We start from the raw sequence: 72,089 nt of genomic DNA on the forward strand, positions 1-72,089 counted from the left end.
TAAAAGAACATGGAGTGTGTGGGTTTCTAAGGGGACAAGTTGATCACTGTTGCATCCATATCCCAGATGTAACTGCAGATGTAGAACATGACATCAATCAGTTAAAACAAATAGAGTACGGAGAACAGGATGAACAAAAGGATTTGACTACAAATTGGTTAGATAAAATCTTCAAGGGATTAGGATGGAATGTGAGTTCATGGATTAAATCTATTATTGAAAATTTAATAATCTAATTAGTTATGTTTTTAGTACTTTGGGTAATCTACAGCATACTGAAAAGAGAGATATGGAGAAAGACATCCTGGAACCGAAGAATAATGAGGGCACTGACACGGAACAAGGATCCACGTCCATCACCTGCGGATTCTCCGGTCCACAACAGCATCTATAACAATGCTCATGACAACCCTGGATTCGAAGACGAGCATCCACTATAAAGGACTATATCAAGTGAAAGCATTCACACCTATAAAGTGAAAATGCTTTCAAAGGGGGGAATGTTAACATTGGGTTAAAATGTTAGTTAAAAATAGGCTTTAGGAACAGGATAGGAAGGCACTGCATGTACAGGGCTCAGCAACATGATCACGAAGATTGCTTAGAGAATGGGGATTGTTTTAGTGAAATCATGCGGATTAGCACCTGTGAAATAAATCAGAAATACTATGGGAGATACGGGGGCTTAAAGTCATGCTTGGGGGGAAACAATGGAACAATGATAAGTTGATGATTAACATATGATTACATCACTGTTCTGTAAGGAAAGGTATAAAACTGTACTCGTTTCAAACCTATGGCGAAGCCAGATTTGGGTAGATGTTACACCCCGGCTTCCCGAGCTCGAATAAAGGCACCTGCATATAATCATTCCGTGATTATGTGTTTTCCACGCTAACAGTACTGTTATGTAGACTCTTTCATTTTTTGCTACTTTTCAAACATTGGTCTGACAAGCAAAGAACATTTTGGTTGTGAGAACATAGCAAGAAATCTGAAGAAGATATAATAGAAAGACAGGGTAAGCAAAAAGTCAAATCCAAATTGATTTCAACAGAATTGTATGTTGTCTTAACACAGGTTGATTTACAAGGGGAAAGGTATATATAAATGAAGTATGCTGATAACATATAGCATCGACATTTAGAAAGATTTTTTTAAAAATAATCTATAAATTTTCTATGAAAATATGTAGCTCCAAATTATAATAATTTATATAATTTATAATTATTATAGCTGTATTATAACATTAACTGATATTTATTATCTATTTCTTGAAAATAGTCATGGTGGATCCACTTTTCCAAGGACTTTAGTGTATAAAAGTTGCTAAACTGTTACTTATTTTTGTTCATCTTTCAATCTTTGCATTGATGTGCAACGGCATGTTTGATAAAAAGACAGTTCTCTTTTATTCTTCCTGAAAAGAGATGTTTCATTTTCTTGAAACACATGCCTTTATTTTTATGCTATTTGTCTCATCTCCCTACTGCTTGGTAGAAATATGATGAATTATGGAATCAGAGAATGGTTTCAGTTAGAAGGGACCTTAATGATCATCTCTTTCCACCCCCTGGCATGGGCAGGGACATCTTCCACTAGACCAAGTTGCTCAGAACTCCATCCAACCTGGCCTTGAACACTTCCAGAGATGGGCTTCTCTGGGGAACTTGGTCCAGCGCCTCACCACCCTCACAGTAAAAAATTTCTTCCTAACATCTAATCTAAACCTCGTCTCTCTCAGTTTAAAGCCATTCCCCCTTGTCCTGTCACTCCAGGCCCTTGCAAATACTCTCCCTCCTTCTTTCTTGTCTGTCCCCTTCAGGTACCTGAAGGCCACAATTAGGTCATCCCAAAGCCTTCCCTTTTCCAGGCTGAACAATCCCAGTTCTCCCAGCCTTTCCTCCCAGCAGAGCTGCTCCATCCCTCTGATCACCTAGGTTCCTCCTCTGGCCTGGCTCCAGCAGCTCCCTGTCCTTGCTGTGCTGGGAGCCCAGAGCTGATGCAGCACTGCAGGTGGGGTCTCAGCAGAGTTGAGTGGAAAAGTTTTAACCTGTTTTGGTTAGGAATGTTTAGAGCTGTGACTTCAATGAATGAGGTCAACTTAGCTTCAAGAATAAACTTTATAATATATTTTATTTTAATTGGTACATTGTAATGTTTTTTCATAGAATGAAATATAGTTAGGGACACCATTTTTTTGATGAAACAAAAACCTTCACTATTTCAGCTGTAAGGGACAAGAAGACTTGTCTCATCAACATTCTTTTGCTCTCTGAAATTGTTAAGATTATGAGACTGAACTCATAAAGATCCTGCTTAACATCATGGAAATACCATCTGCATTGAACATACTGTCTCCATTGCAAATAATTACTATTTATAAACACGTACATATATCTTTCTGTTCCCCCATGCTATTAAAAACTAAGCTTTACACCAACATCTAAGCAGCCCTTAAATTGTATTTATTTGTTTGTGTAATAATAGCAATAACACTACTCAATGCGAGAATTGCAAAAAACAGCTTTTGCAAATTAAATTTTTGACAGCCTACTTTGAGTAATTTCACACCGAACTTTCTACCTTGAAACATAATAGAAGTTTAATCATTAATGACATAATAGTGAGTTTGTTCTGTGAGCTCATTTAGCTCCATTTGCTATTCTACATGCCAGGTGAGGAAGAGGTGGAGAAATGTAGAAGGAAAGTCTGGCAGAAAGTAGAAACAGGTAAAAGTAACAGAAAACGGTATGAATGCCAACTCTATGTATGTTCAGAAAGGCTGAGAAATAGCCGTTTTCCTACACTCAATTATTTGTAGGACAGGCTTTGTCTGTGTAAATTTGAGGCTCAAAATCCAGAATAGCGTAGCAGATTTTGCCATTCAAAAGCAGACAAAAAGAAAAAAATATAGTCTGAGGACTTGCAGTCTTTGAAGTGAATTCTTTTTTCTCACCTCCTTCAAATATCCATAAAAATTTGTCATGAAGAAGTCCCATAAATAAATATGGCAAATCAATACAGTTTCTCATGGCAATGTCAATCCACACTGAACATTCTGCAAGTCTGTTCTCTGTAATGCTTTTAAGTGCATTTTAATTTCATCAGTCAATAGCAGAAGCAGCTGTTGTAAAAGACACTGCTGCTGAGTGCAGGAGCTGAAGCTTACAAACTAATGACACCATTGAGGAAAGAAGAGTCAGAAATGGTACAGAAATGTTTTAAATTGTCTCACAATATGTTCTCTTTGGTATCATTTGCGCATTAGCCCCAGTGTCATCTCTCAGTCAAGAGGTCTGCAGTGGAAACTAGTGGGAATTTTAACCTTTGTTTCATCTTTTCTGCTACAGTCATCCTCATTTCCCCATCTATACAAGGTCAGAGCTCTCACTTCCTTTCTATTTACTTATACATGCAAAATAATTTTAATATATGAGAAAAAAACCAGAAAAAAAATATCAAAAAACCAGCTAAAAATACCCAGTGACATATCTTCAGCTTGTCTAAACTTTTGTGAAGCTAAAGAAAATAGAACTATTTTACTGTTATATTTATCCTTCCTCTCCTCTCATCCCCCTATCAATTTTGTCATCCATCCCTAAATTTATAAGCCTTTCCCTGACAAAATTAAAAACTAATTCCCCGCTGGAGTTTCTGGAGCATCTGACTTTTTGGGAATCCATTTCACTTTTGGGATGATAAAGGAGTGAGGATAAACATTTAAATTAATGGCAAAAAGTAAGTAAAACACATCCTGAAACTGAGGAAAATCCCATTTCTTCTATAAGGCTGAAAAGTATAAGTACTATTCAACTTCTTAGTGAAAAAAACCCAAACAAATGCAACATTTGTATTTGGAACAGGACTTTTATTCCCAAGAAATAAGCATGGAGGAGGAGACAAGATCACAATGTCTCCTTGTGAACTTCACTGTGAATGTTTCTATCAGCCGTTGCTCTTCTCTTTCAAAATGCAGGTGTCTGCATCTTTTGCAGCTACATTTCTACAGGAGAAAATCTGACCCTGTCTTTCATGTTTTCCTTCTTTGTCTATTTACACTAAACCCACCGAGATTCAACAGACATGCTTAAATCCTGCTTTAGAAGGGAAGGATTTGATCAGCTACATTATTTAACCCCCAAAGCACTGCTAATCTGAGAGCAGAGAAGTATTAACCTGCTGTATGATGGGACTAAAACAGGCGTGAGGCAGCGGTTGCCATCAAGGGCAGTTTCATGGATTGTCTGAAGTTGGAAGGAGCAAGCAGAGGAACTGTACATAAATGTTTAAAGATGGTGAGTCAAGTGGATAACCAGTATAAAATATCTAAATTTGTTACAGCAGATCTTGAGGGCCCCAGGCAATGCTTGCAATTGTATTTTCTAAGAGAAGTCTAAGGAGGTAACCCTCGGTGACTGCAGGCAAGATGGGGCTGACTCTGAGTTAAAGAGAGAGTTTTAAAATAAAATTATGCATGAAATCCAAATCATTCAAGGTTTAAGTAACTTTGGAAAACCTGGGTGCCAAACATATATTTTTAATACGTACTTTTCAAGTGAACTGTAACAGAGAGGAGTTGGCTGAGGGACCACATAAAATATCAGAAAGAAGGGCTGGAGAATTCTAAAAACACATGACTCTTATTGCAGATTCTGAAACAGTGTTGCAAATGTATCACAAAAAATATAAATTGATGTAAATCAAACAAGAGGTACAGAAGAATTTCCATTGCACAAAATTTGATCATAGTTACTGTAGTTTTATTGACTTGCAAAAAATTTAAGACATAACAAGGAGTATTGCCAACTAGAATGATAAAGTGCAAGCAATGACAGAATTAAAAAATATGGTTTGCAGGTCAGCTCCAAACCCAAGTCCTAGCTCAATTCTCTATATTCAAATAAAAATAAGATTTATTCCCAAAATCTTAATTTGTTTAATTTCATATTATTTGAAGATATGCTAACTTCTTTTCTCTCATTAAGTCCATTTCTGGTCCTAAATTTGCTCTTTTTTTTTTTAGTAAAGCTTATATTCCAATGTGTTTCAGTCTATGTTAAATAGCTCATTTTTGGTAACATTTTTGGTTTTCTAATCACTGGGGCTTTTCTACTTGTTTCCCACACTCTTCCTCTAACACTCTTTATCTCACAATTCCAATCCCATGTTTACGTCCCCTTTTTCAGAATGTATGTCGCTGTTGAGCCACTAGCAGAGAGAAGAATCCAGTTCTCAGTGGCAAGAAGGAAAAGGCCTTTATTGTTTTGATTTCATCATATATATAGAGTTTTCAAAAGTCACCCAGATTGGTCAGTCAAAAACCTCCCCCTAGGCCTGATTGGCCAGGTCTGCACCGTCCAAGTCTTGGGACACTGTTTTTAATAACATCCAAACCTTATCTTTATTTATAAAACACAAAAGGATTTCTCATGGGAAAGACCTGTGCTAGCCACAAATGTATTCTGGAATAAATTCAGAGACTGCTTCTAAGGGATTTTTAACAGCTGATTTGAAGTAATGATTTATATCACAGTAAGAAATCCAGAAAAAGTCAAGTCAATCCAAACAACGTTTCTATCTTGGTCTCCTATTTTAGCTATTCTTAATAATTCTCAATTAACCAAAGACCTTCATCAAACACAGATTCATAAAATCAAGACTGTCTAATGCTGATGGTAATGGAAGTACAGCATCCAGATATGTAGTAATTTATATTCATAATAATATTTTTACATATTTCTACCATGTACATTTAAGTTTAAATTTCAAAGGAAAGAGGTGTATTAACAGAATAGAAAGGAGGAAAATCAATTTCTAAATTATCTCAACCAGTAGCAACCAACAGATTAAAATCATGACAAGATGATTAACTACTAAATGATTGTTGCAGCAAATGTACATATCTAGGTAATGTAATAAGCAATGTAATTTAAATTTTCATGCCAATTCATGTTTGAGCTTTTTAGGTTATTAGCACTGTTTAGTCCAAGATATATTACTCAGGTATAAAATTGCTGGGGTTTCTTTTAGGACGAATGGAGAGCTAAAGTGTGTAGATCTCTTTTTTTTATAATCCCAAGACTTTCAGTTTCATACAGTAATCTCATCAAGACCACTTTGGGAAACCCTCATTCTTATTCCTACACTGATCCTATTGCTGTATCATCTTCCAGAAAATCCTGTATTTCCAAACATCATAAAATTATTACAATGGTCATAAGGCCAGTTTGTCCTCTGATAACCCATTAGCTTCCTCCCCTGAAGTTATTATTACCTAGGTGCTGTAACTCATTAATGGTTATATTACTTAGACAGAAAGAGCACTCAGACCTACCTGGGGCAGTGCAGCACTGAAGGATGGTTTGGAATTGCACAGCAATGTTGCTCCTGCTCTGCCACTGGAAGCAGGAGGAGATCCTCAGTCTCGTGTCTTTGCTGCATCTGTTTTTTACCGTCCATGTAATCTGAAGTTATGTGTCTGATCAAGTATTCACTGTTGAAAATCTTCCTCTCACTGTGAACTGTTGTTGAGAAGGGGCACCTATTTCTGTTTGTTGTGAGATGTATAGACTTGCATTGCAGAAAAGTGGGTCTTGGTCTCCAGAAATGCCTCAACTCTACAACAACCACCTTATCTTACCATCTCCTTTTCTCACTAACTTTCTCACCATTTTTCTCACTCTAAGTCTTGAAATTTCATGTTTACAAATTCCACTTTTCACCTTTTATTTTTATTCAGGGTCTTACATGCTAAATAAATCTATGTTTATTATAGGGAGACATTGTAATAAAGTTTGCAGTACGTCTGCATGACTCAAATTGTCTTCAAAATTCTTTGTGGCTTCTTTCTTAAAGTTGTCTAATTTCAGTGTCCTTCGGTTTCGCATGGATAATAATCCTTAGAGTCAACTTGAAGTTATTTATTCACATAGAAAATATGTTTGTATTAGGGTTTTTTTAAGAAAACAAGAACTTTGCAGGAGAAAAAACAATTGGAGACTGAAAATTTGGAAAAAACCAGCAATATCTGTTAAATCAGTGAAAATTCGGGTATTGTTTTCAAGTAAATGAAGAAAAATGTGCTTTAGACTTAAACATTCTTAAGAGAATCTATTGGGAATTCCATTTCTCTTTTCATATTTTCAAAAAAGATTTTTATTTTAGAATAGAAAATTCCTTTGGAGTATTTCAGAAAGAAAAATACACTGTGTAACAGTAGAGACAATTTACAGTTTTAATTTACTGACGATCGAAAGAAGTGTATCAGCTGAAAATCCATACTGAGCTGAAGTTAAGCTTTTGTAACTTGGGACTTGTAAAATACATTGAAGAAATGCCACAAAAATGTGAATACTTGCATAAATAATTTACCAGATAAATGTTTCTTTATGTTCTATGTCTAAACCAGACCAATAATGGCTTTTTTATTATGCATTATTAATAGATATAATAAATGTTTTGTACACAACCTCAGATAAGAAAAACAATGCATATCACTAATTTTACTGACTAGTTCAAACTTTATTATTTGCACATGTCCTTTTAGAGCCAGTTCTAAAGTTCAGACTACAAAACTGAGCTGAATTTGAGACATATTTCCAGCAAGTTGCTTTCCTTGCCTCTGTTGAATTCAGGCTGAATGCTCCTGGTGCTCTATCCATGGGGGGATACCTTTATATATTATCCCAGAGATGTAAAGGGACTGTATATTGGGGCAGTGCTTCATGAAGGGCACACAGAGCAGGGGTGTCAGCACCCCTGCTCCTACATGTCAAAATGTGCAGGTAGCAGAATAATGTGCCACACACAGGGGACAGCAGACATGTGGTCACCTGGAGAGGTGACACAGAGAGCTCGTAGGTTCCACTTCTCACTCTCAGGAGTGGGTTAGTCAGAAAACTGATTTTCAGCACAAGCTGTTATAGCGAGCTTTCACAGCAACATTTAGTCTCACAGGAGGAAATCTGGGCATGCAAACACAGATTGGTGCTCCTCTCATGCAACTCTCAGCAACAGCAGAACGTGTCTGCTCCCCAGATGTGTGCAACATAAGCCATTTCAGACAATATTTTATCAGAAAACACATTAGAAACTGTTGTAGCCACAGTAGTTATAAACACAATTTAAGCTGAGTTTCAGGAGCTAATTGTGGATTTTCTGTGGATTTCTATGAAGCCAGGAAAAAGTTCCAAAGTGCAAAGCGTTTTGGAAGTGTCCTTAAATATGTTTTATCATCCTCTTATGCAACAGGCCTTGTAGAACTACAAAATTTTTCAGTTTCAGCATTAGTGTTTAGAATTTTTTGTCAGAAGACTGGCTGAATGAGCTCTGCTCTTTGAAAGTTTTCTTTAATACTTATTAATTGTTTGAGAGTGTTATTTTTAATCTGTCTAGAATGATATATGGCAGTGGTTTATATGAGTGATAAAATGATAGTAATGCAAGAAATATCATGAATACTTAATACTGTTGAACACAAACTCAGTTTTCTTGTCTGCCTTTGAAAATCCTGGCTTTTGATCAAATAGGTTGAATCACCTCTGTAGCAACACACACTTTCTGACAATTCAGACATATGCTGTCTGGTGAAGAGGGAATTTTTTTATCCCAGATGTGTGCAGGCTATAGTACAATGAAGCTGAAGGCTTTAATTTCTAAGTTCTACTCAGACAAAATATTCATTAAAATACTGTGCAGTGCACTTCCATGAATTTGGATGGGAGGGAATAGTAAATGTCTAAGAAAAGATGTAGCAATATGCTAAAATTGTGTATAGTACTAAATCGAACCACGCTGACTTTTTAAACATGTGCCTTAAAAAGGTGTTACAGGTTTTATTGTGGATGTGCTCTCCTCTGTTTAAAGGATTGTGGTGTGTTTTTCTGTGGTGATGGACAATTCAGAAAGCTCTTCCTAACAACAACAGAAGACCACTTGGAAGTAACACTTCCTCAGCACCAGTCCATCTCCTCCCATTCTAAAGAGAGATCTCCATTAATCTTTTGATAGTTGCTGATTCTGATGGAACTGTGAATATATAGGGAGAACCTATTTTCTCTGTTTTTTCTAGCCCTAAATAATTTTTCTTGCATCACAGTAGTATTAGACTTATGGTAGATGTCTTTTATGAATATTTTTTACTAAATTCCTCATCTTATCAATGACTGACAAGAGCACAAAAAATCCCCTCCTAATCTGAGGATAATGTTTAAGTTACATTTGTAAAGACTCTTACATATTCATAGGCGTATGTTTAAATCTCAACCAGGTTATTTCTCTATATTGGTGCTATTGGTAATAGTGCTAGCTATATTTGTTGATTTTTACACATTTTGTGAATAGCAGAGGACTGTTATCCTAGAACATCACTTGAGTTGGTACAGATAGCTCTAGAGGTAGAACGAATGATTTGCCTCTCTGTGTTGAACGTAAGAATTTTACCTGTGTCAAGTACAAAAAATCCTTGAGGCTGCATGAACCTTGTGCTTTTTGACCACCTAAACACCATGTTTTAGTTCAGAGAAGTTTTGTTGCATATTAACTCAGAAAGGTTTCTACTGGGAAATGCCTAGCAGAACTAATAAAAGAAATTTTTAGAACAGGTGGGTTTTTTTCCCTTTCTCCCTGCAACATTAACACTGGAGACAGGTAGGCTCCTCTCCTCAAACTTCATTTAAAATTCAATTATGTTTTGTGTGTCAGTTAATGGCAACAGGATATTTTTAATCAGAAAAGTTTTATAGAAGACTATTTGTTTTGTACCTACTGATCAGTATTAAGAAACCTCTTTTCTGTCTTCTTCATCTTTGAAGTCTTAATATTGGCATAAATTAAAATTTAAAAAAATCAGAATTATTTCCCTTCATTTTGCATACATCTTCAACCTCTGCTCTATTTCTCTTTTAGTTTTTCTCTATCTTTGCACAACTTATTTCAGTGATACCATCAAGAGTTTTATTATTCTGAAAGAGATGCTTTAATAAAAAAAGTTGTTTTAAATCTGTTCAGTTATGCACTAATCTAAATATGTATAGTCTGGCAATATGGAGAAAAGTAAATTTTCTGAAGTTCCATTAAATCATACTCCATTCAAATGAGACTTGAATTTTCTTAGCAGTTAAATCTGGAAATATTGGAAGAGTGTCAGATGGTTAAAGTGCATTACAAAAGTGTTTATAAAATATTTTTTCTGGAGATATCTACTTCCTTTGGAACGCTGTGTACTGCCTCACAGAAACAGAGATATTTTCATTAGAACTATTAAATCTCATTTGAGGTTTTTGCCAACTTCAGTTCAATGGGTCTTTCATTTTGAGAGGGTTAAGAAGCTTTAACAAATATTATTTATCTGCTACATTGTGATGGAAGATATACTAGACAATGACAGGATAAAAAAAAAATCAGTGTTAAGAGTGTAAGCACGTCCCTCAGTTTTATGGTCCTGTATTGCTGTTGGCCTTGTGAGAATTGTTCACATTTTACAGTTTTGTGAATAAATCAAAAATGTCTCAACAGTTTAATCATAAATACAGCAATTTCCATTTCTTGATGTAAGTATGTCAGAGGCGTATTTTGCAGCAGAAAGCTGAGGTATATTTTCACTTTACTGCCAAGAAGAGTCCGAGAGGCTAGGGAGGGACAAGGCAGAGGGAGCAGATTTATTTGCTAATTGAAATTGCCTGGAAAAATAGTGCTTTGCAACAAAGTGATTTCATGAAGACAAGACCTTTCCTATTAATTTAGGGTCTATTAATAACTACCTTTTACAATTCAGTCATCCAGTAGAAAATATTGTGGATATGGGTTTTTTGTTTAGGTTGGCTTGTTTTATTTGTTTTTTGATTTTTTTTGGGGGGGAGGGAGAGAGTTGTTTAGGGGTTTTTGGTTGGAGTTTTTTCCATTTAGTAAAACCTACCAGAAATACCGTATAAAGTTTGAGGGTATTTCCAGCTTGTAGATTTTTAACAAAACTCTCCCAAAAAATAAAAATAAAAATGAAAATAAAAAAATAAAAATAAGAAGAAAAAGAAGGGAAGGGAAGGGAAGGGAAGGGAAGGGAAGGGAAGGGAAGGGAAGGGAAGGGAAGGGAAGGGAAGGGAAGGGAAGGGAAGGGAAGGGAAGGGAAGGGAAGGGAAGGGGAGGGAAGGGAAGGGAAGGGAAGGGAAGGGAAGGGAAGGGAAGGGAAGGGAAGGGAAGGGAAGGGAAGGGAAGGGAAGGAAGGAAGGAAGGGAAGGGAAGGGAAGGAAGGAAGGAAGGGGAGGGAAGGAAGGAAGGAAGGAAGGAAAAGAAAGAAAGAAAGAAAGAAAGAAAGAAAGAAAGAAAGAAAGAAAGAAAGAAAGAAAGAAAGAAAGAAAGAAAGAAAGAAAGAAAGAAAGAAAGAAAAGAAAGAAAGAAAGAAAGAAAGAAAAAGAAATTGTTCTTGAGAACATTAGACTTCACATTTATTTAAGATGCTGTATCCTGTCTCTCTTGCTTATGATCAAGTATCAGGACAGGGAGCAGAAACCTACAAAATGCAATTCCGACTGAATTTTCAGCCAAGTTCACAGTCCCAAAATGTATAGAGGGCATGCTTTCAAGGAAACTTTCATAGAAATTACACAGAAATTCAGCAATTGGGAAGAATGCTACACTATTCAGTTTATAAACAGCCAGGGCACTTCAGGTGGTGAGCAAAAAATAGTTTCACAAACAAAATTCTTGTTAACTAGACTAAAACTTCGTTTTAGAACATACAGAACAAGAACTTCATTTTGTGCATACTCTTTACATGTTTCCTAACATAATGAAAACTACTCAGCTCCTTGTAGTAATTGTAACAAAAACATGCACACATTTTTTATATTGCTTAGCATATTTTCTCCCCTGAGACATTAGGGGTTGGGTTTTTTTGGGGGTTTGTTTTTGTTGTTTTTGTGTTTGTTTTCTTTCTTGTGTTTTTTTAAAAAAAATTAAATGCAAGAGTATATAGAAATGTTGGGGTTTGAATTAGCAACCAGCCTAGTTTCTGCTGACATTATTTTGACACATTGATCATGGACATATAAGTCGCAACTGGGTTAAGAGTTTTGCTAGTGGCCTCCTCCACTTCTAGATAAGTATTGTCTTTTATTTGATCTTTCATTTTAATTTTGAAAGAAGAATCAGAAATGGAAAATGTTTTGACAAAACTTTATCAATTGATCATTCTGTTGGCCTTACTGTATCTGGAAACTCTGAAGCCTCTTTTCATATTCTGAGGACAATTCTTAGCCTCGTGATTTTTAAATTGAGTGTACAAAACTGTGCTGTTCTGTAGTTAATTTGAAAACCACAGAACTGGAAGTCTTGATTATCCCAGTGGCCTCTACAGCAACATCTCTGTGCTCTTCAGCCCAAATGAAATTCCCAAGACCCTAATCTGACAAAGGATTATAAGGAATCTCATGAAATTTGCAGAGTGTTGTAAAGGGAAATGACAGCAATGCATAGTTGAAAACTGTAGGAAGTTTCTTTCCTTCTTTGGAAATTAAATTCCAAATTGATATTTGGAAATTAAAGCAATATTAATAAGTAAACTATATAAGGGTTTACATTACATTAAAAAACATGTCAGCTGTAGTTTATAAGTAAAATAAAGGAATTTTGAATCAGGATATTTAATTATTTATGGAATAAAAATCAGGCTAGGTTTATTTTTCAATAATGTATTAACTCACCTGCATACCAAGAATAGAAAATTGACCATTCTGCTGTGAAGAAAGTGTATCCACTTAGTGTATTCACTAAGTCTTAAATATAACATTTTATGATACAAAATGCATTCTAATTAGTAACTTCCACACATATTGTATATGTGTATTCCAGATAACAAATATGGAAATTAGGGGTATTTTGTTATGTCAATGTTTTTCTTCCTCTTTTCTCCAGTAACTGACAGCTCTAAAATTCATGAAATTGGATATTCTACCTTATAGAATATAGCTGTCATGTCATATTTATGAAATTGAAAAATGCAGATTTGTACATTCATAATGCCACATTTTATCTTCGACTTTAGATCAACCTATGGCAATATAGAGAAAGATAATAATGTCTTTAATCATAGGTAGTTTTATTTATAGATTAATTGAGTGTTTTAAAGAGATGTATTGTAGAAAATAACTCTGAATCCCAATATGCCAAGAATCCTAAACTAATGCAGTGGAATTTACAGAAACTTGGCATAGGCTTTTAATTGTCATTCTTTGTTCCTGAGTATTATTTGAATTTGCACAGTCTGCTACAACAATATAATGTGATGTGTTCTCTTTGAGTGCCTGAGGAGACCACAGGTGTGTTAAAACTGTTTGTCATAGATAAGCCTGTTTTTTATGGTTTGAGAAGACTTCATTTCAGGGAATTTAAGATTAAATTAGGCAGGTAGATTAGATTAGAGCTAGATAAGGAACCTGATTTCAGCTGTAGCTGGTTGATCAGGTTACTTCTGCGGTTATTGCACAAGAACACAAGCTCATCCCATTTTAAAATAAGTGCTCATGTCAGGTGGTGTAATTTTTAATCTGAATTTACCTTTGGCAGTACTAACTGTAGCCAGCAAACTTTCAGATTATTAAAATTGAGCAAGATATCTATCTTCTTTCTTTTCACAGATTAATGAGATAAAGGGAAACACAGTTCTTAAGGGTTTCATTATTTTCTTTGCTTTTCACCTGAATTTTGTAATATGTATAGCTTAACTTGAAGAAATCTAATTCTAGACCTAAGTTTCTCCACTCCCATTTTTTTATTTTAAATTATTTTTATCTACTGTATTGCAATGGAACTTGTTAAAAAGAAATGCCAGTGTTATTAACCTGGCATTAAGACCCGCAAGTCTTGCTCCCAAGAGTAAATCCCATGTATCTTCAGATATTTAGGAGAATTTGGGATTTATAAGAGAAGATTACTTATTCTACACCTTGTCTCTGTTCAGAAAGTTCATTCTGGTGCTGCAGAGCCTTCCAAAGTGCTGCAACTTCAAGCTATTTCCTTAGGATGAGAAGTGGGGCATATTAAGTTTCCTTAGAAGAGATTTCTGGCAGGAGTCCCTTGGCCCTGTGGCAGCATTCCATCTTCTTTTAATGATGTGCCTGAAGGGAGATATGTTGATCTTCACTTATTCCCTGTGTAACAATTGCCTGATCTAGTCAGAGAAACCCAAAGTACACAGTTTTAGGGCATTATATATGAGTACGGTATTCTGGAAGTCAATCCTAGACATTTGCACATTTGGAAATAGCCAACCAAAAACTGAAGCTCTTTATTTGTTTTGTAATACATGGTGATTTTAATCACTGTAATTGTATAATAAAAACTACTATTTTCTGTGGGTTTTTTAAAATAAAATATTTTCTGTTATTCCTGAGGAACAAACTTACATGCCATTAAAAATTTAGATAACCTCAGCACAAGGAATACTGGCAAATTGCTGACTGCCCATCAACAAAAAAAGTAAGTACAAGAACTGGTATTTAACTTATCTGTTTCTAAAAATGGTGACAGTAATATCTTTGCACCTATAATCTAGCTGGCTACATAGTTTAGCTGATGCTTTATCTAATATTTAAGTCCCTTCTTAGTTTTATTTTTTTCAGAAACTATTGAAAATCCTTACAGGATGTATAATATCCTTTCATAAATATATGAATATCTGAAATGTTGCTGGACAGTTTATAATGTTTAATGTCTTACATAAATTGTCAGTGACCATCACACATGGTCTATTTTTCTGCACTTCAGCCTAAAATCCAAATGTCAAATTCTGGAACAGCTTCTGAGCTACTTCAGTCAGACAATGTTAAGAAGCTGAAATTATTTATTTATAAATTATAGAAATGTTGTTCACCAGAATAAGCAGTTTTTTTTCTCACCCATATGTAGATTTATATTTTCCTAAGTTATTTTTTGGCCTCTAGTACTTTTCTAAATGAATTTACTCTCAGCAGCCAAAACACAAGGTTACATTTCAAACGTGCTGAAAACTAGAAAACAACATAATATATGCAGGTTCTTGAGATCTGTACCATCAGTACAATGAGAGTTTCCAGTCCATAACATGCCACTTACTGCTTCTAAGATGTATGCCTTCAAAATTTTTGTGCCTAAAATGATGTCCTCAACACTTGTTCCCACTCCATATGGCTGAATAGTCCATTTTTAGCCATAGTACCACAGTGATTTAAATCAGCTATAACTCCATCCATGTTCACAAATAACTGAATGGTTTGGGTTGGAAAGGCCCTTAAAGCTCAAGTCATCCTAACCTCCTGCCATGGGCTTACACACCTTCTATTAGACCAGGTTGCTCAGAGTTCCATCCAACTTGAACAGTTCCAACCTTGAACAGTTCCAGGGATGGGACAGCCACAGCTTCTGTGGGCAACAAGTGCCAGGGCCTCACCAGCCTCACAGGGAAGAGTTTTTTCCTGATATATGATCTAAACCTACAGTGTCGATTGGAAGTCCTTACCCCTTGTCCTGTCACTCCACGTTATTATAAATAGTCTCTCTCTGTTATGTATTAAGATTTATGAGAATCATAGCAAGTTTCCAAGGCCCATGTAATTCAATAGAACATTAAACACATACTTCCTATTAAAATATAAAGAAGACAGTTCTTACTCAAATATATACATTTCATGAACTTGACATGACACATATTCCTTTGCACTTTTCATTTTACTCTCTCCCCACCTTTCATTTAATGCCCACCTGCATTTGGATTCCTCCTCACTCACGTGCTGTGACTGTCTTGCCCCATGCATGAATTTCACACAGCATTTTTTGTCTCCTCCTTTCTGCCTGTCATGCATGGAAGACAGGTGTTTTATGAGTTTCTGCTGTTTGCTCAGGCTTCTAGTATCAGGCAGTAAATTTTACTAGGGTGGCCAGCACCCCAAGACTCGGTCTCATTTCCAAGGTTCTTTGTTTATGGCTGATTAGTCTAATATGATATAAATTACCATTATGAGACACAGAAAATGACAGACATAAAGACTTTGGACAAATTTACACAGAAATAGCATAACTGAAAAAACAACAAAATAGCTAACACTGCAATTATGGAATAAAATTATTGCAACTACGAATAGCTATATTGCAGTTATGGAAAGGTACCTATTTTTATTATTAACAGCTAGCAAGACTTAATATAACTTAGGAACCACATGTATCTTACGAACTGTTGGGTGGTGCAGAATACTTTGGAATCCTTTCATGTAATTCCCAGGAAAGTAACTACAGAGTCTGCATCCAGACTGGGGAGAAGCTCGTCACACTTCTTCAGAGTGTGTGTAGGAAACCTCTACCTCTGGGATATGTTTGTGAGAATTTATAGTTGTAAAAGCGTGCTTTTTGGTCACTGTTCATTTCTTTGTTTCTCTTCATATCCTCTCTTTATGAATTCAAGGTTAGAGGTCTCAGGCCTTCAGATGCCACAAGATAACCTCCTGCTGGGCTGCTGACCCCACCAGAGTTATCTGTGTTCAGCCACGAAGCAGAAGGAGAGAGGGGAGGGGGAGGATGTCTTGCCACAGTACCTCCAGCACTATCTGGAGTGTCTCTGAGACAGTGTTTACTGCTAAGGTAGAGAAATGGTAGTGACTACAGAGCACCTTGGAGAGACAAAGTTTCTATTCATTAACAAGATGATAAGATTCACATTTAAATAAAAAGGAATTAACATACAGCAAATTTCTAAAGAGTTTTCACACCTATCTGGATGGTTTATCCATGAAGACCTGCAGTTAGCCTGTACTCTGAAACAGCTCTAATCCAGCAGGGCTATTATCTCAGGCATGTGTCTTTCAAGGACCAGCACAGCAATCCTGCCACTTTCCAGCAGCAATTAGAAGTGATGATGTGCCTGGTCCCCAGCTGCCTCCAGGAAGCTTGTCTTTGTTCCAGATTTTCTAGGACTCTCACTTCAGAGGGTACTTTTTGGGCACTGGTTTTGAATTGTCTTCATACCGTGTCCATTGATCCAGATGCTTTGATTCAATGTGCCTTGTCAAAGAGACAACTCTTAGAATTTCCAACTCTTGGAAGCAAGCACTGGGGAGCAGGAATCATGAACACTGATGTGACTCTGCGGGAGCCAGGTTGCATCCAAGACAGGCACAAGCTGCTGATAAATGGCAAATGTTACCCCTTAGTTTCCTTGGATTTGAGGCTCTGTGTTCTGTACTGTGCTCCCCAGCATGTCCCATGGGGTCTGTAGTAGTCAGATCCACTCATTCATCATCTGGGATTCCAATATGTTTTATCACAAACCATGACATTGTTTCGTTTGGAAAAGAACCTTACAATAATTGAGTCCAACTCTCAAACCAGCACTGCCAAGTCCACCATTAAATCATGTTCCCAAGCACCACATATAGTCATCTTTTAAATACCTCCAGAGATTGTGACTCAACCACTTTCCCAGACATGTTCCAGGGCTTGTCAGCCCTTTTGGTGAAGGAACTTTTCCTAATTTCAATCTTAACACAGAAGTACAACCTGAGACCATTTCCTCTTGCCTGAACAGTTGTTACTTGGAAGAAGAGATCCACCCCCATCTCACTACATTCTCCTTTCAGACACCTGTAGAGAAGTACTTCCCCGAGCCTCCTTTCCCCAGGCTTCTCTGCAGCTCCCTCAACTGCTCCTCATCAGACTTTTGCTCCAGACCGTTCCCCAGCCCTCTTGCCCATCCCTGGACATGCTCCAGCATGTCAGTGTTTTTCTTAACATGAAGGGCTCTAAACTGAATGCAGGATTCGAGGTGTGGCCTCACCAGTATTGAGCACAGGGGAGGGTAACTGCCCTGACAACTGATGACCATACAATTTCTGATAGACTTCGACGCTATTAGCCTTCTTGGCCACTTTGGCACACTTGGAAGTCATCTGTGGACATCACCAAGTGTTCTTGATTCTCTCATTGCACAAGAAAAATATGCAAGGTAAAGATGGCTTCTTGACTCATGTAAGGGGAACTTATTCAAGTGTGACTTTGCATGTGGAAATGGATTTGGTGTGAGAGCAAACCAAACCAAATCAAATCTGGATTTTGGTGTGTATTTCTGCTTTCTTCTTTCTAATGCTGTGCATGTACAGAGACAAGAAAAATGCAAGCAAGTCCATTTTTGTAACACCCTTGTCTCAGAGACCTAATCCTACAGAATCCTTCCAAATCAAAACTTTGAAGATGTCAGAGAGGTCTATAACCTTAATTTTAGAGTGAATAATCTGAGTTGTTTCATCTTCTTAGACCCTTAGGTTTTTTGATTTTAGGCTTGGTCTACTGATACTTTTGCAAACCATTATCCTTCCTCAGCAATTAGCAATCAAAGCAAATTAGAAAGACATTGTTATGGCTATGCTCCTAATATGGCTCTATTAAGTGACTGTTAAGTGTAATAAGTTACAATTTACTTCCATTCTAACAGTGCAAATTTTATAGTATATTGTTTCCTACCAGTTTTTTTAAATGATACTGTTTACAAAGTTGGCATTTTTATTAGAAAACCAATGTTCCTGGATTTTTCAAGTTTATTTTATTCTATATTTTAGTCTTGTAAAATCCATCATGTGATCTAATAAAATGATTCCAAATGTTTGAACACATCATCATTCCTAGGTCATTAGCCAGAACTTTATGCTAACTAGTGAGCCAACTAATAAAGTTTTGCTTTTCATGTTGCACTATATCTGAAAAGTTAGATTTAAATCTTGATAGGTATATTTACTGGTGATTCCCCAACTTCACCAATATCTTCTGTAAATGTCTGTGGTCGGTTGTCCTTGGCTGGCTTCCAGATGCTCTTGGACTCTCCTTCCACAACAAAACAGATGGGGAAAAAAAGAAGATGGAAAAGTCCATGGCTGATAATGAAGGGGAGTAAACTTACCAGTTATTTCCACAGGAAAACAGATTAGGCAAAAGTAATTTCATTTATTGACAATTAAAATAGATTTAGGTGGTAAGAAACAAAGATAAATTTAAAAAACAGCTTCCTTTATTCTCCGTTTTCTCAGGCTCAAGATCACTTCATCCTGAACTCATCTACCTCCCCGCCCCTGAGCGGTGCAATGGGATGGGGAGTGTGAGGTTGTATTCCGCTCATGGTTGTTCCACTCTACCTTTTCTTCCTGCTCATGCTTTTCCCTTTGTGGTGGTTTTGATTTGCCCAAAACATCAGTAAAGTATCTTTAACATCTAAGAGAAATTTGAACCCCTCAGAAGCTGTTGTAGTAGGCCTGGAGAGGTGTCTGAGGGGTGGGGAGATGCACAAAGATGGCTCCTGTGTGGCCTGAGTGAAAGTTCTGGAAGTTTTTACATCAAGTCCAGCAGAGCCAATCTCTGATGGCTCTGAAACTGATGGACATGCTGCCAGCCAAGTTTGGGCCAATTAGAAGTGCTAGTTACGCCTCTGTGAAAACATATTTAAGAAGAATTCAAAATAAGGTAGACACACACTTCTTTGTAGTTGGAGGAGGAGGAGGTGGAGGTAAAAATATGTGAGGGGAGAACAACATGGAGACACCAAGGTCAGTGAAGAAGGTGGGGGAGGAAGTGCTCCAGGCACCAGAGCTGAAAACCCTCTGCTAGCTGTGGTGAAGACCATGGGGGGAGCAGGTTGTCCCCCTGCAGCCCATGGAGTCCACAAAGATGCAGAAATCCACCCATGGCCCACGCCAGAGGAGCAGGTAAATGCCTGGAGGAAGCTGTGATCCAGTTGGAGTCTCATCGAAAAAGTTAAAGCTACAAAAGCCTTGCAAGGGAGAGAAAGGCCTTGCTTCTGGGATGGAAGCAGCCTGGCCTTGGCTTGGGAGAGTCTGCACGTTGTGGACATTCTGAGGTTCATTCTGAGAGCAAACTATTTTCCTACTTTCAAATTATAAGGTGCGTATTTGAAAGAGAGTCACTACAACTGCAGTAGCTTGTCAGTTGTGTTGATATTTTTCTAAGAATTGAAGGAGTGGGTCTTCATAGCAATTTGACTTAACAGAATGACATTGTACTGCAGATTTAGGCTTTGCACGAAATTGATACATGTGCAGGTAGAAAAAAAGATGTAGAGACATCTAGTGTCCACCATCAACCACCAACTAAATTTTAATGTTCATACAATATGAGAATGTTGGAGATTTTCATTCTGCAAAATTCAGAGGATTACTTAATCATAATTCAAGCTCAAGATTCTCCACTTTTCTTTGCCTATTTGTTTCTCTTTTCTGTGTATTTTGTCCACTTTTTTTCTTGTCAGACTTATAAATTTGATCTTGATTTCCTCTCTCCACTCTGACTTGAATAAGTTCCAAATGAATAAATCCCTAATCAAGCACCAACTATCAGTTTATTGATGTTCCTGCACAGCTTACCCAGAGTAGGGTTACTAGTGAAGGAATTACAGACAGGTCCAACACAACTCTGTTCAGAAAGTAATATTGCCTTTGTTGTGTGCTCTGAAAGCTGACTGTGTTTGATGTGAAGACAAGATTCATGGCCAGAATTATAATAAAATATTTTAGCATAAATAAATTTGTAATGGTCTTGTATACATGTATATATAAGTGCTTTGACACTTGTCAGACCAACTGAAATAGTAAAGTTTCTTTATCTGTTGAGAAACTCTAGCTCACAAATGGACATACCTGAATAATGCAACTAGAATGTCATTAAAATATGATATATCAATTTGAGTAAAATCTCCATTACCTTTTTCAGTGTGCAATTTTTTTCTTACTTGATAGATGATATTGATAGCAAGTATGAATTCACACATTTTCTTATTGCGTAACAATAACAGGCGATATTGATTCAGGAAAGAAAAACAAAACTTCACAACCTGTATAATTTTAAGTTGTATAGCCGGTATGTTTATTACAGCGCCGGGCACGTGAGAGGTAGCCCTCCAAAGACAAGCGCGCTGTCAGTCCCATATAGCTTGGTATATATCTGGTTACATTTATGGAATTTCTCAGTATGTTTAATGAGTTCAAAAGTAATTTCTATATCCTTGTGCCTGTGTAGTTCCATTTGGTAGGGGGGCTCCAGGGGTCTTTTTTGAAAAATAACGGGAAATCTTTCTGTTTTGCACGTACGCTCTGAATCTTCGTCCAAAAGTCCAAAAAAACATATTTGATTTTTTGCCAGTGTGGTGATTCTATGAGTATCATAGTCCTTGTTTGGCAAACACAGTGAATGTTAAGTAAAGAATACTCTATTTGTTGAGTTTTTCAGTCTTGCCTATAAAGTAGTCTCTACAAGTTATTTTTTAACTACTGATTCTCTTGTATCAATATAAAGGTGACAATAAGACCCAAATGAGCTCTTAATAACCGAGCAAATTGTGGGCCATTTTTTGAAGAGGTTTATCGTGAACTTCTACAGTAAAACCTGCTGCAGGTGCAAATGGGTGGCATTGAGACACTAGGAAGAAACTTTGTAAGGTCACAATCAGTCTAGCACACACATTATGTGTATTGCGTTGGAATGAACTAAGTTCTTTTATCCTGGATTATAATGCTTGCCAATAAAGCAAAACTAAGAAGATTGTTGATCTTTGCTTGAGTGAGTTAATGAAAGAAAAGCTGATAATGATTTGCTGAAATTATTCCCTGACGGTACCCTACTGTATTGCTTGCCCATTGGTATCTCATACTGCCATAGCGCTCCTGAAGTTTTTATGGCTAATGATATAGGAAAGTTGTAGCTAAATTTATGTGAACACCATCAGTGATGTATATTATTGCAATCCTTTGGCATATGTATGAGATATAGGTACTTTAAATGAAAATATATGTGCCTATTTTATTATAACTATTGGAACATAAATAGTGCACAAACTAGCTCTCATCTTGGTTAATGGTAGTGTTACTGCACCATGTAACACCGTGAATAGAAGACTATAATGGTCAATAGAAATCTGTGGCATTTCAGTGCCACCTACCACAGCACTATTTGGCAGGATTTTTTTAGTATTATTTTTCTTGTTCTGTGCTTTTGCATATTTCAATCCTTGATCATATTCCACGCACTTAAACCAGGGAGAGGAGTAAGATATAGTTGAAAGATTAGGACTTCGATATACTCTAATGGTTAGCAATTATAATTAAAAATTGAAAATATTAAGACTACATCCTGATATAGACTGTTGGAAGTAAAAGTTTGTGAAGCTTTTTTTTTCCTGAAATGCAAATTTTCTCGGGGAAAAAAAGTCATAAATGAAAATTTTATTGGTAAAGCAATCTTGAAGTTTTCATCTTGTCTTCTGAAAGGATCTAAATTTAGTTTAATAGCCAAGTGTACATATTAAAAAGCTGGCTGTACGAATGAGGTTGATTTTATAGGGAAATTACATAGAGTTGTGGGGAAAAAATGATCTCACAAAGTCCTGGAAAGATTTCACTGGTTATGGGGAAGGAACTCAAGTGGCATAAAAGAACAAGCAGTGAATAGTATGAGGGTAAAAAAGATTTTATTTCCTATTGTTGATTCAAATTGAATCCTGTAGGTTTCCTCAGAAGTAGGAATAGCTACCTGGAAATAAATATGAATGTATCACAGCTAGAATGAAGACTGAAGCTAAAATGTCTCACATCCATTTTAAGATCAACCTAATAAAAATTCATTGGGATTTGCTGCAACAAAACTTATGAGATGGACAGTTCTTTATCAAAAACATCAAATATGAACCAATTTGCAACACGTATTTTGTTTAGAAACTGATAAAAGTGGCTTTGTTAGAAAAATTTTCCAGTACCCTGCTCACAGGATTACAACTTTCCCTGTAAAAAAGGAATAAAAGCAGAATTATTGTATATGGATTTAAAAAGAAGTATTTCCTTCTTTTGATCTACCATACAAGAGTTTTTAAAGTATAATTTTTCAGAGTCCTATTAATTCTTTTCAGATGTCTTCACAGGAAAAAGTAATTATAATAATAGATTACATAATTACTTGTTCAGTGACTATATAATAAGATTGCAGCTTAGACAAATTCAAGTTATATACAGATTCTACTCTATAATGCTATTAGACTATGCTTTTCTGTTGGAAATTCTTTTCCATAGTTAGATGATTCCAAGTGTATAAAATGCTCAGATATTATCTCATCCTAAGCTATACTATTATTGATATTAACATCAACAAGATAATAAAATGTGTTATTTTCTAATATTGGTTAGTCTTCCTGAGGTTGCATCTGAGATTCTGATCTTACCTTGACCTCTGAATTTGTTATATATAACCACTAAGACTGTTTGAAAAAATGCAATCAATCAGCTCTGCTCCAGAAAACTCTACACCATGGTCTACACAAATTAACATTTAAAAAAAGAAGAATATAATGAGGATGGCAAATATTAATATCAGGAAATATAAAACCCAGAAAAATATTCCAAAACTAATTGTCATCTTTGAAAAATCCATGTGTCTTAAATTTTGTATATGCCTGAATGTTGCACAGAATATTTGTCTTTTTTTTAAAATGTAGAATTCAATATTCTTAATACTGATGTTTAAAATCTGAAAATACTTTTTAAAGAAGGAACCCATCAGAAGTGTTTGCCAATTACAGGTATAGAAATAGCTACCAGAGGTAATCTTTGTCATTGTAAAACTATCTGTGCAAATCCAAGGGAAAGTATAGTCTTTGTGTTTAAAATCCACAATCCTAATAACAAGAAGCATGTTTTGCTTTGTTCAAAACTTGTACAGATTCAGCAACTCTATTGTAGTGTCTAAATAATATTAAAAATAAACTAATGGTGTCAACAACAATCTTTATCCACGAACAGACATGGAATATGCCAAAACACAGATGGGAAATTTCAGGTCAAAGCATTCCCTCCAAAAATATTTTCTATTGTAAAAAATGACTTACAAAATGTAGGTACTTCTACATGTTGACATTACCATTCTATTGTAAGAATTACATATGTATATGTACTCTATTTTGGTACATCTTTATATTACATTGTGAATTCTTCTCTTGATTTTGCAGGGTCTCACATGGGGCTTGAATTCTCTTTTCAGCATCTTTGCTTTAGAGAACATTTCTTGTAGTTAATCCCAAAATGCAGTCCTTGAATAATAGCTTTAAATTGCACTAATAGCTCTCAGATGCAACAACAGACAAAAGTTTAAATTATAATTAGGTAAGAGTAATGCAGGTTGTGCATTTTTCAGTTTCCTTAAGACACACTTAGTGCTGTAAGAAGCTATAAACTTCAGTTCCTCATTTGTAAATGGGCTGTTCCATCTGAACATGAGAAAGACATTTTCCAGGATATTTACCTGCAAGGAAATGTTCTATAGGGTGTATGTGTATATTTTATTTAAACAATATAGTAATAGCAGTTTCTTGGTCATATAAAATAAAGAAAAATTATTTTATTTTGTAAAAAATGCATAAATGTGTAAATAAATAAAAATAATTATTCTTAGACCTTTAGAGATGAGTTTTTATGGTCTCAATTTCTGTATGCAGACTCTAAAGTACAAAACTGCTTTAAATACCAATACAGTACACAAGCACTATAAGTAAGCACTGAAATACTAGTTTCTAATGACAAGGTTAAGTTTGCAATAATTTTGCTTATAAAACAATTCCTCCTTGCCTTTTTCACCTAATTCAGGTCTTTTAAAACAGCAAGAAAAAAATGTGCTCAGTGGAAAACATTCTACATCCATAGACAAACTACAATATTTATAAAGGGCTTTATAATTTTAACTAGTGTTAGCTATCTGCAATTTACTGTACTTTAATGCAGCAGTATGGATAGGTCTTTCTATACCAGATTTCATATGACATATGTCATGTGTCACTTATAGGAGTTTCTGTGGCAATACAGAGAATAAAGCGTGTCTGAGACAGGCAAATGTTTCTGAATATCTGAGACAAACCATGACAAAATAGTCATTGAAAGAAGGATTATGCTCTAGGGCATGATCAGTGGGGTCAGTTGAAATAAAAAAAAAAATTCTTGACAAAATAAGACTGGTGCTTAGAAAGCAAAAAGTAACTGAGTGAAATGATGGATTGCCTTATTTTGTCAATATTAGAAACATGAAAGTGGAATTTTTTTTGGTGGCAAATCAGACACAAAGTAACGAAGTTGAAGCTCCTTCTTTGGCTACAAACCACTCCACCTTTTCACCTTTTTAGTTTCTAACTAGAATAGAAAAGCTGTGAGTGCAGATTAGATATTGATTACTGAAATCGTTCAAGTTAAAATGTTTTATTTGCTGCTAGAACAGCAAATTCACAATTTTTTATTTCTCTAAAATTGTCTAGGTATAGGTGGACTGTCTAGTCCTGAAGTGTCTTTCCAAGTTGCAGTAATCCATTACCTGTCTCTAAAAAAAAAAGAAAACCCTAACTCATTTTCTTGTTGCCATTCTTTTAGAGCCAAAGAACACAAGCTATTGAACAACCAGCACTCTAACTAAAGGCTGTAGGATTAAAATACTTCAGCAATACCTTTTAAATCCAGGTCAGTTATCATATTTCACTGAAATTACCTAACCTGCCTGGCATTAGAATTGATACACCTCAATGATTGCCTTTGTGAGGTTTTATTTTTCTTCAAGATGTGTGTTGAATATCTTGTATGTATACATTTTGTGCTACAATGTAGTATCTACGAAGCACACAGCTGCGGCTTCTGAGTAATTTTCTCATTGCAAACAACTGCCTTTATTCAGTTCATCTAGCAACAGAAAAGAAGGAAAACATGATAATATAAACAAGATAGCCTATTAGGATATAAAATAAAAAATGAAGAGCTATTTGTCAGTCCCTTTCTTCCAGAATGATGCTGCAGTTTGGATGAGAAAGACAGGCATTTAACCTTTCCACCAAATACTAAGGCAATAATGGCAGATTGGTAGAGGTACAAAAACCAGCAGGCTTAGAAGTAGCCTTTATGTTGTCAGAGACAGATATTTTTGTTAATCAGGACAGTACAGACATGGAAAGAATGGCTGAGCTTGTAAAGGCTCTGCCAGCCTTGTGATTTGCAATGACTCGGTGGAGATCCTTCACTTCAAATCTTCATTATAGTCTCACAAAGTTCTCTTCTGTTGAAATATAAGGGTTTGCAGGTATTGGTATTAATCCTAGCCTATGCATTACTGACCAGCCAGCCTCACTTCAGTGCCTTTAAGGTCATGGAACAGATCCTCCTGGAACACATGTCCAAGCATATGGAAGACAGGGAGGTGATTAGACTCAGCTAACATGGCTTCACCAAGGTCAAATTGTACCTAACTCATCTACTGGCCCTCTAGGATGGAGAGGACAAGACAAGAGCTGTAGATGTTGACTATCCTGACTTCTGTATGGCCTTAGATACAGCCCAACAGACCATTCTTGATACTACATTGGAAAGATATAGGTTTGACAGATGAGCTATTAGATGGATTAGGAATTGGCTGGATTGCCACATCCAGACTGTGGCATTAGCCCAATATCTAAGTGGAAAACAGTAACAAGTGGAATCCCTCAAGGGCCAATACTAGGACCAATACTAGTTAATATTTTCAGTGGTGATATAGTGGGATCAAGGCACCCTCAGCAAGCTTGATCAAGTTTGACCTGGAGCTCTGTAGTGTGATTGACAGGCTGGAGGGAAGGGATGGTATCCAGAGGGACCTGGACAGGCTTGAGGAATGGGCCTGTGCAAAAATCATGAAGTTTAACCACGAAAAGTGCAAGGTGCTGCACCAGGATCAGAGCAATACCCAGTATTAATATAGGCCACATGGTGAATGTATTGAGAGAAGCCCTGCAAAGAAGGACTTGGCATTTCTTGTGGTTAAAAAACTGGACAGGAGCTGGCAATGTGCACTTGCATCTCAAAAGGTCAACTGTATCTTGGCCTGCATAAAAAGAAATTTGGCCAGCAGGTCAAGGAAGGTGATGCTCCCTCTCTGCTCTCATAAAACTCCATCTTGAGTCTAGCTCTGGATTCCCAGCACAAGAAGGAAGACCTGGGCATATTACAGTGGGTTGAGAAGATGGACATAAAAAGGTGAGAGTATGGGAACATAACTCATGCAAAGAAATGCTGGAAGAGTTGGAGTTATTTAGACTGGAGAAGAAAAGGCTTTGGGGAGACCTTATGGTGGCATTTCAATATCTAAAGCAGGGATTATAAGAAAGATAGAAATAGAATTTTTACCAGAACTGTAGTGATAATGGTCAATGTTTTCAAACTTGTAAGAGGGTAAGTTAAGATTGAACATTAGGAAGAAATTTTTTAGGGTGAGGGTAGGAAGAGGTTGCCCAGAGAAGTTGTGGATGCTTCATCCCAGGAAGTGTTCAAGGCCAGGCTGGATGGACCTTTGAACAACCTGAAGAAGTGAAAGTTGTCCCCATCCATGGTAGGAAGGTTAGAACTAAATGGTCTTTGTGGATCTGTTCCAACTGAATCACCCTGTGACTCTGAATAGCAATGTGAGGAGATAGAAGCTTCTTGCTCTGCTCTTTTACTGAAGAAGAATTTTATGGAATAGTTTTTTACCTGAGGAAATCTGTAAAACTCAACTTTTGCCTTCTTTTCACTGTAAAGCACTTTGCTCTGTGCCAGTGTGATTCCTCTAACACTGTCATTCCTTTTTGCTCTGTGCCAGTCTGATTCCCCTAACACTGTAATTCCTTTGACTAAAAGAGTATCTATTTCCTCAGCACCCTAACTGTTCTCTGGGGAGAACAACAAGTCATTCACTTGGCCAGGAGACCTCCTGATGAATATTATGAGTGGTGAAGATGAGGAGGCCAAATGCAGGAAGAAAGTGGAGACGAGCACCTGCTGCACAAGTCACTTTCTCTGCATATCTCACCGAAAAATCACCTAATGAGAGTAATTCTCAAGTATTCGAGGGAGATTGGATTGTGATTTTGTACCTAGAACTTCTTTCGAGATGGTGTATTTGACTCACACGCTAATGGTGTCTTCTAGGAGCAAATTTCACAGTGCATCAGTGCCAAAGAATCCCATACTACAGGAGTGCAGGAGAAAGATATGAGTCTGTGTGTCAGTCTGTCTGTGCAGATCTGCAAGAGCAGAACAAATTCATCAAAATTAGAAGAGTTGTCGTTTTATTTCCCAAATTCTTGTCTATTTTGTATCCATATTTTAAGATAAAAACATGCAGGGCTTTTTCTGACTTAATAGCAAGAGGAAGTATTGCAAACAGTAAAAAAAATATACACAGATGTTAGATTTAGAACCATAAGTTTAGCTTCTTGATTTAGAAAAGTATTAGGGAAAGTTGTCTGTCTGACACATTATGTATCAGCAAAAATGTTGATTTGTGCAAATTTCAAGTAATCTTAATATTTTTTTGTATTATCTCCAATTCTAACCACATACTGACATAATATGATAGTTTTAATAAACAAATATATATTCATGTGACATGTAGGATGATAGTTACCCTGAAGTATTTTCACAGATAAAGGTAGCTTTCTGCTGAAAAATAAGCTTTATGTTAGCATACACTTTAGAGATCTAATTGCTACTTTATCCTATTGACATTCATAACTAGTAAATGAGTGTTGTGAAAAAAAGACCAGCAAAACAGTGACAAAGCCTATGAGCATGTGGGAATTTAGTTTGACTGTTTTATAAATCAAGTTAAATTTGTCAGCTTTAGGTTACAAATTTTTAAGAAAATTGAGAAATACAAATAAATAAAGGTGAGAGTGAGAAAGAAATTAATTAAAACATATTTCACAGTAAACCAATTTAGACAATGTAATGTAAACATTACCCAGCATAACTGATTTGATGGATTGATGGTGTCAAAGGTAGAGAATATCATGAGGAATTTTCAGTGAAATAGTATTGTTAGTATATATTAAGTGGGAGCTTATTTATGTTTACTGTGTCATGTAAAAGCAGTAGATCAAAGCCCTTAAAAAGCATGGTAAGGCAGGGATTTAACACTGTTTCACTAATCGCTATGGGAATTTAAGCTGACAGATATTCTGAAAAATTAGATTTTAAAAACTACTGTCATAGAATCACAGAAGGGCCTGGATTGGCAAGGACCTTGAGAATCATCATATTCCAACCCCCCTGTCTTGGGCAGAGGGCATCTTCCACTAGACCAGGTTGCTCAGAGTCCCATCTTGCCTGGCCTTGAACTCTTCCAGGGATGAGGCATCCACAGCTTCTCTGGGCAACCTGTGCCAGTGCCTCATCACCCTCACAGGAAAGATTGTTTTTTCTAATGTCTTATCTAAACCTGCTCTCTTTCAGTTTGAAGCCATTCCCCATTGCCCTGTTACTCCATGTAAATTGTGGGTTCTCTTCATGTACTAGAAGGTTGCAGTCAGGCTACCTCAAAACCTTCCCTTTTCCAGGCTGAACAACCCTAACTCTCTCAACCATTCCTCCCAGCAGAGCTGCTCCATCCCTCTGATCACCTAGGTTCCTCCTCTGGCCTGGCTCCAGCAGCTCCCTGTCCTTGCTGTGCTGGGAGCCCAGAGCTGATGCAGCACTGCAGGTGGGGTCTCAGCAGAGCAGGGCAGAGCAGAGCAGAGCAGAGCAGAGGAGAGGGGCAGAATCCCCTCCCTCCCCTGCTGTCCATGGGGCTTTGGATGGAGACCAGCACATGACGGGTTTCTGGGCTCCCAGTGTACATGGCTGGGGCATGTCCAGCCTCTTACCCACCAGCATCCCTGAGTCCTTCTTGTAGGGCTTCACTGGATCTGTTCATCCCCAGCCTGGATTGATATGGGGGGTTGCCCTGACCTAGGTGCAGTACCTTGGATTTGGTCTCGTTAAACCTCATGAGATTCCCATGGGCCACTTCTTGAGCTTGTCCAGGTCCCATCCTGTAGAAGACTAGAAAATATCAGGCACTTAAATCCTATGTATGACAGTGCTGAACAAATGAGATTTCACATCTTACAGGTTCAGAAGCAAAGTTCCATTTCACTGTGCATCACTATTAGAGACCAGCCATAATTTGGGTACCCTGGTAAATCCAGCTCAGCCTTGCTGTGGCCATAGGTTGCCCAGCCACCCCCTGGGACCTGAAACAACCCCACACCGGCCCCCAGGAGAGCAAATGCAATCATATTTATTGGGCCACAACTATCAAAGCTGATATGACTTCATCCAATTAGACTTAGCAACATCTTTGATCTATGGAGTTAATGAAAAAATATTTGCAGTTATCAATGGTATGTGTTTAGCTTGCTGTAAATGACTTTAATAAGCCCAAACATTTGAAAAGATATAAAACTTTTGATTAATGGAAAATATTGGATCTCTATCTTTACATCTTTGTTGAGGGGAAGCTGGAAATGGAATTTACATATTCATCCTGACTTGCAGCTTCACAGCTTCATTTAAATTTTTACTCAGAAATTACAGGTTGACCCCTATTTATTTATTTCAAAGCATGTTTGAGGAAGATGATAAGAGGGTAAAGGTACAAAACTGAAGCATCCAAATAGTGAAATTTGGATTTATCATTAATTACATCTCCTGGGACATGCATGTACTATGTAAATAAGAGTTAATTATTTTATAAATAACATTTGCAAGTATAAATCTGGCTTATTAAAGATCTAGGATTCTTGCTCCAAGAGTTTTGTCTAGAGTTAAACATATTTTAATCCAGATTTTATTCCTAAAAAAATTGAGCATTTACATATAACTCCTGACATTAAAGGTTTTGAGTCCACACTAGAATTTTGCTTTCTTAATCTTTATATCAGCCAAGTATTTTAACAGAATTTTGCACAGGACCTGGCTGATTTTTTCAGAATGCCATCTTCTGAGGTAGAATCAGATAAAAAAGGTATTTTAAGGGACTTGAAAAAGGCAAATACTGTAATAACTTTCATGAGAGAACAGCATATTTCCAGCTACAGCAATTGGTTTTTGTGCCCTCTACGTTCTTGGCCATATTTCTACTTTCATTAATTTATGATATCAATTTATGATTTATGACTACCTTGTTAATACTGAAGCTGCATGAAAGAATAATTATCCCCCCTCCCCAGTTGTCGTTCCTCTTGCACATCTTTTATTTGTTTTGAAATGTTAGCTAACAATTTGCTGATAAAAAAAGAGTGGAATATTGACAGACATACAGATCAGATAGTAACAATTATGCCCCCAATCTGTTTATTAAAAGGGAAATAGTAGCAGAGCACTTCAAACTTGCTCTTTTTCAAGTTTTTCACATCACTGGAAATGTTAAAGGGATATGTGTGCTTGTCCCTAGAATTAAAAGAGTGGGTACTTCCTCACCAGTTGTTCTACCTTCATTCTGCTTTATTTTTTGGGATTTTTTTGTGTGGTGGTTTGTTTGTTTGTTTTGTTCCTATTGTTGTTGTGTTGGTCCGTTTATCTTTTTAATTAAAAAAATACCCCAAACCAGTTCATTTGCTCATCAACCTGATGGTCAGGACTCCACACAATGTGGGAGTAGGATGAAGTTGCCTGCCTTTGAATATCAGAAAAACTTCTAATCTAGATAGGATCTCTGTAGAGAAATTAAGGCAGATTTATGGCAACAAACTTTCCTTTTGCAGCTGAGGATACAGTGTGATGTCTGAAGAAATAATAAAATAGATTGGTCTTCCTATCTCGTTTCTCTTATGAATCCATACAAGTTAAAATAAGACTTAGCTGGACCAAAGGAGAGTGAAGTCAAGGGGTCCTTTTTGTAGATTATAGCTGATATATATTTCTTCAAGAAATAGAGAACTGTCTTCTGTGTTTCTAACTAATTTCAATGCAATTGTTTTCTCAGGTGCTTACAGTTCATCCCCAGTTAAGGGGCTCTGTTTTGGCTGGAAAGAGGCCAAATGGGAAAGGACCTGGGGGTGCTGGTCAACCTGGCTGAACATGAGCCAGCTGTGCTCAGGTGACCAAGAAGCCAGTGACACCTGGCCTGTATCAGCAATGGTGTGGCAGCAGGACCAGGGCAGTGATTGTCCCCCTGTGCTGGGCACTGGTGAGGCCACAGCTCAAATCCTGTGTTCAGTTCTGGGAATCTCAATTCAGGAAGGATATGGAGGTGCTGGCATGTGTCCAGAGAAGCACAACAGACCTGGGGAAGAGTCTGGAGCATAAGTCCAATGAGGAGCGGATGAGGTAGCTGGGAATTTTCAGCCTGGAGAAAAAGATGCTCAGGGAGAACCTTCTCATTCGCTATAATTCTGTGAAAGCAGGGTGTAGCCAGGTGAAGGCTGGGCTCTTCTCAGAGGTAACCAGTGACCCAACAAGAAGACACAGTCTCAAGCTGCACCAGCTGACCAGGTTGGACATCAGGAGGACTTTCTTCACTGAAAAAGGTGTTAAGCATTGGAGCAGCACTGCCCAGGGAAGTGGTGGGATCACCATCCCTGGACATGTTCAAGAAATGTCTGGATATGGCACTTAGTGCTGTGGTCTAGTTGGCAAGGTGGTGTTTGGTCAAAGATGGGACTCAAAGATCTTGGAGGTCTTTTCCAACCTTCATGATGTTATAATTCTATGATTCTGTGATTATACAAACCACATATTCCTTTTCAGTAGTGAGATGGTATATCAATTATTCTTTTCATGCACTTTCTCCACTTTACACAAATGTGCTTAAATCACAGACAATTTCTGAATTTCTTACAGCATCTTTGTCTCTGTAAATATCCATTTTATCCTAAATACTTGAGAGATTTCCCTCTAAAAGCTGATACAGAATTGTTCCCATAGTGATAGGTGATTTCTAAGGCACCATGACACACAGCCACAATTTTCCATCAGAGACACACAGAGGAAATGAGCTGGTGTGGGAACATCTGTGGTGTCTGGAGACATGATATATTAGAAATGGTTTGCTGAGACATGTTCAGCACTCCTCTGCATGGTGAAAGTGAGGTAAAACAAGCCTGTCCTCAGGATGCTTTATATTGGAGAAGAGAAAGTCTGTCTTCATCAGAGTCAAGATTGAACCATGTGTCTAAGTTCTGTTCACCATTTCTGCACTCTGACAGGATGATAAATTCAGTTTTTCATGCTGCTAAGTAGTTTCACCTCAGCCTAAGTTGGTGAGCAACTCTGCTACAACTCATGTTAATTATATATCCATATGTTGAGCCAATTTTAAAATGGTTATTGCATGTTTTGTCACTGTGACATGCATTTGTCTGCAAAATGTTGTGCAAACTCCTAAAAAAGCAAGAAACTGTAAGTTTTTTCATAGTTCTATTAAAGCAAAATACTGCATATAGGGTAAATTTGATAATGCTGTTGTGAGAAAAGGAGTTCTTGACGCTTCTTACATCCATCACTGTGAAAGGTTTGTGAACAGCATTATCACAGGACAGGTAAGACTGTAGTCTGAATGTGTCTTTGCAGATAATTTGGGTCATTTTATTTGTCATTCCAAGGTGCTTAGAATAAGGAAGTTCATTGTAAAACCTACGTATTTCTTCCTTTTAGGTACTTATTTATTTACCCTGCCCTTCCTGTGACATTTAACATATATTTCTTAGTCAATGAAGAACATAGTTTATTCAACACTCCGAAAATGTGGTTTGACAGCTTTGAGTGTGAATGTTGTAGCTTAATATGAAGAAACTGTATTAATTTAGACAAGTATTTATAGTTTACAGTTTATTTTCAACCAACTCCAGAACAATAGGAAGCTCTAATCATCTTCATTTTATATGTGGAAACTAAGTTACAGAGGGTTAGGTAGAATAATGGTTATTTATGTCTTTTGTATCAAGAAGTCACAGAATAAAAGCAATTTTTGGATCCAGGTTTATGATAATTCACAGAAGCGTAACTAGCAGGTAACAGAGCTGTGCACTCTTATTGTGCTTTCTGCTGCTCACTGGGTAGGGAATTATTTATTTATGATGTCTTGTTAATTTTATAGTTAGGACATCTTCCATGGAACTGAGATACAAGGTTGACCTATACGAAAACCAAAACCCAGGCGCACTACTTTGAAGAATCAACAAACATTTTTTTGATTTCTAAACCAACATTTTTTTCAATATCTCATTTCAAGGAAAAAGAAAAAAAACACCAGTCCTTTAATGTTATCATTTTCAGGTGCAGTATTTCATTTCCAGCAAATCTAATTTGCTGACCAGGGATGGTGATTTTGCTCTAATGTTTTTGTTTACATCTAAGTCTGATGTATCAGGGTCCGGGGGTGCTGCACAGGGTGGCTCCCGCCCGGACCGGGGTCTCTGGTCCGTGTAATCCCACTGGATCTGGGGTGCCCGGCCCCTGAGGTCCTGCAGCATGGCATGAGTCTTTCAACCACGTCAATTCAGCAGGAATATAGTGATATGAAGAAAAGAACTGGACTCCATCTCTGCTCTGGCAGGGCTGTTTATTTGGGGTACAGGGGAGAGGGTCACAGGGAAAGGAGAAGGGGAGGGAAGCAGGAATGGGATAGGGGCTGCCAGCCCAGAGAGGAGACCTCGAGCTGATCCAGACATCAGCTTATAAAGGGAAAGGAAGGGGAGGGACTGTCTCCCCCAGAGCCAGTCCCGGGGAGTCTGAAGGGAAGACAGGCATAGGGAACCCACCAATAGATTTCGGGTACAGCAGAGCATATTTCAAAATGAACCAATGGTATACAGAGCAGAGGGACAAAGGAGCACATGGAATCCTAAAAATTGCATTACTACATAGGTCAGCATGCACATATAGCATATAAAATAGACAGGAATTGCCTCACCGAAGTCCCTTACACTTGACTTCACCAGCTGCTGGGTTTCATGCAAACATAGGCAATGTCTTAGGGTTTTATATCTTGATTTCTATCCTTGGGTCTATTTGAATTATTAGGCCTGCTTTAGGACGTTACATGATAGCTCTTTCTCCAAGCTCTCTGTAAGCCATAACATATTCTCTGGATTATCCAACCTCAGGAAAATACTGGAAGCTTTATGCTACCTTTAAAAATGTTGTCCTCTTTTAATGTGCTCATTTACTGTCTTCTCATTTTTGTTGCCTTCCAACCCAGAATTTATTATCTTGGTGAGTACTCTCCTGCATCTTAAACTTCACTGGATCTGCCCTCATCCATCCACATCAAAAATATTAGTTACACTTGCTGCTAAAAGTCATATGTCCTCTGATTTAAACTCATTCTGGCACATACTTATTTTTTTCGTTTGGCCTATAATATGTTTAAGTTGTTGTGCCCATTTTCATGTGCATCAAACTCTCTACTGTTGCACTTATTCAATCCAATCAATTTTTATGAGTTAGAGGGTTATAACACAAAGGCCATCTACTTGATGGATAAAATATGAGCACTTTTCTCAGAATTCAAATGAACTTTCATAACATATTAGTATATTACTTTTTACAAAATAAAAATTGCAATTCCTGGAGATTTTCATGGTGTTTGTAGTTTTGGAATAGCTTTTCCTCTAAATTTGTTTGAAAGGGAGTAGCATTTCTGTTCTATTTTTTCTTTGAGCAGAGGTGACATTAGTTAACAGTCTTACTATTTACACATAAGTTACCTCATAGCAAAACACAAAAATTGTTGCAGACAATAAGTTATATTTCACACACTACAATATCTCTGGAACATCTACTTTTCTAGCAGCCCCACTCAAAGCACATCATGTGGGTGAAGAGGGAGGAGAAAGAAGTAAAGCTTGCCAATTTGTATCAGTCAACATGCTAGGAAGAAAATTGGTCTGCAAATTAAATGTCTCTATACTTTATGTTACAAAGAACTGGAAATAAACTTCCATCTGTTCCTCTTAATGATTATTATAAGAAAATAAGTTAGCAGAGCATTAAGGTGTTCAGAAAAAATTCTTAGATTTGTAGAAAGTATATATATTTTTAAAAATAACATTTATTTTTCTGAACCTTGAGTTGGATTTTGTCTTTTCTACATTGCAATCCCACCCAGGGCAGGAAGAGCAATATCAATGGATTGTGAGGATTTAATTTTTTTCTTCTTTTCATAAAATCACCTCGAGTCCTAATGTAGGAAAACAATTCAGAATGTGTTTAAGCCCTACTGAATTCAACAAGATTTATACCACTATGCCTCTAAGAGCAGAAGTTGCTTAAATAATTGACTCAGAGTTTGAGACCAAGTTACGAATCCATGGGCTATGCATCTGCTCTTCTCCTCTGAGTGTTCCAAGACAGGAGCAGCACAGAGTTTATCAGGAATAGCAAATGCTATTTTTTACCACTGTCAAGCCTGGTTCCCATCAGTGTTACTTAGCTGGGCACTGAAAACCTGTTGTATCAGGGTCCAGGAGGGCGGCACAGGCCGGCTGCCCCCCCGTACCAGGTCTCTGGTTCGTGTAAATCCCACTGGATCTGGGGTGAGCGGCCCCCGAGGCTCTGCGGCATGGCGGCAGTCTTCTAACTACGTCAATTCAAGCAGGAATACAGTGAGACTAGGAAAGAACTGGACTCCGTCTCTGTTCTGCTACAGAGGTTTATTTTGGGGTAACGGAGAAAAGGGGTGCAGGGAAGGAGAAGGGGGAAGGGAGGCAAGGCAGGGAGGAGATGCTAGCAGCCCAGAGATGGAAAAGACCTCGAGCTGGTCCAGGCTCTGCCTTTTAAGGGGAAGGAGAGGGGGCAGGGGCTGGCTCTCTCTGAGCCAGTCCCAGGAGGACAAAGGCAAGATTGGCAGGAGGGTACACACCAATAGGTTTTGAGGTACAGCAGAGCATATTTCAAAATGAACCAATGGGATACAAAGCAGAGGAACAAAGGAGCACATGGAATCCTAACACTCCACGTTGCAACAAAAACCCTCTTATTCAAATTGTTTCTGAGAACTGGGAAAGTTCTCCCTGCCAAATCAAGTACTCCCATTTTTGTGGTTCAGCATGCTCTGGAAAATGTTGCTCTTCATCAAGGAGAATTTTATCTTGTCTGGTTTTAGAGAAATCTTTAGCTAACCATTTAATATGAAGCTCAGACTATAAGTGCATTAAGTCCACAGCTTTTTCTTCCCACTAGCCAGTGGCTAAACTGTTAAATGCCAGGAGAGCAAATCACAACTATCATTAACATTTCTAAAAGATATATATATATGGAAAGAAAGTACAGAAAATTGCATAGTTGCAAGGTAAATTTGATTTCTTGGTAATCCAAGGCCATATCCAGCAAGAACTGCTAAAGTAGGGTGATTAGAATGTTAACTCTCTAGGCTAGTAATATCATTTAGGTGCTGAGCACCCTCAGCTCCCACCTACACAGACCCACAGTATCAAGTGTACTCAAGTCCAAGCAGTTTCATCTAGTTTAAACATAATAATTTTGTCTTGAATCTCTATATAACCACTTCACCAAAACTTTCAAATTAGTGTCTCCGGAAGGAAAATAGTTTTTAATCATCTGATGATTTTCTTGTACCATTTGTCTGAGATGAATGTTACAGGAAAAATATTTTAATGAATAACAAATATACCCTAGTATCTTTGTTGTACATATTCTTGGACAAGCAAAATAGGAGCCATATATTTCTAAGATATTTTTCTGAATTCACAAAGACTTTTAAGCTCTGGATTTTTTAAAGACTAGCATTATTATTTCCTAGCACAATTTTCTGTAGTCAGGGCATTTACCTTGGATGATCTATGTTTATTTTATTGCTTAAGGATACGTTTTCTATCCAAATGCTTTAATGTTCATAAACTAAAGGTAGCAAGGATGTTCTCCTTATTGGGTGAGTTGCTCTGTTTCAAACTGTCACTGAACTTTGACGATGCTCTATTTTTGTTGCTGATAAGCTTGCTTTAAACTGTTTCGGAGGAAACCTCGTCTCTGCAAAGTGAACTGCATAGAAACCAGTGTTTGCTCCCCCAAGCAAAGGGAATTTTTATTTCCCATTGAAAACCAGCCATATTTTCATAGAAGAAGCTCCCTTGAAAACTGAACTTGTGCCTGTCAACATATTGAGTTTGATAGCACTTTTTCAGCACTGCTCTAGTTCTTCCATGTACGATCTGATTGATGTCTTGATCAGATGAGTAGTTATGGAAGACAGCAATATTTCTTCTTGCCATTACAGCAAACTGCCTGCAACTGTCATTATCAACATCAAGGACAACAGTAATTACAATGTATTTGTCAGTACGTCACTGTTTTAGGTGGCTCCAATTACCAGCCAAAAGCATTCAAATGCATTTCTCTATAATTCTTGCATAGTGACAGCCAAAGTACCACTATTATCTTTATGGCCATAGTAATATACCTATTTCTTAAAAAAAAAAATTAAAATAATTTTAAAACACATAAGCGACATGATGATGCTGAATGTTCAAGCCTTCTCAAAAAAAAATCAGTCACTAAAATAGTTCTATTTCATCAACAAATGAATTATCATTGGTGAAAAGGTACATGAAGAATAATTTAGAGAATGTTTCTAACAATAAATTTGGAAGAAGTCATAGTGAGAGAGACTTTTAGTTATCACTTTTTCTCTTATATTCTCATGCTACATTAGATTTCAGTCAGTTTTGAAAGTTCATGCATCATATAGTGATTGAAAAGGTTGATTGCACTCCCATACAAGTTATATTTTTCCAAATTTTAAATCCAAAACACTGATTTACAGAATTTTTAAAAATTATTCTCAAATATAAAGAACATCCAGTTGCAAATTTACATATCTACAAACACCACATATCACATCATCATATCATCTTATCATATCATATCATATCATATCATATCATCATATCATATTCTTTTTCTCAAAACCAAGTTCAGATTTTATGGAAATACTATTAAAAACAATAGGTTGAGCATTATTTAAAATACTGCACTATTTAAAATAGAATTAGGAAGACAAATCAATATCCATGACATGTAAGGAACAATGAAGAATTGAGCTGTAATCTATTACTATGACAAATATGTAAAAAATGTATATTTTGATAATGGAGACTGGGAAAATACAGTTAAAAACATAGTGACATTATTTTAGAGAATATAAAGGAAATTAATTGGAACTCATTTCCTTATTCAAATCATTACTTAGCTATCAGCTTCTTAATAACAATTAAGCACAGGAACAGCTCAAAATCTAAAATTAGCTAAACTGAAGTCAGAACAATGCAATGATTAAAACAGCAACATAATAACTGTAATAGAAAGAACTGATAGTTTTAAAGACATTGCAGAGAATAAAACTGTTGGTCCAGATGTATTCTTGAAAAACCTGCAAAATCATTACCTCCAAACTGTACATACAAACCAAACAGAAAAATACTTGAAATATTCTATGCAATGAAATTGGGATAAAATCAGAGCAAACTTCGGAAATATCTTTTACTTCCTTCAAAAAATCAGGAAATTAAATAATAAGCTGAATCTTTATTGATTGTTTCACCTGAAATGATTTCTACTTCTGTGCTAGCAAATTTTAGGATATTACTTCTTCTCAGATATGGGACAATATTCTTACCTGATATTGTCCCATAATCTGGGAATTGTAATCCAATTTTTCCCCCTTACTCTATCTGCCTTCTACAACAATTTTATTGCACAACCAGTGCAGAAACAAAGGGCTAATTTGCTTATGTCTCTCTACTGGTTTGTTTTCTCCTACTTATTTTGTGTGCCATATCTTATTAAGGAGAAACATACCTCAGTGTCCTCCCTTGTTTCAATTTATTTCCAATTTTCATTGTTTTCCTCTACGGCTGTGATCAGAAACCCTCTAAATTTTTGCACAATACCACAAAACTTTGGGGTTTCCTGTAGTTAAATTGTACTTGTAAACACAGAATATAGTGGGACATCCTAAGCGCCAGCAGTGATGGTGCTTTAATAGAGAGGTGTCATGGTTTAACCTGGGACTGCGACTAAACCCCACACAGCCATTCACTCACCATCTCCCTGCTGGGATTGGGAACAAAATTGGAAGCATAAACATGAGAAAAGTCATGGGTGGAGATAAAGGTAGTTTAAAAATAATGCAAAAACTACACACACGTGCAGAGCAGAACAAGGAATTATTTCACTGCTCTCCATGGGCAGGCAGGTGCTTTGCCACGTCCAAGAGATCAAGGTTCTATCACAATGTGACAGGGATTTGGGAAGACAAACAACAAATATATTGCGGTTTCTCACTCTGGGACAGGCGGCGAGCCTTGAAACTGCACAAAAGGAGGCTGCCACCATGAACCTCACATGCTAGACCGGGTGCTGCTGTAAGTGCTATGGGCGCAGGTGTGGAGTGCCTCGGAGACAGAGGCCGAGCAAGAGACAAGATGATTAAAATAGATGTAGTCTCTCAGGTCGGGATCCAGTGGTTTATTAGGTAGGAACGGCGGGTCGGAGAAGGCAGACAGAACCGGGAAGGGGCGATGGAAAGGAGGCGGCTGGATCTGGGACGAAAAGAGCCCAGAACAATGCTGAAGACGGGATTAAGAAGGGGATGCAGGATGGGAGGGGTTTACATGGGAGAACCAACCAGAACACGAGGGGAGCAGGATTGGCAGGGATGCTAGGGAATGGGGTTACAAGGAGGGAGGGTACAGAACTTTGAAAACCAACGGTGAAACTCGGCTAGAAGGAACAGAGTAGAACTTTCTAGCTATTAACTCCATATAGGATAAAGAGGAGGGGATATCCAAAACCAATACTCTTGTTCTCTGATGAATATTAAGGGTGCTGGCTGCAAGGTGTCTTGGGCGAGCATCTCTTTGTCACCCTAAACTAAAGGTCTCCTCAGACCCAGGGCCCTTCCTCAGGTTCATCTGCCTCCAAGCTCATCTGAGCCAAGGCCACTGCAACAATATATTGTCAAAATATATTTGTCAAAATATTCTCCTTCCCCTTCCATCTTCTTCCATCAGCTTTATATGCTGAGCATGGCACCATCTAGTCCCACCCCTATTAGAGCAGGTGTATCTAGTGTCCTTAGTATTTCCTGACATGATTGTCTTCCACAAACGATTTATTGTCCTTGCTCCAGACTTTCCCTCTGGCCTGGGATTTCTGAAGGCTGATCCAGCTAGTGAAGGCTGATGTGAAGAAGTTATTCAATGTCTCAGCCTTTCCCATGCCTCTGTCACCAACTCCCCAGTCTCATTCAGACATTTTCCCTAGTCTTTCTTTTACCTAAATGTTTATACAAGTTCTTCCTTTGCCTTTGACCTCCCTTGCCAGATTCAATCCCAGGTGAACTTTGGCTTTCCTAACAGTGTCTCTGCGTGCTTGGACAGTGTACCCCAGGTTGCTGTCCCTGCTTTCCATACTTTATGTGCTTGCTTCTCATCTATTGAAGTTATCAGGAGCTTGTTCTTCACACATGCAGGCCTCCTGGCATTTTTGCATTTCCTACTTGTTGGAATGGCGAATTCTTGAGCTTGAAAGAAATGATCCCAGCATATAAAGCAGTTTTCTTTGGCTTCTATTCACTCTAGGGCTTTATTTGATGGGTCTTTTTCAAGCAGATAATGGAAGAGGCCAAAGTTGTCTCCTGAAGTCCAGGGATATGGTCTTGCTTTTAGCCTTACTCCTGGCTCTCAGGATCTTGAATTCCTCCCCCTCATGGTAATTGCAAGCATGGCTTCCTTTGACTTTCACAGCCCCAACAAGCCCTTCCTTTTTCTGCGAGTGTGAGACCCAGCTGAGCACCTTCTCTTGCTAACTCCACTATCAGGAAGTGGTGAGGTTCCTGTGACACAAAGTTTGTATCAATGTGCTCCCAAAACCCCACAAATTCCTTTTTCCCTTTTTGTGTTTCTCCTCCAGCAGATGTCTGGGTGATTCAAGCCACTTATGGGGTGAAAAGTCTGCACATATGTGCCTTCTTCCAGGTGTCTGAAGAGACATCATCTACTGCTTCCCCCTGAACATGCAGGGTAAGGCTTTTAAGGGCACAATTGCCTGTCTCAACACACTGTCGAGGCCACCACCACAGTGGGAACTTGAGGTAAGAAATTGCAACAGGAAGGTGCTAATTCCAGGACTGGTGAGGTGAGACTTGGTTTACCACATCCTAGTCAATGTATCTATTCTCACTGTGGTAAACTGTGGGAAAGGAAGGAACTGCTCTCATGTATATCAGCCCAAGTTATGGGAATGGCATCTGCAACAGCCCTGTGGATACCCAGAACTTAGACTGTCTAAAAAGATCATAACCTCAGGAGCATGACTCTGGCACCCACACCACTGAGAAGCCCTGGGTGAAGCAGGACCAGCGAAGGGCCTCTGGATCCATGGCTGGTGACTATTTTATGCTTGATATCTCTCTCTCTATCTCTGTATCCACCTTCCCTCCCCAGATCTTCTGATTTCTTTCAAGCTCTCTACCTTACATTTATTGTTAAATAAAATCTGTATTATTGACTTTGGTATATGTTCTCATTTGCACCTTAATTCAGGCAGAGGCATCTCTCAATTGGAGCATGACAAGCAGTTTGTAGCAAACACCTACCACAGTATCACCCACATTGATCTGACCTCTAAGCCTGATCCATCACCTCTCAAGTGTCTTGTCACCTACCCCAATGCTGAGCTCTCGGTAATCCCATTCCTCTCTCACTCGCAACTTGCCCTCTCTGCCTATCTTCCAAACAACCTGTATCCATCCATGGAACAACCCTAATCATGTGGACTATCCCACCATGTGTCTGTGAAACCAAAGGGATCGTGTTCCTGTAGTTTTCACTGACTTCTACTTTTTCTTTTGGACTCCCTGTGTTGCATCTATGAACATACAGGCACTTCATGAATGCACTCAGTTGTATTGTTTTTCTAGAAAAAGTACAAAAACTTTCCCCTTTATAGTTGTTCACAGTTATGGTTCTGCCATATTAACAATGCGCTTCATGGTTGTTTCAAAAGTAGTGAGTCTATCAGAATTTTTTAGGTTAGTCAACAAGGGGAGAATGTTCATTGTCTGGTAAAAAGCATAGAAGGAGGATCCCACTTACTGCTCAGTTTATGATCTGGAGCGTCACACTGTGTTTGTTCTGTGCTGTTTTTACTTTTTCTTCACCTAACTTTTATTTCCTTTTCCTGTCAGTAGCAATATCTCTTGATGCAAAGTAGATGAGACAAACTGGTGCTCACCTTCTCTGCATTGTCAGGGCTTGTGTTCTGGTAAAGTGAAAAGAGAAATGATACTTAAGGGCAGTCTTATGTCTACTAATAGAGCACTAGACAGAAATTTCCTCTGGTTCTCAGGGGACTAGCTGAATTATCCTTCTTTACTGCTGTTAGCATTGCCAAGGTCAGCTCTTGTTCCTAATTGTTTGATGCAAAAGTGGAAAGATGTGCAGCCTCTTTCTCTCCCATAAAAACTGAGTTTCCTTCAACACCAAAGCAGTGACTGCCAAGCTAACATCCCTTGAGCCAGTGCTGGAATGGCAAGTGTGGCTGGGTGAAAGCAATGTGGATGTTTGCTAGGGGACAACTTAGGAATTTCTGTGCTGGAATTCCTTGTTTAATGTAAATGAGCAGTCAGTAATTCTGGCTAAAGGAGTCATTTGTTGTAACACAGTCCGGGAGGGCGGCACAGGCCGGCTGCCCCCCCGGACCGGGTCTCTGGTTCGTGTAAATCCCACCGGATCTGGGGCGAGCGGCCCCCGAGGTTCTGCGGCATGGCGGCAGTCTTCCAACCGCGTCAATTCAAGCAGGAAAATAGTGATACGAAGGAAGGAACTGGACTCCATCTCTGTTCTACTAGGGATGTTTATTGGGGGTGACGGGAAAAGGGGTGCAGGGAAGGAGAAGGGGGAAGGGAGGCAAGGCAGGGAGGAGATGCTAGCAGCCCAGAGATGGAAAAGACCTCGAGCTGGTCCAGGCTCTGCCTTTTAAGGGGAAGGAGAGGGGGCAGGGGCTGGCTCTCTCTGAGCCAGTCCCAGGAGGACAAAGGCAAGATTGGCAGGAGGGTACACACCAATAGGTTTTGAGGTGCAGCAGAGCATATTTCAAAATGAACCAATGGTATACAAAGCAGAGGGACAAAGGAGCACATGGAATCCTAAAACCCACGTTGTTACAGTCATTGCTTGCAGGATATCTGCATTCATTTTATTACTGCCCCTGAAGGGCCTTACCTGCAGATTGCATGAGTAATCTCATTCACAAAAATTTAGTAGGGGAGAAAAAAATCACCTTAGTGCGATAATACTATATGTGTGTGATTGCTTAGAACATCCTGAGTGTCTGAGAAAACCAATCCTGGAAACAATCCTAGGTTTTTATAGCAGTATACTTCTGCCATTTTTTACTTAAAAAGGTAATACCCAGGTTTAATGACATTTAAAACCCAAACAAATCCAAGCCAGAAAATTTGTAAACTGAAGAAATGGAAAGAATACTACAGTAATTAACTCCACCATCTCCCTACAAATGTATCATGATAATTCCAATAAGTAATTTCTCTGAGGACAACAAAGCACTGAAATAACAATTTTACACATTCAGAGTCTAACAGCCTGAAGTACAATACTCAGCAATCTGTCTATTCATCTAATTAACACTATTGATTCATATTCAAATAGAATTTTCTCAGGGCATGGGAATAATTCCACAGGTCACTTGAGTTCTCTGATCCTTGGCTTTGATGCCTCCTCTTGAAAAATAGAGGGAAAATGCCCTCCAGAAATAATTTGAATGCAAACAAAGCCTGGATAGGATTAGGTTTGTTGAATATGAAACTATGTAAAATAATCAGTGTGTAATTAAATTTCTCCAAAAAAAAGCACTAAAATTTAGGTTGAACTCTGTATGGACTGATAAGACAGGAGTGGGTTAGTGTACGGGCCAACTAGTGTAATAAAATCCATCGCAAACCATTCTATATAAAATCTGAAGCTAAAGCCAATATAAAATGTCACAGTTTACTTTGCTTTCTGTGTGACACTTGTTTTATATCTGTAGTAGTTATACCTTGTATAATAATTGGAGTTAACAGTGCTGGGTTTTTTTTCCTAACTTTACTGCTTCCTTCCATTGAAGTTAAGGTTTTGAACATTTCAGAGCTATAAACATGAAGACTAAGCTTCTTTCAAAATGATTTGGTTCGTATTTTTATGGTATCATTTAGATGTTAAGATAAATCTAATAGACAAGAGTTATAATTATCAATCTGCAAAGACTGTGACTCCTTTGAAGAGTAGATTTATGGCTTCTGATTTAATTAGAATAAATAAGAATGAAAACATTATACAAGCCTAGAGCATGAAAATTAAAAACACACCCTCTGGTTCGTACATAATTGTTCCCAGAAAATCTCATGCTAGAATGAAATAAGTTAATCAAACCCAGAAAAACAGGAAAATGTAACACAAATGATTATTCAACAGTTGATTGTCACTGAGGAAAAGACAATAATTCACTATCAAATCTGTGAAGATCTATATTAATTTGACCTGAATTTTAGGATAGAAAAACTATATTGGAGATAAAGAGAGCCTTTAAAAATCACTGTTTTCCCTCATGGGATCAACAATAAATTGATTTTCTGTAAGTGGTATTTTGTCCCTTTCTGGTTTTTTCTTTATTAGTAGAATTACACAATGCCATTGTTAAAATTGATGATGGGATGATGTTTTCTCATTCCTGGACTGGTTTAATAGATCAAAAATAGAAACTAGTTATAGACCTTTCCTTACAAATTTGTGTTTGTGAAATTCCAAATTGTCTTTCATGCCTCAAATTAGTGTTGCAGTGTGGCAAAATCACCATTATCTCTACAAAGGAAACAGAACATAAATAGAATATAGTCTGATTTTTGTCACATATACAAAAGACCAAGTAAATTTAATTTTGTGAATTCTTCAAGTTTCTAGTCCGGTTTTAATCAAGTTATTGTTAGTTGCAATTGTGACTGGAGATCTGTGCAGCTCAGTTTTCAGTCAGTGACTGAAAAAGGGCCAAAACGAACTCAGTTACAAAGGTATCTGTATTGGGAAGGGAGGTGGGGAATGGGCAGACATGCTCACACACAGAATTATCTCAGGAGATAACAGCATTTGTAGAATTTTAAGGAAAAATGGGAAAATAGAACTTTCGATATTAAGATTTCAGGGCATCCATTCTTCAGGTGAATTTCTGTTTTGTTTTATGAATTAATTTCTGGGCTAAGAATGAACATTTCTTTCACTAACACTCCTTGTTCCTATGGAGCAGTAAAGAAAAATCAAACCATACCCTTTTTCCTTTGTATTTCAAGGTGTGTAATAAATAATGAACACAGCCTTTCCATATGCTAAAATTTTGCACATTCACAAATATGAAAAGTTGCACATTTTCCCTTTCCCCCCACCACTACTGCAGGTGAACACCATCCTCTGAAAAGGAGATTTTTCAAAAGCAGAATTGGTAAATGCCAGACAGCATTTTAATTTCTTTTTACTTTTGAACATACCTACCTCACCTGGTAAAAGAGTTTGAAATTTTCTCTTTATACGAGTAAGAGTAGCTACTTCAAATTTTTAGAGAAATATATAATAAAATGAAACCTGAATGGTCGCATGTGGTTGCATCACAGGAAGAGCCAATATATTTTGCCTAACTGGAAAAAAAGGAGAACATTGAACTTAGGAGGACTGCACATTGCCAATTAATTCATCTGCCATCAGTACTTGTTGAATGAAAAACAAAGGAAGATATTGACATTGTTTTACTTGGTTCAGTTACAATATATTCTCGTTCAGGTGTGGAAAAGCAGCTATCTTTATTCACTCTCCACCATTTAACTCTTAAATGCCATAAATTATTTCAAGCAAGCTGACAGAAATATGTAGAAGTCTCACTGATACTAATCTTTCACATGTTTTGGGTCTAGAAGCAGCCCAAGACAGATTATCACGTATGTTTTCACTTACTTACGCAACTAAGGCAGAACTTGTGGCAGGAGTTCACTTTTTTATGAGACTAGAAAGAACCCACTCCAGCAGAGCTCTTTAATATGTCTCTGCTGCAAGGAACTCATCACTCAGAGCTCACAAATCAACCCTGAGACACAAATCTACAGAAAACCAGGCTTCATTAAAGTGGCCATGAAACTGCTTGACTTGCAGAAGAACTCTCATAAACTTTACCTCTACCTTCAGTCTTTCAATGAAGTTTCTTTCTAGGTGTATATATGTTTATAAACATACAAAATAAAGAATTCTAACTGTTGACAGACCATATTCAATATGTTATAAAAATACTTTTAACTGTTTTTCATCATGATCTGATTTGTGTCATTTTACCTTTAAAAGTTCACATAGCTTGAATCTCCTTATCACAGTTCTGTCTTGCTTTTTCTCATAACAGAAATGTGACCACAGCTTTTTCACTTTATATGCTTATTAAAGTGTTAGAGTTGAATCATCTCGTATACACAAACTGGTAGCATCCTAATGTCTTTGAGAGACTGAGGCCCTTGTATGCCTAAATAAATTAATTCTGATAATGTGATGTTGAGACAGGATGATAGTCTCTATTTCAAATCTTACCAACCGCACTAGTTTTTAACAGAATGCTTGCCACATCTTTAAAAACAGACGAAGGAAAGACACTGACAAGATTGAGCAAGTAACCAGGTTGTTTGCTGTATATCCAGCCCCAAGGTTTTCCCTTGAAAGTCTTATCTTCTCACAGGCTGGCTGAATGAATAAGTATGCATTGTAACCTCTGCAATAGCAGAGTGATGAATCAGATTCCTGGATCAATTTGTTTTGCTTGTCATTTGATCCATCTCAATTACTGATGAACAAGTTTCATTTGGTGTTTTATGGAACAAATTAGTGAAATACAGCATGAAGTACTAAATAAACATTGCCCATCGCAGCTGGTTTCTCCCTCCCCCTTTAGAAAGGTGACCAAGATGAGAGTGATGTAAGAGCCTAAAAATAGGCTGGTATGAAACAGATGTTAATAGCAGTGCTGAGGCTGATGAAGTTGCATTATAACAAGGTGCCATTGATCTTGATCCCTCCAGCTGAGAACTTTGCAGTTCTGCAGGATCAAGACCATTTTCTAATCTTCTTTGAGCTACCCCAGCTATGAAATGTTTTGCACAGTTTACCCAGGCGCTACCCTCCTGCATTAAAGGCACTGCTTTTGAATACTTGGAATAGTGTCTAAAAGCTCATCCATGCTTGCAGGATTTGTGTGTAAAGTGATGAATCTGGACACAGAAGGTATATGAAACTGGAACCCTCACATTAAATATTCTTTGGTTGTATTTTCCTATTTTCCTTCCTTTTTACTTTTTTCTTTCCTAATAAAAATAGGTAATAGTACTTGCCTAGGCATTAAAGTCCTAGTTTGGGGCATTTATGTGCTCTTAGGTTAGCCTCTAACACTACTGGCTTTTAATGTGCCACACTGTTTTCAGTTTTCGTTTTCCAGGCATCTCCTTTTATTTTTAATAGCTAAGGAAATAAATCTAAATTTAGATTCACTGCTATGTAGAGCAAAACTATCCCAGTTTCACTAGTCCAGTAAAAGGAATAAAACCCAAAAACCCCATCATCCTGAAGTACAGTAAAAAGTAAATATGCAATATATCTTTTACATACCTGGTGGAAAATATGTTGTGTTTTAAATTAAGGGTCAGGCTTCTCTAGGTGTTAATACTTTTAAATGAGGAAATTATACCTTTCAAGCAAGTCTAAAATGACTCATTAAATAATTAAAAATAAATATTTGCTCTTCCTATCTCAAACAAGGATTAGAACATTTGAGATAATCCTAGCTACAGTAATTGTAATCTGAACAGTGTCTTCACCATATTAAATGAGTACATAAGAGAGTTACCTATTTCCAAGCATCCAGTACAAACAAATGTGTTTCACATTGCTGGATTAAAGAGATGGCTTTCTGGACTGCCTTCTTGGCCTTTATCAGGCACATGGCCAGACCTACAGTTACAAGGAAGCAGGCCACTCATTCAAATAACCCCAAGGAGATCCAATCCAGAGGCAGAAGAACTATACCCTAAGAAAATCACATGCCTCCCCCTGACAAACTCAGGAAGCTGATGACTTGATGTAGACTTTCTCTACTCAATTTTTCTAAAAAGAAGACTGAAACTGTTAAGACTAGCACACAAAATTAATTGAAAGAGTAAGCATAACGCCAGAGAAAAGGGATTTTCGTCTGAGTTTATTGCTACTAACAAGACTTGCCTACATTAATTAGGTTGTCACACGGGGCACCATCTGTGGCGGCTACTTCTGAAGTCATGACCAGAAGTGCTTTAAATGCCACAGGAAAGTTCTTTCAGTGGAGAGAAGGGCTGTTTTGAGCAACACAGGAGATGAATTTGGGTTTCTGGAAGTCGACTCAGGCGAGGGGACGAGATGAGGTCTCTTCAGCTTTATTGGGGGTTACATAGGGGATAGGAGAGTTTGGAGAGACATCTGAAGAGCCCAGAACAAAGGCTCTGCAACAGGTTATAAGGGTACATAACTGGGTGGGTTTACAAGTTTTCAGAACAAATAGAAAAGTGAATACAAGTAATTTACAGTCTAAATTTATCAATGTCTAACACTGAGATATGCAGGCGTCGAGTGGTTGGGGAGAGATAACGGCTCATACTATTTGTAATACTTTTCTGGGAGGTTGCTGGGATAATCCATCTCTTCTTCACTTTCTTCTGGCACTTCTCCCATTTCATCCCAATCCTCCACATTCTCAAGGGCACTGAGCTCTATCTCAGCTGCTTGGGCCGCAACATTAGGTAATTTGGATGTTTAAACTGTTAAAACAATGCTTGAACAAACATTCTTGGCTCCGCATACATGGTGTGTTCCCTTTTGGTAGTTCCAAGACTTTGAAAAACAGGGCCAGATCTGTGTGCAGTGTTCAAGAAGTCAGCGTACCAAGGCTTTATATAGCAGAAGAACGACACCATCTGTCTCATCCTCAATATCCTTCTTGATGGTCCCCAACATTTTGTTGGCTCTTTTTGCTGCCACTGAACACAGAGCAGATTATTTCAGAAAACTGGCAGATCATTTTTCAGTGCTGAGACTGTCAGTTTCGACTTCAGCATCACATAGACATGATTTGGGTTATTTTTATTATGTGTGTTGCCTCACATGTGTATTTAATCTATCCTGTAGCTCATGTGCCAATTTTTTGCACCCAGGTTTTGATATCCTCTGCTATTCCTTTCCAATATTTTGGCACTTGACTACCTGGAAGAACTTAATAATCTGTAAAAAAGCCTTTTTATAAAGATATAGAATAAAAACAGGTTCAAAACTGGTCTGCTAGTGACCCAGCCTCTGATTTTTCCCTATTACAATAGTTGATCTTTAGGACTTTTCTTCCTATTATTCAAGGAATTTGCTATCTATGTAAAAGTATTACATCTCCTACAAAGCAAGTGACTTTTCTCCAATCCATGGGAGCTCAGTTTCCTGTTGATTTTTAGTTTGCAACTTTATAAAGGGTTTTATAACTACCTGCTTCTCCTTATCTACATGATTATTGACAGTTCCTATGATGCCAGGGAGCTGGTGAGCCAGGATTTCCGTTACAAAAGTCCCACTGTCATTTTCCTGACAGAGTTTCTCCACAGCCAACATATTCCTGGTTGCAAATCCTTTCATCCTAGAAGAGATGAAAGTCAGATTCACCAGCCTGCAGTTACCAGAATACTCTATAGGATCCTACTCTGTAGATATCCCATAGTATATCCCAGTATCCTACAAAACTTCCCTTGTCTAATTGCATGTCATGAAGGCAGCCTAGGAGATCTCTGGCTCTGTGGCTTTGTGCAGAGTAGTAACAGTTGGCTGGAAGCTGTCCAGTTCTGCTTTAGAATTTTTCCAGAATACATGGGTAAGATTCATGCACTCCCAATTATCAAAAATGCAAATAAAAACCCTTTTGCTAAAAATGTGATATTACATTCTCAATAGATTGTTTAAAATTACTGTGGATGTTAAAATAAATATTATTTGGGACTTCTATGATGTTTATTCTTTTTAAAAAATCTGTGAAGCTCTAACAGCTTTCTTATGTTTCTATCTGACGCTATGCAGTTAATGCACCAAGAATGATTGATTGCAAAATAGTACACTCTATAGAGATTTTTTTGGATTTTTTTGGATTTTTTTGGATTTTTTTTCTGAATGATTTTTAAAAAATTACAGATTGTGGATATTAAAAAAACCCAAACAATCAAGAACAAAACCCCAAACCCTCCATGCTAATGTGAATATATTAGTTTTGTAAAGTCTTACTGTTATCTGTTTTAACAGAAATTGTTAGAGGTATCTTTAATATGATTTTCAAAGAAAATTTCTTGATTTATAATGCAGTTTGTAATATAATGCAGTTTGTAATACAACTGGTGAAATAAAGGCCTAAAAAGAGTCCAAATGATTTCCCTTGAAAATTCTATTCTGCATAAATTTCCAGACGATTAAATTGAATGAACAGTTTCTCACATGAAAAAATCTTGTTTACAATCCACCTATCAACTAAACTAAAATATGATGTTATTTTGCCCTTTCACTACCGCTTTTTTTCTTTTTCTCTACAAGATTTACAAAAATATTCTGACAGTCATTTGTCTCCAGGGTCATCAGCTTTGGACACTGTTATGAAACTTGGAACAATTTATTTCTTATAAAGATCAACATTGCAGGAGCCACAGGTTTCTCATCTGTGTCAGATAATCCTACCAGATATCATTCTGTAAGACTGGCAAAAAGTCTTCCAACTCAAAAACTGAACAAAAAATGTTTTTGTGTTTTGATTTAAATGATGCGTCAGTCATCAAAATGGTTAATCTATGAACATAGTTTTATGTGCAAGTGACTGAAGATTATCTAGTTTACTAATTTCCTAGCTACTAGTGTAAAGTCAAGACATTTTTGTATTCTATCTACTTCATAGATGATCAGAATGAATAAGGGTGGATATTGCATTTAAAAAGAAGGAAAAGTGGATGTATTTGTTAAGAAGAAAGTTTTAAAGATAATTACCTACTTCTTGCCCCACTGATAATGAAATATTTCAAAAGGAGTCACAGAATCATTTAAGTTGGAAACAAATTTTAAGATTATTGAGTCCAACTGTAAACACTCATGTCCACCACTAAACCATGCCCCTAAATGCTACCTCTACACACCTTTTAAATACCTCCAGGGATGGACACTCAGCCACTTCCCTGGACAGCCTCTTCCAGTGCCTGACAAGTGAGAGAAGAAAAGCTTCATGTAATTCTGAAATACATTTCATGATGTCATTTTTGAACTTAGCTTTGAATTAAAATAGCAATTGTACTGTCTTATTTTTTCTTTCAGGAACATCTGACTAGATTAATTACCAGTGTTTTACAACCTGCACAGAATTGAATAGGACATTAAGACTATGGCAGGAGAAAAAGAGTTACATAGATTTTCTTCATCTGTGTTTTTTTTGGGTTTTTTTTATCTCTGGAGTACTATAGAACAGAACAAATCTTGGAAATGTTTGCCCACTGAGGTTAGTGAATTCATGGGGGAAATAATTTTTTCTAAACAAATATTTTAATATATTATTCCCCAGAGTTTAGCTTGACTCTTCTTTAAACCAGAAATGGTGATATTTGTCTGTCTTAAATGCTATTTTGCTGTTCATTAGCACAAGTTTATTACTGGTACAAAAATATAAGGGGTTTGGATACTTTTGTAAGCCACTTGGCAGTTAGAGTCACATAAAAAAAATCCAAGTTTTCCACTGTATCAACAAAATCAAAAAAGATAAAGACTAGATGAAGTTGTCTGATAGAAGTAGAACAAAAGACTTGTCATCTGAATAGTTTGGTTAGCTCTTCTTAAAATAAGGTTATTATTTTTATTTTATTCTAGGGAACTGTGAATCAGCCCAGGAATATGACTGGAAATCTTGATGTTCAGAGGCTTGTGTATATATGTGAAAATGAAATGAAAGAAATATAAATTCTCTATTCTGAAATGCCTGACTTGATTGAAGAGCATGTGTGAGAGGAAATATCCGAGGAAATGTTTTGCACATCCTTATTTAGTCTTTAAAATGCCTTATGTAAATCAGTGTTTAGTTAGTTTACAATGCATCTTAAGCCTTAAAAATTATAGTTTTTTCTCTGTGTTAGAGACTGACTTTGAAAAATCACCTCACCAAAGGAATTGGTGGAGGGACTCACACTCTTCTGTAACTTCTCTGACTTTACCTTCTCTCTTGCTCCCTAGAAACACAGCAGGGATTTTACTGTACCATAAGTTGTGCTCTGATATTTTTGATGTTTAAATTGAGCAAATCAAATCAAGATGTTAATTGGTTGTTCAGTTTCATGTATAATTTATCTAGAAATGCTTATGCATTTTTCTGATTGCATGTGTGTCATCTCAATGGGAATCCCAGTGGATGATTCTTCAGCTTCAGTTCCTATCTAAGTATTCTTTCTGATATGAGCATAATTAAGAGTTACGTATTCCAATTCCAATTTACTGGGAGTGTCTGAACATCTATTTAAATGGAAAGTTTTTATTTTCAGTCTTGTTCCTGTGTGCATTTTTTAAGTCTCATATTCTTGCAAGGCTCTTCATATTACAGTATATGTACATTCATGTATTCCAAAAAACCTACTTCATAAAATGGAGATAAGGATTATAAAACAACATATTATTCCCTTTTGATAACATCATCCAAAGGTCACTAATCATATCAAGATTTACTGATACATTTAAAATCTCTCATCAGGAAGAAATCAGCTGTAAATTGGGAAAGTTAGAGAAGAAATTCTTCCCTGTGAGGGTGGTGAGGCCCTTGCACAGGTTTCCCAGAGCAGCTGTGGCACCCCCATCCCTGGCAGTGTTCAAAGCCAGGTTAGATGGGGCTCTAAACAACCTGGTCTAGTGGAAGATGTCCCTACCCATGGCAAGGAGATTTGAACTAGGTATTTAAGGTCCCTTCCAACCCAAACAATTGTATGATTCTATACAATGTCCTATCAGAAAAGAGATTTTCTTCTAAAATAAGAAATTTCTTCCTGATTCTTTCCTCTTTCAAAAAAAAAAAGGAGCTTGCCTCAGAAAAATTTATGCCCTAAACATGAAAGTGTCAAGACTCAGAGATATTCCAGTAAGATGGACCTAATCAATTTGAGCAGGATAAGCATGATGTGGACCACCTGGAAAAGGAAACCCCTTGGAAACTAATTGCTGCTGACTTTATCTTGTAAATCTTTCTCAAGGAAAGTTCTTAAAGGGATTAAAGAGTTTAAAAAGCTGAACAGCATTGACTGGTTGCTTTATTGGCCTTTTAATCTCCTGAGAGATCTTCTTGCATTCTGTTAGGGCAAATAAAAATACAGTGTGCAGAGCTCAGATAGCAAAAACAAGGCAAGGAGATATGTATTGCAATGTGAAACAAAAATACAAGCATAAATAATCTTTAACTAATTGAAATGGAGCAGGATTGCCCTATTTTCTGCCAAATTAATTTCCTTCAGTTTAAGTGAGATTTTTTTTCCCTCTTGCTATAATTTACTTAGCAGAGGTACAAATTGAAGTGATAAATACCACTGTATCTGCAGTATATTACAGGTGGATTTTTTTAACCGACATTGCAAAACCTTTGAGTCCATCAGCAGTCTCACTTTGAATTCCTGTTTTGATTGCTCTGTAATTTAGACAGGGTTTTGACATTGGACTTCTAATGAAAACAATAATTTAGATATTTCTGACTAAGTGCAAAATAACACTTTGGACTCATTGAAAAGGGTCTCTTCCCAATATCAGGTATTTAGGTGTAAGATGATCTGACTTTGCCAAGAAAACCGTGAGTTTGTGTAGATAGGTTTCACTCTGACTGATCCTAAATAAATCTCCAGGTCCTTCCCTGAGCTGCTCTCTAACAGGTCAATCCCCAGCCTGTGCTGGTGCCTGAGGTTGTCCCTCCCCAGGTGCAGGACTCTGCACTTGCCTTTGTTGAACTCCATTAGGTTCTTCCCTGCCCACCCCTCCACCCTGGCCAGCTGTGGCTGAATGGCAGCACAGCCTTCTGGTGGATCAGCTGTTCCTCCCAGTTGTGTTTCCTCAGAAAACTCTGTCCCTTCATCCAGGTCATTGATGAATGAATTGGAGAAGTCTGGTCCCAGTACTGATCCCTGGGGAACACTGCTGGCTACAGGCCTCTGCCACTGATCCCAGTTCTCTGAGTTCTGACATCCAGACAGTTCCCAATCCACCTTACTCTCCATTCATCCAACACATGCTTCCTGAGCTTTCCTATGAGGAAACCCAGCTTTCCTGTGGGGATGTTATGAGAGACAGTGTCAAAGGACTTGATGAAGTCAAGAGACAGCACCTACTGTTTCATCTCCTCTACCCAGCCAGTCCTGCCATCGCAGAGGCTTTTGGATTGGTCAAGTATTGGTGAATCCATACTGACTACCCCTGCCAACCTTCTTTTCATCATATGCTTAGAGATGACAACCAGGATGAGCTGTTCCATCAACTTCCCAAGGGACTGAGGTGAATCTGACTAGCCTGTAGTTCCCTGGATCCTCCTTCTTGCCCTTTTTTAAAGCTGCAGTGACATGAAATTGCAATGAGATCATGTGGCTGCAATTGCACCCTGTTCTCTAACTCTTCCTGTGTGTTCCCCGTGCTGTGTGTTTGGTTTACAGGCATTTCAGAGATCAAATTGAGCATGCAGGTTTCCCCGGAGGGCTGTGAGAGGATCCAACACAGCCATACACACCCTTGAGGTGCTTGGCCTTCTGGTTCTCACCTTGGGAGGCAGCTGAGGAGCATTTGTTGCTGCTCTTGATGGCCTGGCTTATTCCCCAGTTGGATGTGATTTTCTCTTTGCTCTACCCATACACTACCTAGAGAGATGGAAATGTTTTTTGCCTTTTCAAGTTACCTAACTTTTACATTACGTAATCAAGTACAATGGAATATGGAAACTCAGATGTATGATTATATATAATAAATATATAAACCCAATGCAAGTGAAAATCTGATGACAACTTTGTGCATTAATTCTGCAATGAATACTTATCTGATGTGTCTTGGGGTAATTTTATGATGATACTCTATTACCGATCATCTGCTTTATGCCCAGAAATGGGTGCTGTGACTTAAGGGTGGGTCCAGGGGAGGGGCGGGAGCCCTGGGCCTCTTGCGCAGGCTTTGTTCAAAGCCTCACTCTCTGGCTTGCTCCAGTGCCCTGCAGATCAGAGACTACATTGTTACTTCTCTAGCTTGCTTTTTGCTAGCTCAGGCAAGAAGTTTCTTTCCCTGGAGTGCAGTCGTGATTCTTCGGCAGCTTCTGTTGTTTCTTCTTGGACTGTTCAGCTTCGTTTTAGTCTGAGATCAGACTGTCCCTGGGGAGATGGTTGGTGGGACTGCCCAGCTGCTCTGTCTGGCCCCAGACCTTGGAAAAAGCTGAACCCACACTAGAAAGGACTCTAAATGCACCAGAGTCTCCAATCTTCATCTGCTGCAAGGAGACCAGCACTGGAGGTTCACCAGGTTCCCATCTGGATTTTTTTCCAAGCTGCTGTGTGGACCTTCCTTCCTTCCCTGAGACGAAGCTGTCTGCCATTTTGTTCTTTCTCACCATGTGGTCAGCAGAGCTTTTCCCTTCCCCTGGCTTTTTTGTTTGTTTGTTTGTTTTGTTTTGTTTTGTTGTTTTGGGTTTTTTTTTTTTGGTTTTTTTTTTTTTTGTTCTGCTGTGGGTTTGTGTGGGGTAAGCTTCTGATGATTCAATATCTAACAGTTGTTCATTTTTTTCCGTGTGCCGTGCAGGCACCTTGTTTGTCAAATAAACGGAGTTTTTTCGCTTTCATCCACTAAAAACTCATTTTGTATTGACTGGAAGGGATTGCTGAAACCCTTTCCTCTAGAGGAAACGTTCATTCCAAAGTGTTTTCTCCTAAGCTTGTCTCTAAACAGAGACAAGATGTTATCTCAAGGAATGTAGTGGTGCTTTTGCTTTGTAATAAAGGACACCTTATGGTATTTTCTCTGACATTCCTCACAGAGGAATTGAATAATAATTATTTTGCTTTTTAAGGTTATCAAGAAGGATCTTGAAAGCACCTTTCACCTTTCTTACAGTGAAACCAGTTCACAGGAAGGAGCAATACTTAACAAACATGATCTCATGTGATTCTGGAAAAAAATGTCATGTGTTTGGCATTACTATTATTATGATTTTTATTATAAGCCTCTCAATATGAGGTCTTAGCTTTGTTTTCTAGACCATTACAACCCATTTGAACCATTGCAGCCCTTTAATACTTTTCTATAGTATCTTGTACGACATTGACTTTTTCTGCTTTATCCCCTTTTTTTCAGTACATTCATCATAGTAGGAGATTAGCAATGCAGTTTTCTCTCAGAGAAAGTGTACTGAGCAGGGTCAACATATCTTTCTTTTCCAGGTTAACATTTTCCCTTCTTTTTCATTCTATTTTGGTCAGGATGAAGAAGATATGTTAAGTAACTTGCTACAAATGGGTCACCCAGCAGTCTAAATTTTCCTAAAAAATCCCAAATGCCCTTTAAAAACAGATAGTATTTGGAAACTTCTCATCTTCTGCAGTAGAAACTGTTTTCAAAGAGTTATTGCATGCTGCTATTGCATCAGCCACTTCATATTTAAGTTCTCTCTGGTTTAGAACATCATGTTCAGTTGCATTATCATAATTCTCTCTTTTATTGCAACAGTTTTGTCTGCATGTTACTTCTACTAACCAAGCCCTACTTTTATTGTCTTGATGTATCAAATATAGGAGCAGAGACTGCTGAAGAGAGCAAGAAACAGGTACACAGGCAGTCAGCAGGGAAATAGAAATATCATATTTTTCTAGAGCAAAAAGGGACAGAGATATCAAAGAAGTTTGGGGGAGCAAAAATGTTTCTAGTTTTTACAAAATAGTTCTTTTGCTCCTCTAAAATATACAGCAATTTGTACAACAACTAACTACGATAAAATTTTAGGTGCTGTGTAGGATTGGAAAATTGTATCACCTTAACACAAGAAGAAAGTATACTTGCATCTAATGTTAGCAAGCTCTAGCTATTTACTATTTCCATGATGTTTTAGGAAATTACAGAATGAAACATTAGAATTCATAATGTAAACTTACCTGTAAATTATTGATGATTCATAAATAAAAGCTTTCACATGTTTTTCAGTTATATTTTTATATATAAAATACTAGATTGTCCAAGTTTCAGCAGTTTGTGTTAAATTGCATACATTGGAAAAGTTTTCTATCTTTACATAAATTACTGTACAAATTCTTATTATAAAGTATGGGGACATTTAAAATTATGACATCAAGAGGGTTATTCTCATCTTTTTTGTTGTTAACATTTACTGGGGAGTACTGCTTGGTATTCAGGAAACTCAGGATTTATTAACTGACAATTTAAACTGACAACAACAAAGGTGTCGTGAGTTAATTAAACCTAAAAATTAGTATTTTCTAACTATATATTAAAGAAAGTGCTATCCATGTCAAATACAAATAGTTTTGATTTAAACATGCAAACTCTTTTCAAGTGCAATTTCTTTTTAACTTCAGAAATAAATTCTCCTGAGAGTCATGAAATTACTACATATGGTTTTATCATGTGGTAACATTCTGAAATGAAAATGCATTTTACTGTCTAACTTTATGAAGTTTTTTGATGTCTTCATTCTCTGATGAAGTGCTATGTTCTTATATTTTATTTACATTGATTATAATATGCTAGTGAAAATCTTAATTTAATTATCTTAATTTCAAATTAAACATCTCTCTGAAAAAATTACTAAGCAACTTAAGAAGGAAGATATTATAATGTTGACAGTAAAAGTTATTAAAAACATATTTTACTATTTTTGCCAAAATGTAGTTTTCTTTTAAATGCTTTCAACATTTGTTTATGTGTAGGCCTGCAAAGTATTTCTTAGAATCATAGTATCATAGAATGGTTTAGTTTGAAAAAGACCCTTAAGATCATCAAGTCCAGCTGCAAACACTGCCAAGTCAACCACTAAACCATGTCCCTAAGTGTCACATCCACATATATTTTAAATGCAGGGACGATGAGTTAACCCTCTTAATGTAAAAGATTTCATTTATTTTGAATTAAAATTATTCATAATATAAAATTACCTTCAGAGCTAAATACAACTCTTGGTACAGGGAGAAGCCATATTCTTCCAATAACAAAGGCCATTCAACATTTTCTATTATTTGTCTCTGTTTTTGAGTTCTTACATTTAGCCAAATCATAATTTTTTAACTGCATTTTTCATGTCTTTAGTTTAATATTCCCCTTGATGTTTGCTGTAGCTTATTTTTTTAAAGATTAATTTCAAAAAAAGGAAAAAAAACACTAACTCTTCAAGAATCAGATTAGAGGGACATATGCTGTTTTGCTTCTATTAAAAATTTTCTGTATTCTTCCCTGGGAATTTTAAACCTCTGCATTTTGAAGAAGGGACTTGTGATTTAATTGGAAAGTAGTCAGGTGCTTTTTACTAGCTTTGCTCTGCCAAATTTAGTCTTTTGTAGGGCAATAGTTTCAATGTGTGGACAGAGCATCTGCTAGGAAATTGGTGGAAGTTAGGATGGATAGTGAGAGACACACAAAGAGCCAGAAGAGCATACTATGAATACCATTAGGTGTAGTTGACAGGTGGCTTGTACTGTGTAGCTAATCCCTGACACTAGTTGTTAATTATTATGTTACCTCTTATTTCTTGTTACAGTTAAAATTTTAAATCCTACCAAAGAATAACTGCAAGACTATCAATTTAAGTAACTCCAGAATTATAGAATATCTCAAGTTGGAAGGGACCCAAAAAGGTAGTTGGCTCCAACACCCTGCTCTTCACAGGACTGCCTAAAATTTGATCATATGACTAAGGGCATTGTCCTTGAACTCTGGCAGACTTGCTGCAATGACCACTTCAAGAGGGAGCCTGTTCCAGTGACCAACTAACATCGCGACGAGAGGGAACTCACGGCAGTCTCAATATGAGATATAAAGTAAGCTCCATTTTATTTCACCAAACGAGAGACTTATATACTGTTACAGAAGTTACTATTCATAGTTACACACACACCTGCAGTCTGTTCTCACACATTCAGGGATCCTCCTGTTAACTCCCTTATTCTTTTCTCATAACACTTCTGACTCCCTAATCTTTCACATGACATTCTTCCCACAGAACATTCTCAGGTAAACAAGCCACTGTAGCTTGTTGGAATTTTACTGAGGCCTGAGAATGCTGAGGCCCTGCTCAGGTTTATTCAGTTAGCATAAGTTTTGCTGGAAAACTGCGTTTTCCAACAACCAACCACCCTCTGAGTGAAGAATGTTTTCCTAGTGCCCAAGCAGAAGTTCCCCAATGCAGTTTCCTTCCATTTCCACATGTCTTATCACTGGTCACTTCAGAAAGAAGATCAGCACCTCCCCAGCCACTTCCCCCCTGGAGGGAGACGTAGACTGTGACATCACCACTCAGACTTCTCCAAGCCTAACAAGACAAGTGGTCTCAGCCTCTCCTCACAAGTCTTGCCCTCAAAAAAGTCACTATATCCTGAAAGAAGAGTGCATTGTCACATCTAGGAATGCAATTCAGACAAATGTAGGATTTTGTCTTTACATGGCATACTAGCCCAGAATTTATATTGTTGAAGTCAAGAGTAACAGTGAAATTCATGCTTCATTTGAACACATTGCCTTGAAGGAATAAATAAACTCTCATAGGAATATTTGGTGCAATACTACCTGAATGGCCAAACTAAATTGGTGAGGTTTCCCTTGCACCTAGTTTTTGATGGTAATTTGTATGTGATGTTCACATGAAACATTTGAGAAATGCTCTTCTGGACTGGAGTTAGACAGAAACATGATTTGTTGTACCCTCAGATTAAATTTTTTTCAGTCTTCTTTCCTTAAACTGAACCCAAGAACAGACCCACTGGTTCTATATGAGACTACATCTAGCCGAGTGTCCTGCCTCCAGTTGTGGACATCAGCAAACACTTAAAAAACTCTGAAAACAGATGAAGTACCTGCATCTACAATTTCTCCTATGATACATTTTGGCATGTTGCCCAAGAGTCATGCCAGCTCTTCTGTGGAAAAAAATTAATCCACGTATTTGTTTAAAAACATCTTTTTTTAATGGTCTTTTTTCTTCTGTTAGAAGAGGGAGTGAGCAGTGGACTATTTTAGCTCTCCCTAATTTGGTAGAAATTGATCATTTCCATCTAAATATTTTCTTTCCAACCTGAGAAGCTTTGGATAATCATGTTTTTTTGTGTGGAAACCAGTTGAAAATTCAGTTTTTCTCTGAACAAACATGTTGAAGTTCTCAGACAACACTTTTGAAATGAATTGCTGTACTTTGTAGTGTTATATGTTATTTTATATATTCACCTTCAAGCCTTACCTCTGAAGAAAATTTCAAAGTGTTTTTACTGAATCTGAAAGCCTTGTGAGCAGACAGAAAGAAATGTAAGAGCTCTCTGTTTACAAGTGCCGTTATGAACACGAGGATCAATGTGCCGTGTTCAAAGCTAACCAGTTCAGGCCAATACTCAGGGAATATTAAAGCATTTTATTGTTAATGTTTATGGAAGGGACACAGAGATCAGAGGCTGAGAGATATCTCACAAGAGGAGGGTTCCAGTAAATCGAATTGGAAAATCCTTGTTTATTTTAAAGGATTCAAATTTTGGTTATACAGAAATAAAGAATAATACCAGTTTTTTGCACTTAGCTTCAAATCACATAGACCATATGAAAAAAGGCTGCAATTTCATCTGTAAACAAAGAGAAAGGCAAATTGCAACTTTTCAACCTAATTATTACAACATGAATAATCTTTGTTCTCTGTTTTGGTTATCTTCAGTTTAATATCTTTCATTAATATATTTCCAGATTAAATCATAGTTATCTGTACAAAGAATGGAACGTATTGATGCAAACCAATTTTTCTTATTTTCCTTTGGCATTCTGAAAAGAACAGAATTTTCATTATAAAAATTTATTTCCTGTTTATACCAAACCATCAGTTTGGATAATCTTATTTTGCCATTTTGTCAGATTTTAACTTTTTCCTTTTGTCCACTTTGATTTCCTGAAATCCCCTTCATGGCTTAGAAAAATAAAAGGCATATGTGAGCCTAAAATTCAAGTTATTATAGTTTTTGGTTTTCCTGATGCTAGAAATACCTTTATGATTGTCTTTCCAAGATATACAGATGTATATACTTGTCTACCAGCACAATATTTTGGTTCCAGGGATGACATAATCATACCAAAGCATGTTCTTTGCATACTTTTACCTGTGAAAAGTATGAATTAATGAATAGATATTTGTTCTGCATCAAGTTGACTTTATAGTGAGTATTTTAACTTTCAGAAACCTTTCTCTACACAAATGGCAAGCTTAAATTTATCTGTTTTGCATAATCAATGTTAAAACTCAGTTTGTGTTGTATTTAGTTGAAAGCTTTTCCTCTCCTTTGGTTTTTGGGGGTAAAGAGGGATTTTTTCAAATAGCACATGGTTTTTCCTTGAGAACTTAAAGCTGTCCTCATGTTGAAGACTGGGTCTGTTAACTTGCAAGCAAAATGGTATTACTGGAGCTGTAGTTCACTTTGCTTTCTTGAATGGAGAAAAAGAGTATTTCTGAATAAACTGAATAAACCTCCTGTGTCTATTGTTCTCTCTCACTTAGGACATTATATTTATAATGAAATCACTCACAGTAATCCAATACATGGTATCTCAAGGAAAACTCACATTTTTTCAATGTGAATTTCAGATAAAATCCCTGTAAATTGGGACAATGTTTATTAGAAATAATACATTTTGAACTTTGGGTATTTTCTTAGTGGCTTTGCTGATTTCAGGCTTTAGTGGAGATAGTGAATTGGATTAATGAAAGATACATTAGTTAATGCAATGTCAGGAGTAAAATCAGTGTTAGTGGAAAATATACAAATGTTTAGTATTTGCTGGAATGATGCCCTGACTTTGTAAAATTTAAGCGACTGTCCTGGATTATCAGAATGTTTATTATGCATTGCTTGCGTTTTGTTTGGAACCTTAATATAAAATGCTTATGTTTAAAATTGTTCCTCTAATTCATTATCTAATAATTAGCCTTGAATTAATTACTATTTCTATACTGACAGTGGTAACTTTTGTGCTGCACTGGAAACATTGAACCAATTATGAGAAGAAATCAGTGTACTAGTTGTAATTAAAGAAGAGGTATTCCATCCCTATGTACAGACATATTTATTTCTGAAAGTAGGGAAAATCATAAATATATCACACAGAATGCCATTTCAGGGTTTTCTGAAAGTGTAATCCCAATGCTGAAAGCATTCTTACCATTCTTTGCCTACGTGGCAAATAAACAGTAGATCCATCTCTAGAATTAGTCAATCAGTAGAAATAATTTAAAATCTTATAAAAAATCAAGATTATGCCACAACACCTCTCATACACCTGAAATATTCGTGTACAGAATATCAAAGTGCAATTCTCCTAATCAGGTTCAAAACCATCCTATTCCATTTGAATATTCTGCTCACTGGATGTTTCATCTTATATGATAAATGAGACATACTTTTATAGTACCAGAAAAAATCAATTGCTTCTTCCTTGCACTCACTGTTGAATTAAATGGAGAAAATCAGACTAAGTGTAAATATGCCTTGTCTAAACTTGGTAAAGTAGTAGTGAGAGTGCTATTTTTTGACCATGGTGACTTTTCAGAGGCAATTTGATATTGAACAAACAGTTACTACTGATATGCTGATGGATGACCTAAAGAAAGTGATGAGTGCATTAATTTTCATGATAAAGCAGGTGTATAAGGAAAGAATGTTTTTCTGGTACATGTCCAAGAGGCTATAAAGTGTTTTATCTGAAGTATGTTTCATATGAAGATTATTATATGTGATAAATACATATTATGTATTGGCTTTTTGCAAATATCAATATGGATGCTATGTGTATAATGTTAATTCTTATAGAATTAGCTTTGTTATAAAGATTTAGTAATAACTAAATGCCTTTATTTTTCTTTGCAACTAATTTATAGTGGGGAAATAGCTAATAGTTACAATAATTAAACCACCTGCTTAGTTGGATAACATCTGAAAAGCAGGTGTGACAAGGATCTCTGCCTCTGACATTTCTATCAGCGACAGTCACCTGCTGAAATCATGGAACTGAGGGGAGATAGACGATTCTCCAAAAGGACCACGTATGCTCCAAAGAGGCAGAGTCCTCCAGAGGAGGAGCCATGCTAAAATGTTCCTGGAACATGCAAACTAGTTTGAAGAAATGTTTGAATATGAATAATTGTCTATGAATATGCATTTGGATGATGCAATAGTTAACTATGTAAAGCCTGAACCCTGTAATCACTGTGTGCTTTTGGCTGAGGGCCAAGCCCCCATCTCTGTTACTTTGCTTTATTATCTTTGTTCCCCATTGTCCTTCATTAAACTTTTAAAATCCTAACAGGAGAGTGAAACTGTTTTTCACAATACGATTTGCAAATAAAGAAGTGGGAAAAGCTAAAGCTTCAAAAAATTTGTCTGCTCTTTTATTTTTTTTAAAGAATTTTAGATGAAGAACATACATGATACTTTAAAGACAGTTATAAGGGATATTTTATAAACTTTTATGTAATCCTTACACTATGACTGATAAAACATTTAACAGCTGTGAAAAAGAAGGTACCATCCTGCTTCCTGTATAGAACTAGAAAACTTTACCAGAGTAAAGTATCCTTTCAGGATAGTGAACATAGACTTCTGTAAATAAACTGAGAAGCTGGAAATGCCAAACAGAGGAAAAATAAGTTTATGTGGAATAATTTCCTTTGAGCATATTTAGCATATGGCTGACTGGCCAAATTTTTTGTCAAGATCTCTTTCCTTGTAAAAATCCAAAATGGAAGAGATTTTAGTATGACTATTCTGGAAACCTGGATTGGAGGCTTTCATCAATTGCTTAGGTAAGGAAAAGATCTCCTAGGACTTATTAGATGTCCAAGGAACCAGTCTCATACTGATAGTACCGATAGCACTGATAGTACTGATAGTATTAGAAAATATTGGGTGGCATTTCAGATTTTCAATATAAGAACAGTTGTCATCTATCCTTAGTCGGTAGGTGTCATTCCACCCAGCAACAGCCCAAAGACATTGCATATGACATTTGCAAAGCCAAGAAACAAGCAGGTTTTTATTCCATATAATCTGAAAAAGAAACAGTGCTAGGTTTCAAGACAAAAACTGCTGTCTTGTTTTTTTTTCACTGAATGGTAAAATAAATTATTCTTTCTGTGACTGGCACAAAAGAAACTTTTTTGAGATGCTACACTCACTGTTTTTGCTATGAACGTTGTGTATATCAACACACAAGAAGTTTTATGGATGCACAAAATGTAGCTGCATTGTTTAGAAGTGACTACCTCAAGTACAGGGGAAAAGGAAACATTAAGAAGGTAAGGTCACACTGCCTTTAGGCTGACAACATAGAAATAGCTATAGCTTACAAATGATCAGTTTTTTTCTCATTAGATGCCTGTGTTTAGGAAACTTGAACTGCTTCAAATATCATTGAACTCAAAGAAAGAAAGAAGCAATGTTTGTAGTATCAAAACACAAAGTAGTAGTGGTAAAAATGAAATTAAAAAGTATTGGCAGGATGGCATTTGTCTGGGAGGAATGAAGTACAATGTTCACACACAGTGATTCCTCAAAAGGCAGAGCAAGATGTTATATGGGCAAGTTTCTTTTCCTAAGGAACAAAATATTTTCAGCTGGAATAAAAAAAGTCAAGCAAAGAGTTTTTCTATAGATATTTACCTTCCTTACTAGCAGAACAGTAGGGAATCCTCTTCTGCAAGGGTGTTAAAACCATGACAGTAGGTTGGTGTTCCATTTTCTGCATGTGAAAACAGTCTAATCAATTTGTAGTCAACCACAGAGGTACATTTTGTGGGTGCCTGTTCTGGCCTCTGCAGCACAGGAGTAAAACCATAGACTGTGCTGTCCTTATTATCTGTACCTCAGTGTGAGCCTGAGACATTTATATATTCAAATGAGGTATCTGCCTTAGCCCACCTATTTGAATTAATTGTCTCCACATTTTCCTTGAGCACTACATCCTGCTGATGCCCTTGCCCCACTATTACACTCAACTTCATTCCTGACCCAGGAGATCTCAGGCTTCGCTGTGCTCTGCTGACCTCACTCAGAGTCTGCTTTTGAGTTGAAGGTGAGATCAGCAACCTAAATTTTGAGTAGGAGGCAACCTATCCCATTTATCAGTTGCTTGCAGAAATCATATATGCTCAAAGCAGGTCACTCTCCCTTCTCTGTCACACCTGCACTACAATTTTTCCTCTGGGTTGCCCATTCCTGAGTGTGAACAAAATTTGGGTTTAAACCAGCCTCCACCATGACATGGGACATGTCACTTATACACTCGTTTGTTCTAGACGAGTTTTCACTGCAAGTAATTTGTTCTATTTATGGTTTATTTCAATTAAAGCATAGGCACAGCAGCGCCATAAGCAGAACAAATTGACTTGGGTCAGGAAAATATTTAGGAAATATCATCAGAGAAATGGGAAGTGCTGAACTTAATTATTTTATTGCTTTCTCTGGTTGTTCAGAAGAGACAGTTGGCAATTTTTGTGAGAGAAATACAAAGTGAAAATTTTTACTTCTTTTCTGACTTTGCTTTTTCTTTGCTGTGAAAGGCAACACCAGCTGTTGAAGGTGGGTGGTCTTGCCATCTATCAGACACCACAGTCCTCTGAATGTCTGTAATGGGGTATAGCTACAAGCCACAATTGCTAGTGAAACAAATTTTTCAGAGAAGATCCTTTTCTTTCTTTAGCAAGACTGAATCAGTACAGTAGTTAAGGACTTGGAGGTTTGTTTTCTTTTGGCAGTGTGGAAGTTCAAGTACCAACATCTGCTTTTTGAAACTTCACTGTATATACAGCAAACCTTATGCTTAAATAAGCACTAATTTTATAGACATACCTAATTTAAAATTTGTCTCACAACTGCAGTTTTATAGTCAGTTTTAATCCCATCTAAATCAAACAGGTGAAAAATTACAAAAATTAGAGTGTTTTTGCTAACTGTGGGTACACCTCATGCATTTATCACAGGGTTTAAAGGATATAGTTTTCAAAGGTGTGTAAAACACCATTTCTTGTGCTTATGATTTTCTTTCTTCACTCCTCCAACAGTTAAAGATAAAAAAGGGGGGACAGAGAAGAAAAGAGGCATAGAGCAGTCTGATATTACTAAAGCTCTGTCTGCTTTTTTCTTGGCCCCAGTGCTGGAACACAGAAGGCACAATACCTCAGATCTATTTTTAAGAACAGAGAGAACTTAGACAAAGCTTCCTTTACACACGGTTGCTTTGAATTTCTTTTGAAAGTTTGGTGCAGCTGTGAGGTTAATTCTGTGGCAGGAGACTTTCTGATACAATCATGGATTTCTTAATTGCCTTAAAGCTGCAAAGAAAATATGATATTTTGTGTGCATCCCTTACCAGAACTGGAAAATATATACATGAGTTCTTTGACAGAAAAACCAGACTGACCCTTTTGCTGTTAACCCCTTTCTTATTTATTCAGTCACAGGGGACTTTGGCTTAAGAGATAGTCTCCAATCTCCTCATTCTACCCTCAGACACTCCTGGACTGTAACTTAAAAATTATTTGCTGCTTAGTTACGGTATTATTTATTTATTAATGGACCTTATATATTCTCCATTGGGCAGCCTTGAAAGCCATTTCTCACTTACAATTACAGGCAATGACCTTTTTCTGCAACAGGTATGATAAATTGAAACAGTTTTATAGCCAGACATTCAGAGATCATTAGAATAAGTGTCATGCAAGTATTTCAGGTTATATGCTACTCCTATTATAGAGAGTAGATATTGATTGAAAATTGGTTTAAGTCTGCATCATGCTTTTCCAGTCACATGCAGTCCTGAGTGTTCGGAATATGTCATATTGCAATGTAGTGGTTCAAAGCATACTTTCAAAGTAGTATAAAGGATTTGACTTGTCACACATTTCTTCTTTAACCTAAAGCTTCAGCTTTCAGCAAGAAAATATCAGCTGCAGCTTCTGCATCATTTTATTAATACATTTTGTCATGTTTTTCTCTATATTTTAATTTTCAACTGGAATAAAATAAAAATTAGTAAACACCCCCCCCAAAAAAAATGCAACAAGTATCTCTGCTTTAGTGTATCTTAATATGAGATTCAAGACAGGGGTTTATCTCTGAGTACATTTGAATCCATGAGGGTTTTGGTGTTTTTCATTCCTTTGTATGTAGAAAGTACGGGAAGAATATATGTGGAAAAGATTATATAGTTCTAAAATAACTCGTATTTGGATGTTTGTATTTTTTTCTGAAATCTTATTCATGGCAATATATGGAACTTGAATCTCAACTCTTCCCATACAATAAAGCAGATTAACTTCCACTTTTTTTTGAGGGGAAGGGAGAAGGAGGACAGAGGGAGGCAATAATGCATGTGAGGTCAATAATTTGAAGTTTATAATTTAGATGGGAAAAAACCCAAAAAACCTGGTTGCTTCCAATCTGTATTTATGGAAAAGTATTTGAGAATGCTATGTCTTCAAACCACTTAAGGAATCACTATATATAAAAAAAGGATTTTATATGAGTCCCTTTGGAACATCTCTAGGAAGAGTTTCACTTATTCTGAACAGTATTTTTGCATGTGTTTCCTTCCAAATCTTCTCACATTCATAGTGTTTCTGTCACTCTTATGAGCTATGCATGAGCTAGTTTCTACATAGCTTAAAAAGGAAAGGGTGTGACAGTCTTGGTACTTCTCTAGTCCTTTCCCTTAAAAAAATTTAAATTCTAAACATTTTTATGGATCAGTAGCTGGGTAAAGGATCCACCTTGTAACTGGAAATAAAGTATTCTGTGTTCTTCAAGTAATTTACACCAAACTATTCAGTATTTTTAATTACATTACTTTAATAAATAATATTAATATTTAACTGGTCCTAAGTACATCCATAGATTTCAAAGAGCTAACAAGGAATACACAATAAATATAATTAATAAGGAGCTTTAATGAAAGACACACCTTTTCTGAGGTATTTTCTGCATAGGAAAAAAAGGCAGATTAATTCAATGAAGTATTTCTTGGTATATTCAATTTCCTTAGAAGGACAGATTTTAGGTGATTCCATCTGAAAAACTTTTATCCCCTGAAAGTCAGGTTAATTTTAATTTTATATAATATATCCAGAAATATAGGTAATGAAATATTAGTTGCATGTGCAGTCTTATCTGTCTTTCTAGGTTATCAACCTATCTTTTGTTCTCGTACACTAATGAGAAAAAGAAAAAGCAGGTAATTAATATATTTTGGACATGATCCAAGAAGAAATTAAATATTTATATTAAAAATATTTATATTAAAAGCCAATACAACTACTTTAACATTGGATCATATTTTCTTCTGCAAAACAAAATAGAAGGAACAAACTCCCATCCTCAATGGAAGATGTCAAGTAAAGCCCCTTGTCATCCTAGAAGGAAAATTTCTTTTTTGTAACCTGCATTGAAGGATGTAGTATAGATGCAAATTTTTTTATGATTCACAGAGTACGAATTCTTTTTATTTCTTTGAATGGCTCACAACCAACAAGACAAGTTTTTTCAGCCACTACAGTTTTTGAGCTTGGAGTTCTAACGCAGGACAGGATACTTGCTGCACCTCAGCATCTACAGCACAGTTCAAGGGTTTGTTTATTTAGTGAGAATCTCAGCTACAGCATTTATTGCCAGGTCTGTGATTTTGACAAAGCTGAACAAGAAGATAACATTTGTTGGAACTGTGGGTGCCAGAGGGAAATCAAATAAGAGTTAATAAGGGATGCACACTGCTGAAAAATATGATTACAGTTTGAAGATCTGCTGTTGTTCCTGTTGCTGCAATCAAATCTCAACCTAAAGGCAGAAAAAGCTGCAAAGGACAATACTTTGGGAACAAAACTTCCGTGTTTGGTAGATAGATAGATTAAGTCAATTAGTGCCAAGTATTTGCAAGACAGCACCAAAATATTTCAGAACATAAAAACTGTATTGTAGTGGATGTGTGCCTATAAAAATTTTTATGTTGGCCAGGCAAAAATCAACCAACTTTTGCAATGTATGGTATCAAATGCTTGTATGGGGCATGTGGGCACTCACAGACAAAAGAAATCTTACACACTATGTGTATGGAATCGAGGGGTTTGTTTACCAGGGGATTTTTTGTTTTCTTTTCTGCAAATGTTTCCTCTTCATGTAATTAAACATACATGCAAGAGTTTAAATAGGTGACATAAACTGAGAGTTTGGTGAATAATGTTTATTTACATCCTTCCCTTCTGATATATGGTTTGTAAATAGACTGTAATATATCTTTGGTGATTATGAGGGATTAAGTCTCACTTATTGATTTAATATTTCCCTATATGTGCCATTCTTGCCCTCAAGGTGCCCATTTTGTTCTCTGTGTTTCAAAAGACTGTTGGTAACAAACTCAGGGTATGCTGGGAACTAGTGACAACAATGGCACTGACAGAAAACAAGTACTTTTAAGTAGAAGATGATATTGTTTTAGGAATATCTGGTAATAATGTTTTGTAAATTAAGAAAAATTTTTTATCTATCATGCTATTCTAATCTGTCATGGATTTGCATAGCAACTCTTCAAATGTACTGACATATTTTCCACTGAAAATATATTATTGATAAGGCTCATGATAAGGAGAAGTGGCGTTTGCTTGTTTTCATTTTTTTCATCAACAGGTTGTTAAAAGATAGGTCTAAAACACTTATCTTCATAATTTCAAATAGTAAAACGTAACTTTATGTTTGCCTACAATAATGGAACAGTTACAAGGAGAAAGCATTGTCTTTTCTAAAGTCTCATTCAGAATTTCTACTTGTAATTGACACAAAATCCATATTATGCTGTAATTGACACATTATTTTACATGTATTGTGGGGTACTTTCATTTGCAGAGCATAATGGAAAGACAAATGACTTAACTTTAAGAAGGACAAATTACACAAATTTCTCTGACATTCCTCACAGAGGAATTTACTAATTATTTTTTGGCTTTTTCAGATTATCAAGAAGGATTTTGAAAGTGCCTTTCACCACGAAACCAATTCACAGGCAGAAACAACTTTGAATAAACATGATCATCTCATATGATTCTGAAAACAAGTGTCGTTGGTTGGGCATTCTCAAGAATAATATTTGGAGTCTCAATAAGATGTTTTAGCTTTGTTTTCTAGACAGTTTTAAAGTATTAGAAAACTTTTTTTCTTTTCAGTAGCATATTGTGCATCATAAATTTTATGAACTTTTTCTGTTTACCCACTTTTTCTCCATGCATTCAGCTTTGGAGGAGATAGCAATACAATTTTCCCTTAGAGCAAGGGCAGGGTCAATATCAGCCAGTTTAGGATAGTGTGGTAAACTACTGGGGCCCTGTGGTTAAATTTTTCCTAAAAAAGATGGTTTTGAACCAAATCACGAGAAGCAGCCAGTAAGCAGCAGATTCTGCAGAGGGAGGGTAGCATTTTTCACGGTGCCACTCCTTCCTGTGCAGCAAGGCACCACTGCCCAGCTGTGAACACCCTGTACACAAAGCCCCTCTCTATATTTTTCTAAGGAAAGACCATGCATGCCCCAGGAGAACTCCTCCTGGCAGCGGTACTGGGGTGTTCCTTGATAAACTCTCTTTTTTGCTGTGTATGTCCACATACCATGGCCAACCAGGACTGGGAACTGTTACCACAGCTACTGACCATGATCATCCACGGATCACTGGAGCCACCGCTGCTGATCTCTCTCTGTCTCTTTCCCTGTCATTAATTTACCGTCTCACCTTTCTTAAGGTAATCACAAATTCCACCACAGCTATAGATCCCTTTTTCCAGTTCCAGTTCCAGAGCTGTTAAAATAAAAACTATGGCTGTCATTGTATTGGTTATTTAGTGTTTCGCTTTAATCCACTCCAAGGGATCCTTTAATAAAG

Source organism: Lichenostomus cassidix, chromosome 1 (genome assembly GCF_008360975.1).
Source record: "Lichenostomus cassidix isolate B80296 chromosome 1, HeHo_3.0, whole genome shotgun sequence".
NCBI classification, from domain to species: domain Eukaryota; kingdom Metazoa; phylum Chordata; class Aves; order Passeriformes; family Meliphagidae; genus Lichenostomus; species Lichenostomus cassidix.